Source organism: Jaculus jaculus, chromosome 17 (genome assembly GCF_020740685.1).
Source record: "Jaculus jaculus isolate mJacJac1 chromosome 17, mJacJac1.mat.Y.cur, whole genome shotgun sequence".
NCBI classification, from domain to species: Eukaryota; Metazoa; Chordata; class Mammalia; order Rodentia; family Dipodidae; genus Jaculus; species Jaculus jaculus.
Window position 1 is genome coordinate 40,012,579 of NC_059118.1, and position 72,089 is coordinate 40,084,667.

At 39.1% G+C, this 72,089-nt stretch overlaps 2 pseudogenes; one reads left to right on the top strand and one right to left on the bottom strand.

The window, feature by feature from the left end:
• The first annotated feature begins 11,526 nt into the window (after positions 1-11,526).
• LOC101605054 lies at positions 11,527-22,261 on the top strand (annotated as a pseudogene).
• A 15,822-nt stretch (positions 22,262-38,083) lies between these two features.
• On the bottom strand, positions 38,084-38,930 carry LOC101593824 (annotated as a pseudogene).
• Between the last annotated feature and the right edge of the window lie 33,159 nt (positions 38,931-72,089).

Here is a 72,089-nt window from a genome sequence, read left to right on the forward strand (position 1 = left end):
AAGGACAAACACTTATTCTCTCCTCAATAGAGTAGCATTTGCCCAAGATTGGTAGACAACAATGAAAAAAGCCAGGCTGGAGAGATGGCTTAGCAGTTAAGCACTTGCCTGTGAAGCCTAGGGACCCCAGTTCGAGGCTCGACTCCCCAGGACCCACGTTACCCAGATGCACAAGTGGGTGCATGTGTCTGGAGTTTGTTTGCAGTGGCTAGAGGCCCTGGCATGCCCATTCTCTCTCTGTGACTGTCTCTTTCTTTCTCTCTTTTTCTCTGTCACTCTCAAATAAATAAATAAAAATGAACAAAAATAATTATAAAAAAGAAAAAGAAAAAAGCCAATGAAAATCTGAAAACTGAGAGATATCTGCCAGGCTCCATGGGCGGGTCCTGCTGAGGAAGGACCAGGCCTGCTGGTTCCTCCCAAGGTGTTGAGGAAGAGGGTGAATGTCAGACGACTTAGAACCTCTCCTAGTCACAGAGATAAACCACACTGAGTCAGAAGTCTTGCTGAAACAGGAACTCACTTTATTGTTACAGGCAGTTGCCTATATAATGTTGAGAACAAAGGATGGGGGCAGAGGTAAGGGCCAATAGTAAAGTGTGACTATTGAAATGATAATTCCAACTCCTACATGGAAGTAGCAGGCAAGAAGCCATTACCTTGCTGAGTCCTAGCTGGCCAGAGACAAGTTGCCAAACTTTAGCTAGGCTCAGGAATTTCCACTAAGCCTTGAGTCCAGGTCTCTCAAGGCCCAACATCCCCCCTTTTTGTTTTTGTAAGCACAGTGGAAAACATGGCCCCTGTCTTAGGTTGTCCCCCTCTGGGGATCTTACCCATCACTGGGTACCATGTATCCAGCTCATTGAGAATCCACTCCATGACCTGTCTTAGGTTGTCCCAGCCTGTCTGAGATCTTACTCATCATTGGTCAGAGGGCAAAGGATGTGGCAGCGTTTCATCTGAGGAACTTAATTCCTGAGTTGCCAGCCTGTGGTAATGTATCTCAACCTGATGGAGTTTTATTGCTTCTAGCCACTGGTGAATGAATTGTGTAATTTTGTTAATTACATAAGGCCCGACAGTGAGGATAAGGAGGAGGGGAAGGAGGGGCATAAGTAGAGGGAGGAGGTAGGGTAAGAAGCCATTTAAGCCAGTCCACATTGGGCTGTCCTGGAGGTCCTACTGTCTCTTCTCCAGGTCCTCTTGCAGTTTCTTGATCTTGCTCTGAACGATTCCTAATCTATTGGCATAGAAACAGCATTTTTCCTGTCAAAACAAGCATAAGCCTCCCTTTTTGGCCATTAGTAGGTCTAGTCCTCTCCTGTTTTGGAGGCCTACCTCAGCCAGGGAATCTAGCTGTTGTGGGAGATAGGTCTCCCTCCAATATAATCAAAAGAGGGCAAAGGGAGGGCCTCATTTCCAGGAATGATATCTACATCTCGGATTAAGGTGGCTGGGGCACAAAGTCCCATCCAATTGGTGGGCAGAAAGTCATAGGCCATACCGCCTCCACAAACATAAACCATTCCAGAATGTGGGCAGTATTGAGCACTGGGCTCAGTTGTGTTAAAACTACAGAAGAAAGGATGAATGTATCCCACATCTATATTGGAATTATTAGGGGAAGGCAGGGCCCAAATGCAAGTTCCAGAGGAAACATTGGGAAAAGCTGGATGGGGATGGGAAGGTGGCTGAGCAATTTTTAAGGTCGTGTGGGCAACTGTACTGCAAGCAGCTGGGGAGGCCCAGATCAGAGGCAAAGCCAGAAATCCTCCGCAAGGGAGGGAGTTGTTTGGTTTAGCACGGCAAAGACCATTTTAGGAACAGTCCTTAGGTGTTGGAACCTCCCTGGAGAAGTGATTGTCAGTGTCCCCTTGTTGGGACAAATATTTTAGGTCTCTCGCTGGTACCCAAATGGGTCTTTTTGCATCTTGAGGGAAGACACATCAAAACCCTCTCCCTGCTGTGAGGAGTGGGTCTGGTCCTCTCCAGGCCCCAGCCAATGGGTCTCTCCATCTTACCCAGACAGAGCTGTAGGTAACAGATGAAGACCAATGTTTTTGAAAAGGGGATAATTGTTTATTTTCTTTAGAAAAATTTAAAATATTTAGGATAAATAATGCCTTTTTTAGTTGGTCATGTGGGGGTAAGGATTCCCCCTTTTGTTTTTGTAATTGAGACTTGAGAGTCTGATTATATCTTTCAATGATAGCCTGGCCCTGGGGGTTGTATGGGATGCCTGTGGAATGTGAGATTTTCCAGGTGTGGAGAAAATCTACAAAGGCCTTGCTTATGAAGTAGGGGCCATTATCTGTTTTAATTTGGTCAGGTAGTACAAGGGTGGCAAAGCATTGAAGCTTATGGCTAATTGCATGTTTAGATTTTTCCCTGGCATGTTTGGATGCCCAGCAGGCATGGGAAAAGGTATCGACTGAAAGAAAAATACATTTAACCTTTCCAAATGGAGAATAGTGTGTGACATCAATTTGCCAAAGATGATTAGGGAGGAGCCCTCGAGGATTGCTTCCTGTAATTTGAAGGGGGGGGAGTACATGGAGGAAAGGCTGACAGGACTTACAAGTCTGAACAATTTTTTAAGGACCTTGACTGGTACCTGTGGAAATGTGCTTGAGACCTCTCCAGTTGACATGGGTCAATAAGTGGAAGTGTGAAGCTTCTGTAATAGTATTACACTGAGGTATAGAAGCCATTTTATCAGCCAAATTGTTTCCTCAAGAGAGAAATCCCAGTAAGTTTTGATGCCCCCTGAGATGTTGAAGAAAAATAGGGTTCTTTGAGCAGGAAACAAGCTTGAAACATCAGAGTAGGTATAGGGCCAGAGTCCAGTCTAATATGAGCCTCAACCAGGTTGGGTAATAAATTAACAACATAAAGGCTGTCAGAAAACAAGTTAAATGGCTCTTGAATAGTGTCCAAAGCTATAATGACAGCAAATAGTTCTTTGAATTGTGCTGACCCCTCAACCTCATGGAAGACTGAATTTATGGGCACAGGCTCTTTTTTTCTGTTTTAAGGTAGGGTAAATGACTCGGGAAGCCCCCAGGCGCCCTCCATCGGTAAACATGGTAAGAAAGTCAGGGTTAGGTTGAGACATAAAAAGCCTGGGGGGCTTCCATTCTAACCTGGAGAAAGAACTCATCCATTTGTGGTGCCACAATGGCAATCAATTTTACCTAGAAACCCCTCAAGAGCTGTAGCAACTCTGTTATTATTTCTCTGAAGCCAGGTGAAATCTGTTATCTTAAAGGGAGTGACAATAAGGTGAGGTTCTGTGCCAAACAACCGGACAGATGTGTCTCTGCCCTTGATAATGCAATCAGCAACCTGGTTGGATTATAGAATAATCTCTGGGCACCCCGCCGATTGAGAGGTGAACTCATTGGATGGGCTCACCTTCCTGGGCCAACACTGCAGTGCATAATGTTTCCCCAGAGAAAATGTAGAGGGAGATGGGTAAATCAGGATTGAGCCTCTTTAGCGCCACAGCATTTATAGCCTGTTGTACCTTATGAACAATTTGTTGATGACAAGGGGACAAAATTACCTGAGAGGAGAAGTTAAGATCCTTTAGGAGGTCAAACAAAGGGGACAGCTCTTCAGTAGTTATGGGTGTCCAAGGCCTCATCCAATTAATTTCTCCCCAAAGCTTCTGGAGTTTAGGCAAGGTGTAAAAATCCTAAATATAATGTTGTGGTTTAACAGGTAAGACTGTATCTAGGGTAAGGATCGAGCCCAAGATCTTAAAGGGAGGCACAGTTTGAACTTTCTCAGGAGCTACTTTAAAGCTGTGAGTATGACGGATAGTTAGACATTGATGGGTAAGGTACTGGAGTGTGGAGGAATCTAGGCACCCAAGAATAATATCATCCATGTAAATATAAAACAGGGTATTGGGGAGATTGATAAGAGAAGAGAAAGTGGATGACAGGTAATATTGACAAATGGGTGGGCTATTAGCCATGCCCTGAGGCAAGACAGTCCACTCAAATCTCCTATCTGGGCCACAAAAATTAACAGCAGTTACAGAAAATGCAAATTTTTCCATGTCTTCTGGATGGAGAGGGATAGAGAAGAAGCAAACTTTAATGTCAATGATTGTAATATGGTATATATTGGGAATAGCTGGGATCCATGGGAGTCCCCTCTGGGCAGTTCTGAAGGGGAACATGTGTTCATTGATCTTCCTTAAATGATGTAAAAATCTCCAGGACACATTAGGCTATTTTATGACAAAGACAGGAGAGTTCCAGGGCCTAGTGGAGGGAAGGATATGTCCAGCCTCCAACTGTTGATCAATAAGTATGTAGAGTTGGTGTAACTTAGAAGAAGGGAGCGGTCACTGCTCAACGCATATAGGATCCTCTGACCTCCACTGGATTTTTAATGGGGGGGGAGGTAGTGGCTCCTAGAATTGGGGGTGTTCATTGGAGTACTTTTGTCTGAGTTGCTCAAAGTAAGGGTCATTTCTATAATTGGGATGACATTCCCTCCCTTCCGCAAACTGTTGTTGATATTCTTTTTTATCTAACAAATCATTATTAAAGGCCTTATGGTCAGTAGTGATGGAAGCCTCAGCATCTCCAAAGATGTCTTGCCCCAGTAAGTTAGCAGTGAGCCCAGTTACCACGAGAGGGCAGACTTTTCCCCTGTCCCAACCTGGGTCAGTCCAAGGGAGCCACATGGCAATCTCCCAGGAGGTGGACTGCCCACCAAATCTCAGTAGGGGAGGGCCGGGCATAAGCTGCCACAAGGGGGGCACTTCCTCCTTTCTTAGGACTGTACAGTCTGCTCCAGTGTTGATGAGAAGTTTGAACTTTTTATTGCCAATATGTAAGATAATTTTGGGTCTAAGGCTTTGATGGTCTCTTTCCCCTAATTTAACAGGGCTGGGGGGAGCCCCAGGAGGAGTTTAAAGGGTTTCCCTATATGTCAAACTTCAAGTGACACTCCCTAGTCCAATGAAACCCCATTTTTCATTTAGGGCAGCAGATGTAAGGGGTGTTCATTATGCCCCCAAAGGAGGCTTTGTCTTGTTGGGCACTCCTTTTTAAAGTGGCCCTCATCCCCACACCCAAAACATTGATTTTTTAGGATTTAACTGTAATGTGCAGATCGTAATGGCCAAATCTCTCTGTTTATTTTCCTGAAGGGTGGCAGCCATGGCCCTAGCCTAATGGGAGATAGTGTCAACATCCTTGGTGGCTACAATCCAGCTACTCATGGAGTTGTCCTTGTGACCCATACAGGTGAGGCGGTGACCGGCCATCACCCTGTCCCAGACCAACATTCTAGTAAACTGATCCCGTAATGTCCCTGGGGAAAATTTTCTTTGGAGGCTTTTTTCCACCCTATCTATAAATGTAGCCAAGTCCTCAGATGGTTTCTGAGTAATACCCATAAAGGGAGGTTCAGAGGGTCCGTCATAAAACCTTTTCCATGCCGCCAAGCCCAGTGCCCAGACCTGGTCCTATGCGGGTCACGGATAGCAGTCTGTTGAGTGCCTATAGCATATTGATCAGAGGTACTGGAAAGCATGCCAAAAGTTATTGGCACAGGGGGCTGTTGACTGGTTTTGTTCTGCCTGTGTATGGCATTCATCTTTTAAAAAGGCACACCACTTAATGTATAGGAGACCCGAGAAGACAGCCCTGACTAGATTTTTCCAATCTTGGGTTGTACAAGATTGATGGGCAAGTCCCTGTAATAGGGTCTTAGCCCAAGGAGAGTTGGGTCCATCTTATGAGACTGCCCTTTTAAGCTCCTTAAGGACATGAGCTTCCCATGGATACCAGGCAGCAGGGCGATTGCCCCCAGTATTTAGATTGATGGGAAATTTAAAAAGTAGATTTATTTTTTGGTAGCTTGGCAGCCAAATATGAAGGAGGGGCCAGGGGAGTCCAGAAAGGGTTAGTCAATGGAGGAGGTGGAGGAGGTTCCCCAGAAGGCCAGGGAGCACTGTCAAAGGGATCAAGTGAGGAGTATAAATATGTACCCTTTTCTGGGTTTTTAAAAGCTGTAACTCCAGGAGGAGTAGCCAGATCAGGCTGTATACTATCTTTTCCTTCTGTCTTTTGTTTATGCCTGGTTGGCCTTGGAAGGAAACAGTCCTTGAGGGCCAAGATCATAGGGAGGACCCCTGGGTGGGGTATTTGACCCTTCTCCACATATGCTCAACAAACAAGGGCCTCTACCCTATCCCACATGTCCCAATAAAAGAGATTTCCTTCCGGCAGCCATTGAACCAGCTTAAGAAGGAAATCCCAGGTCTGTTGAGCTTGACTATCAGTCAAAGTAAGCCCTCTACTCTTTAGGAGTGCCCTGAGAGATTCTAAGGCAGGATTGGATTTGGAAGTAGACTGTCTCATATTATAAAGTTGAGAGAGAAATGTCCATAAAATTAGGGAAACAGCAACCCACAGACACCTGAATACAACACAACCACAAGGATCCAAAAGATAGGTAAACTTGTTGTACAAAAGCTGCAGATGCAGCTTGCCTGCGAACCAAATGTGAAAGGAAAGAGAAAGAGAATGAAGAGATGTGGACAAGCAAGTACAGGTTATACAAGCAAAGTTTAGAACATTAAATATGAAGACTGCCTCATAACTCATGAGGGTGCACTCATCCGCACACCGATTGACCTCCTCAATGAATGCCTTTCATGGGCCACTAGTTTGTTGTGTTCCTGGAGCCCCTTGTTGGGTGCCAGATGCCAGGCTCTGCCGGCGGGTAGTGCTGAGGAAGGACCAGGCCCACAGATTCCTCCCAAGGGGTTGAGGAAGAGGGTGAACATCAAATGACTCAGAACCTCTCCTAGTCACCAGAGACAAACCACACTGAGTCGGGAGTCTTGTCGAAGCAGGAACTCGCTTTATTATTATAGGTGGTTGCCTATATAATGTTGAGAACAAAAGCGGGGATTCTAGGATGGGGGGGAGAGGTAAGGGCCAATAGTAAAGTGTGACTATTAAAATGATAATTCTAACTCCTGCACAGAAGTAGTAGGCAAGAAGCCATTAGGCATCTTGCTGAGTCCTAGCTGGCCAGAGACAGGTCGCCAAACTTTAGGTTCAGGAAGTTCCACTAGGCTTCACATCTGGGCATCTCATGGCCCAACATCAAAGATGCCTAGTCCCACAATGGAAGCCTCCAATTAAATCATAGAAAAATAAACAGAAATTCAATCACAAAAAGAAAACACAACAGTCAATGAGACCCTGATCAAACGAATTGCTGACATGGAAGAAACAATCAAAAAACCAACAATTGTATTAATTAAATTGAACAGAATAATTTCTTCAACCATTCATTTTTTGACAGTAGGTTTAACTAGATTGAAGAAAATGTTATAACCCTCAAAATATATATAAATGAATTGAAGTTGAGTCAAAAAATGGAATATCTCAATAACTGATTGATTAAGCTTAATGAAAACTTGATCAAATTCAAGAATGAATTCCAAGAAGCATCAAGAAATTCAGAACTCAAACTAAAATCATACCTCAAGAAAAAATGGGCATGATGCAAAATACCAAAATGAAAATTAAAAAAAGAGGACCTCAAAAATCGGCTGGTGGTACTAAATGAAGACATAAACAAATGAAAGGATGAAATCCAAGGAGCATGAATAAAATCAGCAAATGATGTGAAAAGAGAGCTTGAAAGAGGGATGGAAATTATACGTAGAAAAGTGGTAGAAAATGCAAACCTAATTGAACAATTCCGAAACTCTTTAGAAGCTCTCAAGAATAGAGTCAACCATGTGGAGGATAGAAACTCTGGCCTGGAAGACAAGGCAGAAGAAACAGTTTGAGAGTTCAAAAGTTTCAATAAGTTCAAAAATTTCTGTGAAGAGAACATGAGGTAATTGTGGGATAGCTTTAAACATCCTAACATCCAGATCATGGGAATATCAGAAGGGGAAGAAATTCATACCAAAGGCATGGAGAACTTATTTAACAAAATACTCAAAGAAAACTTCCCCACTCTCTCAAAAGAAAGGCCCATCAAGATACAAGAAGCTAACAGAACTCCAAACAGATGGACCAAAGGAGAAACTCTCCAAGACATATTGTCAGTAAGACTCTAAACATTGACACTAAAGAGAAAATTCTAAAAGCAGCTAGGGAAAAACAGCAAATCACTTTTAAAGGTAACACCATCAGAATTATTTCAGAATTCTCAATGAAAATCCTGAAACGCAGAAGGGCCTGGAATGGAACACTCCAAAGTCTAAGAACCTATGGCTTCCAACTCAAACTACTCTACCCAGAAAAAGTATCCTTTATAATAGATGGCAAAAGAAAAACTTACCATGACAAAACTGAGCTTTAAAATTATAAGCACACAAAATCAAACCTACAGAGACTATTTCAGGAAATTTCCCACAAAAAGAATAAAATAATCAACCACAGATGGCTACAAGAAGCAGATCACAATAACTAAAACAGGAGAAGTCACAAAAAAATTTTGAAGTCCATGAAAACACCAAACCACATATACCAACACAATATGGCAGCGATCAAATCAAACCTCATAGGCATTACCCTAAATATTGATGCCCTTAATTCACCCATCAAGAGACATAAGCTAACAGGATAGATGAGAAAATTAGACCCTTCAATCTGTTGTCTTCAAGAAACCCACCTGATCACTAAAAACAGACATCCTGCCAAAAACTTATGGGACACACTGAAAGCTGTCCTCAGGGGAAAATTCACAGCACGAAACACCTCCATAACAAAGACAAAGAGATCCCAAATCAATAACCTAACAACCCACCTAAAGGAACTGGAAGAGCAAGATTAATCCAACCCAAAAAGTTCTAGATGAAAGAAATACTTAATATCAGAGAAGAAATCAATAAATTGGAAACTAAGAAAACAATCCAGAAAATTGACAAAACAAAGAGCTGGTTCTTTGAAAAAAAATAAGCAAGATTTAAAAACCCCTGGCCAAATTCATCAAGCAAAAAAAAAAAAAAGCTTCAAATTATCAAAATTTGAAATGAAAAGGAGAGATAACAGATATAAATGAAACAGGGAGAATCATCAAGACATTTCAAAAATCACTACTCCACAAAATTGGATACTATGGATAAATGGATAAATTCCTGGACACAAACTATCTACCAAAGCTAAACTCAGAGAAGATTAATTTCCTAAACAAATCTTTCACACTTATTGAGATTGAAAATGTAATGAAAAAACCTCCCCCAAAACAAGTGTCCAGGACCAGATGGCTTCTCAGCTGAATTCTATCAAACCTTCATGGAAGAACTCAAACCAACCTTATCAAACTGTGCCACACAACTGGAGAACAGGGAAAACTATCCAACACCTTCTCTGAAGCTAGTATCACCGTAATTCCAAAACCAGGCAGAGATGCCACAAGAAAAAAAACATATCAGCCTATTTTCCTGATGAACTTAGATGCAAAAATCCTGAACAAAATCCTTGCAAACTGAATCCAACAACATATCAAAAGCATTATCCACCTTGATCAAGTGGGATCATCCCTGGAATGCAGGGGTGGTTTGGCATATGGAAATCTGTCAATGTAATACACCACATATACAAGGTTAAACACAAAAAAACCACATGGTCATTTAAATAGATGCAGAAAAGGCCTTTGACAAAATAGAACATCACTTCATGATCAAAACATTGGAGAGAATTTGCATGGTCAGTTCATATCTTGTCATAATAAAGGCAAGAGTACAAAGCTCCTAAAGCCAAAATAACACTTAATGGAGAGAGACTGGAGGAATTCCCATTGAGATCAGGAGCAAGACAGGGATCAAACAGCCCTCTCACAAAATGGGGCAAAGAGCTGAACAGGTACGTCACAGAGGAAGAAATAGAAATGGCAAACACACACTTAAAAAATATTCATCATCCCTAATCATCAGAGAAATACAAATTGAAACAACTATGAGATTCTACCTTATGCCAGTAAAGATAGCAAACATCAAAAAATAAAATGAAAATAAATGCTGAACAGAATATGGAGAAATAGGAACCCTCATCCACAGTTGGTGGTAATGTAAGATGGTACAACCCCTTTGGAAAGTAATATGAAATCTCCTAAAACAGCTGACTGTAGAGTTACCAACAGGCCCAGTTATTCTCTTACTGGGAATGTACCCTAAAACCTTCAAGCCTCAGTCCAGAGAGATTTGCTCCACCATGTTCATAGTGGCTCAATTCATAATAGCTAAGAGCTGAAATCAACCCAGTTGCCCATCACTGGAAAAATGGATAACTAAGATGTAATAGATCTACACAATGGAATTCTACACACCAGTAAGAAAAAAATGACACAATGAAATTTGAAGAAAGATGGTTGAACTTGGAACAGATCATTCTCATTGAATTTACCCAACCACAGAAAGATAATCACCACAGATCTCATTCATCTACAGGACGTAATGTGAATCTACCCAAGATGTTGACATACCCAGCAAGAATCTCAAGGACTAGACAATACAGTGGGTATGTAGAAAGGGGAGGGCAAGGGAGAGGGTGGGGGATACAAATCTAGACCCAAATGTTAATGATATCATATAATTCTACATCCTAAAAGGTAGACCAAATGGTTCAACCTTCACCAGGCCCTTAGGGGAACACCTGAGTCACAAGGCACTGGAGAGGGTATGATGAAGACTGACCTTAATCTTCTACAGCTTCTCTCTCTCTCTCTCTCTCTTCTCTCTAACTCTTTTATATTAGTTATCTTTTTCTTCTATTACTGGGCATTGACCTGTAACTCCCAATACCAGCAGGTGGCTATCATCCACAATGAGCTTTTTCATCAGAGAGACCTACATGGTTTCCTAAAAGACAGACAGATTTCTGTCAGAGTACTTGATGACCCACCAAAGGTTAGTGGTAAGACCCTACTGCTGAAGACACCATATGCAGCTGACACGTAAAATGGAACAGCATGGCAGGAGGCCAGGAGAGAGTCAGTCCCCAGACAGTCAGCTATCTAGTGCCAGAAGGTGCTACATGGGCGACTGGGGAATATCTGTCCAAGCAACTCATGATCTAACCTACTTACTAGCAAATAACTTGTTGTGATGTTCACACAAGTTCAAAAGTGGTGCACAGCCATGGTGGGAAATCAACTCTTCTTGATTTGGCTACCTGATCCTTTCAGTGGAATTAGACCCATAGCTGGAGCTGGGAAACAAGTCAGAACAATGTCCAAACATGAGCCTACTCTCCATTTTCAAGCTACCACCAATCCCAGCCTACAAGAGGACCTACACATCTTAAATTCTCTATATAAAAAAATAAGAGTGGCACACGGGGCTCCTCCCGGAGCCAGGGCAGCAAGGCGAGGGGACCACCCGCGCAGATGCCAGACTGCCCACCCATGGCCGGCCCACTGGGCAAGGCTGGAAGGGGAGCAGGTGGGTGGGGGAGGCCGGGGCTGGGGGTGCGGGGAGGGGGCAGGGTGGGTGCCGCGGCCACCGGGAGCTACTGCTTGGTGCGTTTTTACATGAAGATGGTGGCTCCCAACGCCTGCAAGGCTGCTTCCCTGGGATGCAACAACAAGCCTGCCTTTCCAGAGCTGGATTTCAGGCACGGGACTTGCATGGAGAAATTGAACAAACTCATCCAAGAATTCACCAGGCACGACCAATGGGAATATGACGACCAGAGAGCGCTGGAGATCCACACAGCCAAGGATTTCACCTTGTCCATGCTGGGAATGGTGCAAAAGCTGGACCAAAACCTTCCAGTGGCTAATGAATACTTCTTGCTCTCCGGAGGAGTCCGGGAGGGCATGTTGGACCTGGACTTAGACGATCTAAATGTCTATGCCCGGGGCACTGACTACGACATGGACTTCACCCTTCTGGTGCCAGCTCTGAAGCTGCGTGACCGTAATCAGCCTTTGACACTCGATATGCGCCACTCAGCCTGTGCCACTCGTGGCTGAGCCTTAGGCTCTTCGATGGGGGGACAATCAGTAAGTGGAAAGACTGCTGCACCATTGGAGATCACATCAACGGTGCCACCAACTACTACTTCTCTCCTACCAAAGTGGCCGACTGGTTCTATGACTCGATCAGCATCGTCTTATCAGAAATACAGAAGAAGCCTCAGCGAGGGATGCCTAAAGTAGAAAAGGTAGAAAAAAATGCGGCCATCATTTCCATCACCCTGAGCATTGGGAGCAGCCACATGCAGTATGATATTGTCCCATGGTGTCTTTCAAAGGCTGGCCTGCTGTGGCCCAAAGTTGGCTCATGGAGAACCATTTTTGGGATGGGAAAATCACCAAGGAGGAGGTCATCAGTGGGTTTTACCTGGTGCCTGCTTGCTCCTACAAGGGGAAGAATGACAATGAGTGGCGCCTCTCCTTCACCAGGAGCAAGGTACAATTGAAGAAATGCATCTCCAGCAGTCTCATGCAGGCGTACCAGGCCTGCAAAGCCATCATCATCAAACTCCTGTCCAGGCCCAAGGCCATTAGCCCCGATCACCTGCGGAGCATGATGCTCTGGGCCTGTGACAGACTTCCTGACAACTACTTGGCTCAAGAGGACTACACTGACCACTTTTTACTGGGCCTCATCGAGGACCTGAAGCACTATCTGGTCAACAAGATGTGTCCTAATTACTTCATCCCTCAGTGCAACATGCTGGAGCACCTGTTGGAGGAGACTGTCATGGTCCATCCCCAAAAGCTGTCCTCCGTGCATTCAGATCCCACCGAGCACCTGCTCACCACCATTGAGCATGTCAAGGCTGCCAATCAGCTGATGCTGAAACTCCAGAGAAGTGGCAGCACCACCAGCATCCCCTCCCTGCGGTCCTATGGAGGGGACCCCAACCAGCCTGACCACTGGCTGGCCAAAATCTGCAGCAGCTAGTGACTGAGAATCTGGTGAAGTCCATCTTGGGCTTAATTAATCCTGATGACGTCACAAGGCCTCATTTCAGAATTGATGATAATTTTTTTAAGTATTTATTTGTTTACTTATTTGAGAGCGACAGACACAGAGAGAAAGACAGATAGAGGGAGAGAGAGAGAATGGGCGCGCCAGGGCTTCCAGCCTTTGCAAACGAAGTCCAGACGCGTGCGCCCCTTGTGTATCTGGCTAACGTGGGACCTGGGGAACCGAGCCTCGAACCGGGGTCCTTAGGCTTCACAGGCAAGCGCTTAACCACTAAGCCATCTCTCCAGCCCGATGATAATTTTTTCTGAATGTGTTGTTGATCTTTTTTTTCCTCCACCTTCTGGTTCTAAACCTTTCATGTTTATGTAGTATGGTTTGTGATTCTGACTTTTTTTTTTTAAACATATCCAACTTAGATTGGATCTGTGAAGAATATGTTTTAAATGACCTAATGCTTCACCTTAAAGCCTTGAAAAAGAAGAACAAGGCAAACCAAAAATCAGTAGACGGGAAGAAATAATAAAGATTAGGGCAGAAATTAATGAAATAGAAACAAAAAAAAATACAAGGAATTAACGAAACAGAGTTGGTTCTTTGAAAGGATAAACAAGATTGATAAACCCTTAGCAAATCTGACCAAAAGAAAGAGAGAAGAGACACAAATTAGTAAAAACAGAGATGAAAAAGGTAACATCACAACAGATTCCAGAGAAATTCAAAAAATTATAGGGACACACTATAAAAGCATATACTCCACAAAGTATGAAAACCTGAAAGAAATGGATGATTTCCTTGATTTATATGACCTACCTAAATTAAATCAAAATGAGATTAATCACTTAAATAGACCTATAACAAACATGGAGATCCGAATAGTTATCAATAATCTCCAAACTAAAAATAGCCCAGGCCCAGTTGGATTGACTGCTGAATTTTACAAGACATTTAAGGAAAAGCTAACACCATTGCTTTTTAAGCTTTTCCAGGAAATAGAAAAAGAAGGAATTCTACCAAACTCCTTCTATGAGGCCAGCATCACTCTGATACCAAAACCAGGCAAAGATACAACAAAAGAAGAAAATTACAGACCAATCTCCCTCATGAACATACATGGAAAAATTCTCAACAAAATAATTGGCAAACAGAATACAAGAATATATCAGAAAGATCATTCACCCTGACCAAGTAGGCTTTATCCCAGAGATGGAGGGATGGTTCAATATACGCAAATCTAAAAATGTAATCCATTGTATAAATGGGTTGAAGGACGAAAATCAAATGATCATCTCATTGGATGTAAAGAAAGTGTTTGACAAAATCCAACATCCCTTCATGACAAAAGTCTTACAGAGACTGGGAATAGAAGGAACATATCTAAATATAATAAAGGCTATTCATGACAAGCCTACAGCCAACATATTACTAAATGGGGAAAAACTGGAAGCTTTTCCACTAAAATCAGGAACAAGACAAGGGTGTCCACTGTCCCCACTTTTATTTAATATAGTTTTGGAAGTCTTAGCCATAGCAATAAGGCAAGAGACACACACAAAAAAAGGGATACAAATTGGAAAGGAAGAGATCAAGTTATCATTATTTGCAGATGACATGATTCTGTACATAAAGGACCCTAATGACTCTACTAGCAAACTGTTACAGCTGATCAAAACCTAAAGCCATGTAGCAGGGTACAAAATAAATACACAGAAATCAGTAGCCTTCATATATGCTAACAACAAACACACAGAGGATGAAATCAGAGAATCACTCCCATTGACAATTGCATCAAAAAAAAAAAAAGTACCTTGGAATAAACCTAACCAAGGAATTAAAGAATCTCTACAATGAGAACTTTAAAACGCTCAAGAGAGAAATTTCAGAAGACACTAGAAAGTGGAGAAACATCCCTTGTTCCTGGATTGGAAGAATCAATGTTGTGAAAATGGCAATCTTACCAAAAGCAATCTATACATTTAATGCAATCCCTATCAAAATTCCAAAAGCATTCTTGATGGAAATAGAAAAACAATTCAAAAATTCATGTGGAATCAAAAAGAACCTCGAATATCTAAAATCATGCTGAGCAACAAAATAAGGCTGGTGGTATCACCATACCTGATTTTAACCTATAGTACAGAGCCATAGTAACAAAAACAGCATTGTACTGGCACATAAACAGACATGTAGATCAGTGGAACAGAATAAAGGACCCAGATGTAAGTCCAGGTAGCTATAGCCACCTGATATTCGATGAAAATGCCAAAAATACTCATTGGAGAAAAGACACCCTCTTCAGCAAATGGTGTTGGGAAAACTGGATATATATCTGCAGAAGGATGAAAATAGACTCTTCTCTCTCGCCAAGCAGAAGAATTAAGTCCAAATGGATTAAAGACCTTAACATCAGACCTGAAACTCTGAAACTGCTAGAGGAAAAAGTAGGGGAAACCCTTCAACATATTGGTCTTGCACAACCTACAGAATAGGAAGAATCTTTGCCAACTATATATCTGATAGAGGATTAATATCTAGGATACACAAAGAACTCAAAAAGTTAAATAATAAGGAATCAAACAAGTCAATCAAAAAATGGGCTATGGAGTTAAATAGAGCATTCTCAAAGGAAGAAATACGAATGGCATATAAGCATCTAAAAAAATGTTCTACATCACTAGTCATCAGGGAAATGCACATTAAAACTACATTGAGATTCCATCTCACTCCTGTCAGATTGGCCACCATCTTGAAAACTAATGATCATAAATGTTGGCAGGGATGTGGAAAAAGAGGAACCCTTCTACACTGCAGGTGGGAATGCAATCTGGTCCAGCCATGGTAGAAATCAGTGTGGAGGTTCCTAAAACAGCTAAAGATTGATCTACCATATGACCCAGCTATAGTACTCCTAGGCATATATCCTAAGGAATCATCTCATTTCCTTAGAAGTACGTGCTCAACCTTGTTTATTGCTGCTCGATTTATAATAGCTGGGAAATGGAACCAGCCTAGATGTCCCTCAACTGATGAGTGGATAATGAAGATGTGGCACATTTATACAATGGAGTTCTACTCAGCAGTAAAGAAAAGTGAAGTTACGAAATTTGCAGAAAAATGGATGGATCTGGAACGGATTATACTAAATGAGGTAATGCAGGCCCAGAAAGCCAAGCACCACATGTTCTCCCTCATATGTGGATCCTAACTACAGATGATTGGGCTTCTGTATGAGAAGGAAAATACTTAGTAGTAGAGGCCAGTAAGTTAAAAAGGAGATATAAAGGGAAGAGAAAGTAAGGGAGGAGGGAACTTAATAAGTTGGTATAGTATATATGTAAGTTCAATGATTGAGATGGGGTGGTAATATGATGGAGAATGGAATTTCAAATGGGAAAGTGGGGGGGAGGGAAGGAATTACTATGGGATATTTTTTATAATCATGGAAAATGTTAATAAAAATAAATAAATAAATAAAGGTAGTCCCATTTATGTTGGGCTAACTTTACTCTCCATTGGAGAACCTGCTTCTCTTTTTCAGATTTTTCAGGCAGATTCTAAGGAGAGAACCCCTCCATCATACCACCAAAGGACCCCAGCTGAAAATATGAATATTTTGCAAAACTCAAAAGGATGCTTGTTTCTTGGTGAACCTGGTACCAGCACAAATGTGAAGGAGATCAACACAGAGAACAACCAAGTCCTACCAAATCAGATATTCAGAGGTACAGAGGCTCCCAACATCTCATCACTGAAGCAGATCAAAAATGATCCCAAAATGGCTCAGGGAAATTTTGTGGAAGAGGGGAAATAGAGAATGTCAGAGCCACATGTTGGGTCATGATACACAGAGACATTTCCTGGTAGCTGTAACTGTGGGCTAACTCTACAATGCATGACCCATATACCTCAGCAAGGAGGGGCTGAGGGAGGGGGTAGGACATGGAGGAGGCTAACAATGGAACCAGCTTGAGTGTATTCACAAAGTACAAAACTACTTAATAAAGAAATGCATGAATAAATAAATAAATAAAAGTTTAAAAATGATGGCTTCCAACCAACCTTACTCTACCCAGCAAAGTATCCTTCATAATAGGTGATATAAGGAAATCTTTCCATGAGAAAATTCAACTCTATGATAATATGAACATAAAGCAAATTCTATAGAGAATATTTCATGGAACCCTCCACACAGAAGAGACAATGTCAAAAGCCAACAAGAAGAAGATCACAATAACCCAATTAGACCATGCTCAAAAAGTTCAATACAATACCAGGGTGTGGTAGCAAATGCCTTTTATCCCAGCACTTGGAGGGGGGGGAGGGCAGAGGTAGGAGGATCACCATGAGTTTGAGGCCACCCTGAGACTACATATTTAATTATAAGTCATCCTGGGCCCGAGTGATACCCTACCTCAAAACAACAACAACAACAAAAAGTACAAAGCACAAAAAAGCACCAAACCAAATAAAACACCTCCTCATGGCAGGGATTAAGTTGACCCTCACAGTAATAACCTTAAATATCAGTGATCTTAAATCACCCTTCCAAAAACATAATTATCATGGTGGATCAAACAAATGGACTCTTCTAAATACTGTCTTAAAGAAATCGATGTCTCCACTAAAAATGGACACCTCCTCAGGGTTAAAGGTTGGAAAATGATATTCCAAGCAAGTGGGAATAAAAAACAGCGTCTTGCTATATTAGTATCTAATAAAATAGACTTCAATCCAAAAGTAATCAAAAAGGAGAAAGACATCCACTTCTTGCTTAGAAAGGGTTGATCCAGCATGAGAACATAGCAATCATAAATCTATATGCACCAAACACAGGTGCACCACAGTTTATTAAACAAAACCTACTTGACAACAAAACAGAAATCATCACCAAGATTGTCATAGTCAGAGACGTCAATATGCCAACTTCAATATGCCAACTTCAATCTATCATCAATAGATAGATCTTCCAAGCCGAAAATCAATAGAGAAATAATATAGCTCAACAGTACCATAGATCAAATAGACATAACAGACATCTAAAAAACTTCCCACCCCAACTCTACAGAATACACATTCTTCTCAGCATCCCATGGAACTGTCTCCAAAATAGACCATATATTAGGCCATAAAGCATCCATCCATAAATTCAGGAATATTCAAATAACTTCCTGCATCATATCAGATTACAATGTTTTAGAATTAGAAATTAACAAGGGACAAATGAATTCGACCAGGTCCTGGAAACTAGGAACACACTTTTAAACAACAAGTAGGTTGTAGAAGAAATCAAAACAGGAAATTGTAAAAAGCCTAAAATTGAAAGAAATGAAAACACAACTACCAAAAATTATGGGATACAATGAAGGCAGTCCTAAGGGAAAAAATTCATATTGCTAAATGCCTTCATAACAAAGACAGAGAGATCCCAAATTAGTAACTTAACTTTCCACCTAAATGCATTAGAAAAACAAGAAGAATCTAACCCTAAGAGTTCCAGATGGAAAGAAATAATCAAGATCAGATCATAAATTGGAAACTAAGAAAATAATGTAAAACATCAATGAAGTGAAGAGCTGGTTCTTTGAAAATATAAACAAGATTGATAATTCCTGGCCAATTTAATCAAGCAAAAAAATAAAAGAAGGAGAGAGGTCTCAACTTAACATAATCAGAAATGAAGAAGGAGAGGTCACAACAAACATCAATGAAATTGGTAGAATCATCACAGTATACTTCCCAAACCACTACTCCAAAAAATTAGATAATCTGGAAAAAAAAAAGGATGAATACATAGCTACATATTACCTACCAAAACTTAACCGAGATCAGATTAATCTAAACAAACCTATTATATCCATGGAAAATGAAAACAATCAAAACACTCTCCGAAATGAAAAGTCCAGGACCAGAGGCATCTCGCTGAATTCTATCAAACCTTCATTGAAGAACTGAAACATTTCTTTCCCAAACTGTTTTGCATAATCAGTGAATAGGAAATCTCTCACCAACACCTTTTATGAAGATAGTATCACCATAATGTCAAAACCAGACAGATACAACAAGAAGACTATAGGTATATATCTGATGAATATAGATGCAATGCAAAGATCTTGAACAAAATACTTGAAAACTGAATTCAACAACACATGAAAAGAATTATCCACCCTGACCATGTGGGCTTCATCCCAGTGATGCAAGGATGGTTAAGGGAGGTATCATACCCAATGTAAAGTTATATTCAAAGCCAAAAGTAAGAAAAACAGCATGGTACTGGCATAAGAACAGAATAATAAGCCAATGGAACAGAATTGGAGACTCAGACCTTAGTACAAGTAACTACAGCTACTTGATGTTTGACAAAGGAGACAGTAATGTAGACTGGTGAAAAGATAGTATCTTCAACAAATGGTCTAGGAAAAATTGGATGGGCATATGTAGAAAATTGAAACTAGACTCATTCATGTCTCCAAACACACAAAAAAATCTAAATGGATTAAGTACCTTAATTCAAGAGATGAAATTCTTCTCCTACTGGAAGAAAAATAGGAGGCACTCTTCATGATATAGGACTGGGAAAAGACTTGCTGATCAAAACCCCAGTAGCCCAGGAAATTAAACTATACATTCTTCACTCTCAATTGGATTATATGTTCTTGTTTTTCAGAAGGTAGTGTGACTGGAAGAGAAAAACTATCCCTCACACTTCAGCCAAGACATAGATGAATTCACAGAGGAATGGGGAGATGTAAAAGAGTGCTACTTCCACACCATACACTGTTGGCATGTAAAATGGAATGACATGGCTGGAAGCTGGAAGAGAATCAGTCCCCAGTAAGTTATTGTGTCTAGTGCCAGAAGGTGCTACCTGAGTGAATGGGGGAAAATGACCAGTATCTGTCCAAGCAACACATGGTAGAACCTACTTAGCAGCAAACAACCTGATGTGATACTTGTGCAAGTGAAATAGTGGTGCATGGCCATGGTGGGAAACAAACTGCTTTTGATTTAGCTAATTCAGTTGATCTGCTCAGTGGAATGGAACACACAGCTAGAGCTGGACAACAAGTCAGAACCATATCCAAAATGAGCCTGCTATCCATTAAACTCTCTCTAATAAAGAATGGTTATCACAGTTATTTGGTGCTAACTTTACTCTCCATTGGCGAGTCTGCTACTCTTTTTCAGATAGAGACAGATCCTAAGGAGAGAGCCACCCCATCATACCTCAAAAGGGCCCCAGCAGAAACTAAGAATAACTGGGTAAACATGCATGAATACTGTTTTCTTGGTGAACTGGGAACCAGCACAATGGTGAAGGAGATAGACACAGAGAACAATCAACCCCTACCAAGCTAGATATCCAGAGACACAGATGCTTCTAATATCTCAACACTGAAGCAGATCTAAAATGAACCTGACATGGATCATGGAAATTTGCAGAGGAGGAGGCAGAAAGAATGTCAGAACCACATGTTGGGTCATGACACACAGAGACATTTCCTCCTACACTAAACTGAAAGATAATCCTACAATGCAAAACCCCAGCAAGGAGGGTTCCTGTGGAGAGGGGAGGACAGGGAGGAGGCTTAAAATGGTAGCAACTTGACTGTTTTCACTGACTACAAAAATTAAAAAAAAAAATAATTTTTAAAAAACAATTATTGGCCTGGAGAGATGGCTTAGCAGCGAAGATACATGCCTGCAAAGCCTAAGGACCCAGGTTCAATTCTCGAGGTCCCACGTAAGCCAGATGCACATAGTGGTGCATTTGTCTGGAGTTTGTTTGCAGTGCTTAGAAACCCTGGTGTGCCCATTGTCACTCCCTCTCTCTCTGACTGTAATAAATAAAAATAAATCTTAAAAAAAGAAACAATTATTAAGCTGGGCATGGTGGCACATGCCTTTAATCCCAGCACTTGTGAGACAGAGATAGGAGGATTGCCATGAGTTTGAGGCTACCCTGAGACTACATAGTGGATTCCAGGTCAGCCTGGGCTAGAGCGAGAACTTACCTCAAAAAATCAAAACAATAATAATAATAATAATAATAGTAATAATAATAAATAACTATTATTATTGTAGTTTGAAAAAAAACCAAGAAAAACATCTGATGAACACTGAAAAACTAAGCATGGATCTTTCTAAAATTTAAGATATTTAAGAATTTATTTATTTGAAAGAACAGCAAATATATAGAGATAGAATGGGCATACCAGAGCTTTTATCCACTGCAAACATACTCCAGATACATGCCCCACCTTGTGCATCAGGCTTATGTTGGTACTGGGCAATCAAATCTGCGTCCGTAGGCTTCACAGGCAAGCACTTTAACTGCTAAGCCATCTCTCTAGCCCTTAAATATTTCTGACTCTAGAAATTATCCCATGAAGTCCTTATATATTTCAAATTAAAATTTGAACAGAGTTTTTATTTTTAAAAGTTATTTACTTTTAAATACTTTATTTATTTTTTGTGAAAGAGAGAGAGAGAAGTAGATGATTGATAGGTAGATAGATAGATAGATAGATAGATAGATAGATAGATAGATAGAGACAGAATGGATGCACCAGCACCTCTAACCTCTGCAAATAAACTGATGAGGCATGCATCATCTTGTGAATCTGGCTTACATGGGTACTGGGGAATCAAATCTGGGTCCTTAGGTTTGAAATAAGTGAAATACATGTATTTTTAAAAAGTTAGCTGGGTATGGTGGAGCACACTTTTAATCCCAGTACTTGGGAGGCAGAGGTAGGAGGACTGCCATGAGTACAAGGTCACCCTGAGATCCCATAGTGAATTCCAGGTCAACGTGGGCTAGAGTGAGACAGTACCAAAAAAAAAAAAAAAAAAAATTAAAAGCCTATACTTCCACCCACCCACCATGCTCCACTTCTTCCTTCCACCCACTCTGCTTGGCCCAGCTCCCACCCCCACCCCAGTGAGTCAGATCCAATCACTTGGTCCTGCCCCAACAGAAATTCTGACCCCCTTCACTCTGTTCCACCATAAACCTCCTGGACGTCAGACCTGCTCTGATCCACCCTTCTCAGACCTGCACCCACCTGCAGCAAATTCAGACCTGGTCTGCTCCACACTGCCCCACCCCTAGGCAAAGTGACCCTCCGCACTCTGTCCCAAAGCAACAGTCCCCCTGGCTCCATTCCCACCCACCTCAACAGCTCCCTACCCTGTTCCCCATCACCCCCTAGACTTCCAGCAGCCCTCCTCACCCTGTGCTGCATCATCCTTCCACCCACTCTGCTTGGCCTCATCACACACCCACCCCTGCGACATCAGATCCAACCACTTGGCACTGTCCTCTCATGAATTCTGAACCCCTCTGCTCTGCTCTACCCCAAACCCACTGGGCATCAGACCTGCTCTGCTCTACTCTTCTCAACACAGCACCCACCCTCTGCGAATTCAGAACAACTGTGTTCCACTCTGCCCCACCCCCAAGGGGTTCTTGACCCTCAACTCTTTGTCCCAACCACACAGGACTGGCCCTCAAGCTCCACACCAGCCCTCACACTCATGTTCACCCCCTGAAAATTGCACCACCTCCCTGCCTATCTTGATCACAGTCCCATTTTCCCTGCTCCCACACTGTGATGGGAAGACCACAATGCAAAAGAAATGACATAAAAAATCAAATGCAAGTAAATCAAATGATATCTCCCAGTCCTACCATGGAAGTCTCTAATCAGAATATAGAAGAGACAATAGGATCAGAAACCCAAAATGAAGTTATGAGCAATGCAACCCTGTCCAAGCTATTGGTAGAACTTGCATAAAAGCAGCAAAGGACTGATAATTATGTGCACACTGCCATCACTCGACTAGATCTAATAGATAAGAAAATACAGGGTCCAAACACAGTTAAAAGATATAAAGGAAGGCAAAAAGAAAGTTCATAAAATACCAGCTGGCTATGCTAAATGAAGACATAAAGAAATGCAAGGAAGCATCAAGAAAATAAGAAAATGATGTGACAAGGGAACTTGACAGAGCAATGGAAACCATACATCAAAATAGTAGAAAATGCAACCCTAATTGAACAAGCCCAAAACTCCTTAGAGGCTCTCAAAAATACAGTCATCAATGTGGAGGATAGAAACTAAAATCTGGAAGAGAAAACAGAAGAAATAGTTCAAGAGTACAAAAGTTTCAGTAAATTCAAAATAATTTCTTTGAACATAACATGAGGGAAATGTGGAATACCCTCAAACGTCCCAACATTCAGATCATGGGAATACCAGAAGTGGAAGAAATTCAGACCAAAGGCATAGAGAACTTATTCAACAAAATAATCAAAGAAAACTTTCCCACTCTCTCAAAAGAAAGGCACATCAAGAAACAAGAATCTAACAGACTGCCAAACAGATTGGACCAAAGGACAAACACTCCAAGACATATTGTTATTAAGACTAAGCATTGACATCAAAGAGAAATTTCTAAAAGCAGCTAGGGAAAACCAACATGTCACATTTAAAGGCAACCCCATCAGGGCTGGAGAGATGGCTTAGCACTTAAGAGCTTGCCTATGAAGCCTAAGGACACCAGTTCGAGGCTCCATTCCCCATGACCCATGTTAACCAGATGTACAAAAGCGTGCATGTGTCTGGAGTTCGTTTGCAGTGGCTGGAAGCCCTGGTGCACCCATTCTCAATCTCTCTTTCTCTCTCTGCCACTCTCAAATAAATAAGTAAAAATAAACAAAAAAAAAATTAGAGGTAACCCCATCAGAATCACTTCAAACTTCTCAATGGAAACCCTGAAAGCCAGAAGGGCCTGGAATGGAGCACTGCAAACTGTCAGAACCTATGGCTTCCAACCCAAACTACTCTATTCAGCAAAAGTATCCCTCAAAATAGATGGTGAAATAAAAACCTTCCATGACAAAACTACACTTTACAACTATATGAACATAAAGCCAAGCCTACAGAGATATTTCAGGAAATTCTCCACACAGAAGAATCAAATAATCAACTTCCAGTACCTACAAGAAGCAGATCACAATAAGCTAACTCAGAGAAGGCACAAAAAAACTTCAAAGTCCATGAAAACACCAAACCACATAAACCAACATAATAGGGGAGGGATCAAATAAAATCTCACAGTCATTACCCTAAATATCAGTGGCCTTAATTCACCCAGCAAGAGACACAGCTAACAGGGTGGATCCGAAAATTAGACACATCACACCTGCCAAAATTGAAATGGTGATACAAAAACCTCCCCAAAAAGAAGAGTCCAGGACCAGATGGCTTCTCAGATGAATTCTATCAAACCTTCATGGAAGAACTGAAACAAGTCTTTCTCAAATTATGCCACACTATTGGAGACAAGGGAAAGCTTCCTAACTACTTATAGGAAGCTACTATCACCCTAATACAAAAACCAGGCAGAGATGCCACAAAAAAAGAAAACTATAGGCCTATTTCCCTGATGAACTTAGACACAAAGATCCTGAACTTAAAGGTGAGCAAAAAAGAAAGAAAGAAAGAAAGAAAGAAAGAAAGAAAGAAAGAAAGAAAGAAAGAAAGAAAGAAGGAAAGAAAGATGATCCCCTAAAAATCTGGTTAGGATTAATGAAGACATAAATAAATGAAAGAATCAATTCTAAGAAGCATTAAGAAAATCAAAACATGACCTAAATTGGAACTGGACAAAGGGAGAGACACTGTAAAGAAAAAGGGAACAGAAGACATAAGCCAAATTGAACTAGTGAAAACCGCTCTAGAAATCCTCGTTAACCAAGTTAATCATGTGGTGAACATAATTTCAGAGCTGGAAGACAAGATAGTAGGGTCAAGATTGCAACTGCCTAACCTTACTGCACCTCCCTGGGAAAGAAAGGCAAGGCATTGATGGTTCAGTGAGTCTTTTAACTAAGAGAAAACTCTAATAGATCACCAGTGTGTGTGTGGGGGGGTGCCCACCAGTCTCCCAGTCCCCCCAAGCAGCCACCATAGCCAGAGTCACAGCCTCAGGATACTATACACTTACTCTCCCCATCTGCTTTCCCACCTGCTAGCTCAGATCAGCTCCGCCAAGAGGCACTACTTCCGCTGCCCATCAAGACCAGTCCTACTTTTCCTGTCCATACACTGTGATGGACAGAGCACAGTGCAAAAGAAATAACACACACACACACACACACACACAAAAAAAAACAAATGCAAGCAAACCCATTAAGATCACCAAGTCCTACAATTAACATCTCTAATCAAAACATAGAAGAGACATTAAGACTAGAAAACCAAAATGAAGCTATGATCAATGCAACCCTGACCTTATTGGTAAAATTGCAGAAAAGCAAGAAAGGACTGATAATCTTGAGGATGATGGCATCACTAGACTAGACCTAATAGATGAGAAAATGGGACTTCCAAGTAAGATGGCAGCTTAGGAGCCACGCCAAACCAGCCTAGGGAGAGATTTAAGCAAAACCCCAGCATAAAGCACTCTTCTGAAAAGTGAAGGAGTATAGATAATTCTTAGACACAATGTAGAAGCTGGAGAGACCAAGACCCATCAGAAAGGAGGAAAATGGCCAGAGTCTCACTGAAGTGATAGCTGCCTGTGATTCACATGCACCCACCCAGGACAGTCCCACCAGGTGCACCAGGCAGCAGATAGCAGCAGCAGCAGCAACAGCAGCAGCAGCAACAGCAGCAAGGACCAAGAAACATATTTTCAACTCTATCAGCCTTCTTGCAAAGTTAAGAAATCTGAAGGAAAGACAGCTGAGATCAACTAAAGAGCTACTGAAAATGCAAGCAACACCAGAAATGTGAAGTATCCCATGTTCCACCATCAGAACCACAGCATCCAGCATTCACCCCCACTGGCAGTGCATCCAGCAGACAGGAGCAGAGGTACAGCTGCACATCTCAACACTGAGGGATTGAGGTGGGAACTAGCATTGGTGAGATTGGAAACCACCTTAAAAGGTAACAAGGCTGACTGACAAAAAAATCCAAAAAACAAAAAATAAGTATACAGTCCTGAAAGAGCTAATCTCTCTTTGCAGAGAAAGTTACAAGATATATATTTGAGGGTTGAATTTTATTGCCTTTGGTGCTTTCATATATATATGTACATATATAATATATACATACATACATATACATATACATATGTATGTCTGTATATATTGCCTTTGATTTTTGCTTCTGTCATTATAGGGGGGAGGGTCTGATCCAGATCCAAGTTGACCTGGAACCAAATTCAGAACAAAAATCTAACTCCCAGCTGACACAATTAAGGGTGTAGAACAACACACACCCATAGGGATTTTGGCTTTATATGACTATCTGCTTGTTTTAATAGCAGCAATTGTACACTTTATGCTGGTTTTTATGATTTTTGTACGTTACTCAGTTGAAGTTTAGAATTTGTCAGTAAATTATTCCACCCAGTCCACTAGAATACTTTCTTAGCAAGCAAACTCAACACATAGGATTACTTGTGTTGCTTGATTGGCGAACAACAACCACTCCTAGTACCTTGAACTCATATCCTTAGGGTACATAGATGTGGATTGCCATGTCTGGGAACCCTGCAAAAAAGTAGAAATCCCAAGAATCAAATCAATTCCAGATGCAAAAGTTGCTATAATACAACACAAGAAACTCAAAGAATAAAGACACTACAGTCACAACAAAAACTATAAATCCATCAGAAATGATCACCAATGAGACTGTCTTAGATGAAATGCCTGACAAAGATTTCAAGAAAATGATGTTATCTATGATCAGAGAAATCATAGATGAAATGAAGGGACTCAAAGAAGAAAACAAAGGAATCAATGAAGAAAACAAACTTCTGAAAGAGAACACTGGAAACAAGCTTAATGAAATAAGAAGGTCATTATACGACATGAGTAAGGAAATAGAAATACTGAAGAAAAACCAGGCTGAAATCCTGTCTCTGAAGAACACAGTCAATGAAATTAAACAACAACAACAACAAAACAACAAAAACTCTATGGAAGTCTTACCAGCAGAATGGTTGAAGGAGAGAACAGAATATTTAGACAAGGTGACAGATCAAAAACAGTCTAACAAAGAGGAAGACAAGCTAATAGCAAGGTATGAGTGAGATTTTCAAGATATCCAGGACACTATGAAAAGATCAAACATAAGAATTCAGGGCATAACAGAAGGAGAAGAATTTCAATCCAGAGGCTTAGTAGGAATTTTCAACAAAATCATAGAAGAAAATTTTCCTGAAACTGGGAAAGAAATGCCAAAGAAGATACAAGAAGCTTTTAGAACACCAAGCAGACAGTCTGGAAAGAACCTCTCCTTGTCATGTTATAACTAAACTACTAAATATATAAACCAAAGAAAATATATTGAAAGCAGTTAGAGAGAAGAAACTAGTCACCTAGAAAGGCAAGGCCATCAGCATAACTTCAGATTACTCAACACTAATTTAAAAGCACTAAGGGCTTGGAATTATGTATTCCGTGTTCTGAAAGATAACAGCTGTCAACCAATATCACTTTAATCTGCAAAGCTATCTACCCAAATTGATGGAGAAATAAGGACATTCCACTACAAAAACAGGCTAAAGGAATGTATGACAACTAAACCAGCTCTATGGAAAACACTTCAAGGAATTGTTATATGCCAAAGAGAAAGCTAAACACACACAGGAGGCAATAGGCAAAAATAAACCACACTAAAATAACAGATAAAACAAATGAGTAAAGGGAAAACAGGTAACACTACAAAATAAGAAAAATGGAAAGACTGAATGCATGCTTTTCAATAATAACTCTTAATATCAATGGCCTCAATGCACCATCCAAAATACACAGGTTTGCAGACTGGATTAAAAGGCAGGATCCTGCCATTTGTTGCCTCCAGGAAATTCATCTCTCAATAAAAGATAGACACCACCTTAGATGAAAGGATGGAAAATGGTATTTAAGCAAATCAGCCTAGGAAACAAGCAGGGTTTGCTCTCCTAATATCTGACAGGATAGACTTAAAACCAACATTAGTGAGGAAAAATAAAGAAGGTCATTTTATACTGATTAAAGGAACACTCCATCAGAGGACATTATAATGCTAAACACCTGGTGTAGCTCAAATGGGGAATCCCAGTATCAACAAACACAGTTAGACTTAAGGTAACAGATAACATCAAATGCAATTTTAGTGGGAGATTTCAGTACCCGACTCTCATCAACAGGTCATCCTGGCAAAAAATAAATAGAAACATATGAATTAAATGATTGTCATGGAACAAATGGACCTAACAGCTATCTACAGAATATTCCATTCAAATGCTACAGAATACACATTTTTCTCAGCACCACATGGAACATTCTCTAAAATAGACCATATATTAGGACACAAGGCAAACATTCACCAACATAGGAAAATTGAAATAATTCCTTGCACTCTGTCTAACCACAATGGGATTAAACTACAAATCAGCAACAAGAAAGCTACAAAGCATACAAAAATTCATGGAGACTAAATAGTGCACAATTGAATGATCAGTAGGTCTTTGAAGAAATCAAAAAGGTAATCAATAAATTCAAAGAATCAAACGATGATGATAATATGACATACCAAAACCTTTGGAGACAATAAAGGCAGTCCTAGGAGGGAAACTTATAGCTCTAAGTGCCTATATTAAGAAATTAGAGAGTTCACAAATAAACAATTTAATGCTCCACATTAAGTCCTTGGAAAAAGAAGAACAAGGCAAACCAAAAAGCAGTAGATTGAGAAGAAATCATAAAGATTAGGGCAGAAATTAATGAAATAAAAACAAAAAAATATCCAAAGAATCAATGAGTTTGTTCTTTGAAAGGATAAAAAGATTGATTTATCTTTAGCAAATTTGACCAGAAGAAAGAGAGATGAGACATTAATATTAATATTAATTAAATTAGAGATGAACAGGCACCATTACAACAAATACCAAAGAAATTCAGACAATTATGAGGACATACTTTAAGAATATACATGTCTCTAAGTTTGAAAGCCTGACAGAAATGGATGATTTCCTTGATTCATATGGCTTACTGAAACTAAATCAAGATGAGATAAGCCATTTAATAGACCTATAACAAATACAGAGACCCAAGTAGTTGTAAAAAATCTCCCAACTAAAAACAGCCCAGGTCCAGAAGGATTCACTTGTAAATTTTACCAGACCTTCATGGAAAAACTAACACCAAGGCTTCTCAAACTTCCATAAAACAGAAAAGGAAGGAATTCTACACAACTCCTTCTATGAAGCCAGCATCAACCTCATACCAAACCAGGCAAACACAGAAAAAAAAAAAAAAAAAAGAAAGAAAATTATGGGCCAATCTCCCTCATGAACATAGATGCAAAAATTCTGAACAAAATATTGTAAAACAGAATACAAGAATATATCCAAAATATTATTCATCCCAACCAAATTGTCTTTATCTCAGGGATGCAGGGATGGTTCAACATATGCAATCAATAAATGTAATACATCATATAAATGGTCAGAAGGAGAAAATTCACATGATCATCTCAATAGATGTCCAAAAAGGCATTTGACAAAATCCAACATCCTTTCCTGGGAAAAGTATTACAGAGACTGGGACTAGGAGGAACATATCTCAACATAATAAAAGCTATTTATGACAAACCTACAGCCAACATAATACTAAATGGGGAAAACTTGAAGCATTTTCATTACATTCAGGAACAAAACAAGGGTGTCCCCTGTCCCCACTTTTATTTAATATAGTACTGGAAGTCTTAGCTATAGCAATAAGGCAAAAGACATTCATAAAAGTGATACAAATTGGAAAGGAAGAGATAAAATCGAGCTGGGCGTTGTGGTGCACGCCTTTAATCCCAGCACTCGGGAGGCAGAGGTAGGAGGATTGCTGTGAGTTCGAGGCCACCCTGAGACTCCACAGTGAATTCCAGGTCACCCTGGGCTAGAGTGAGACCCTACCTCGAAAAAAAAAAAAAAATCATCACTACTTGCAGAAGATATCATTCTATACATAAAATATCTTAAAAACTTTACCAGCAGTCTGTTACAGCTGATAAACACTTTTAGCAATGTTCAGGATACAAAATAAATACACAGAAATCAGTAGATTTCCTATATACTAACAAAAATTGTATGGAGAATGAAATTAGGGAATCTCATTCACAATTGCCTCAAAAAAAAATCATAATAAAGTACCTTGGAATAAACTTAACTAAGGAAGTGAAGGAGCTCTACAATGAGAACTTTAAAACACTCTGGTGAGAAATTGCAGAAGACATAAAGAAATGGAAAGATATACCATGTACTTGGATTGGAAGAATCAATATTATAAAAATGTCAATCTTACCAAAAGCAATCTACACATTTAATGCAATCCCCATTAAAGTTCCAATGTCATTCTTCACAGGAATAGAAAAAAAGTCCAAAATTTTATTTGGAAGCAAAAAAAAACACAAAAAACAAAAACCAAAAACAAAAACAAACAAAAAAACCACACCTCGAACAGTCAAAAAAATTTTGAGCAACAAAAATGATGCTGGTGATATCACCATACCCGATTTTAAGCTATATTACAAAGCCATAGTAACAAAAACAGCATGGCATTGGCACAAAGACAGACATGTAGATCAATGGAATAGAATAGAGGACCCAGATGTTAATACAGGCAGCTACAGCCATCTGATTTTGACAAAAATTCCAAAAATATTTATTGGACAAAAGACAGCCTCTTCAACAAGTGCTGCTGGAAAACTGGATATCTGTGTGTAGAAAGATGAAAATAGATACTTATCTTTCCCCACGCACAAGAATCAAATCCAAGTGGATCAGCAGCCTTAATATCAGACCTGAAACTCTGAAATAACAGCTACTACTGGAAGAATAGTTAGGAGGTACATTTCATGATCTAGGAATGGGAGATTTCCTGAACAAATTCCCAGTAGCACAGGAACTTAAGCAATCACTCAACCAATGGGATCTCATGAAGCTGAAAAGTTTTTCACAGACAAACATACAAAAAGCAGAGCCAATCAATTACCCACAGAATGGGAGAAAAATATCCAACTGACAGAGGCCTAATTTCTAGAATCTACAAAGAACTCAAAAACCTAAACAATAAAAAGTCAAAACAACCCACTCAGAAAATTGGACAAGGAACTGGACAGGCAGTTCACAAAGAAAGAAATACAAATGGCAAACACACACTAAGGAAATGTTCATCATACCTAATCATCAGGGAAATGCAAATTAAAACTACTATGAGATTCCATCCTACCCCAGTAAGGATAGAAAACATCAAAAATCCAAGAATATAAATGTTGGTGAGGATGTGGGGATGGGGAAATAGGAACCTTCATCAACTGTTGGTGGGGATGTAAGATGGTACAACTGCTTTGGAAAGCCATCTGGTGGCTTCTAAAAAAACTGACAATAGAGTTACCAATAGACCCAGTTATTCCCTTACTGGTCATATACCATAATAGCTTTATGCTTCAGCTCAGAGAGATTTGCTCAACTATGTTTATAGCTGCTCAATTCATAATAGCCAAGAGCTGGAATCAACCAAGATGTCCATTACTAGATGAATAGATAACTAAGATGTGATCTATCTACACAATGGAATTCTATACATCAGTAAGGAAAAATGACACAATGAAATTTGAAGAAAAATTGGTGGAGCCTGGAACAGCTTTTTCTCAGTGAACTCACCCAATCATAGAAAGATAATTACCTCATAGTTTCACTCATCTACAGCTCTTAACCTGGATCTACCCAAGTTGCTGGCATACCTACCAAGCATCTTAAGGAATGGACAATAGGGGCAGGGTGGGGAGGGAGAGTAGGGTAATGAATTGGAAGGGTACACAAAAGCGGACCCATAAAACTCTACATCCTAAAAGACAAGAACCAGAAAAATCATAACAGAGAAAAATACCTGTTCCATAAATTGTCTTCGGAGAAATCCATTGTAGACAGTTCACCTTTAAAATTAACACAGAAATTGCTGCTTAATGGACTTTTGCTCCACCTACTGGATTGACCAGCCCTGAGTCTCCAACTTCTGGATCCCTTGCTCTGGAGGCTGTGCACACAGAGTGAGGAGGCCACTTAGTTACCCAGCTCCTAGTTTCTTGGTCCCAGTACCCCAACTGCTAGCTTAGGGTAACCTGGTCTTTGCATGTGTGCTGCCAAAGCAGGAACTTTGCTCCAGCTTCTGGATTGAGCAACCCCTTGGTCCCAAAATCTCTATTCCCCTGAGCCAGAGGGTACATGTGCATCTGTAGTAAATGGTGTCTTGTGCCTGGCTCCCCAGCTTCTGAGCTCATGGTTCACCAGTCCTTGTTTCACTGTGTTGTAGACTTCACACAAATCGAGTGAGTAGTCCAGAGCACTGGGTTCGACACCTCCCAGTTTACCAGGTACCTTTGATGTACTTGCAATTTCCACAATTTGTGCATCTGTGGTTTTAACCAAATCGTACTCGAAACAGGCTCACATTTAAAACAGAACATTCACTAAAGATCCTACAAGGACAAATATTTGCATCTTGCTCAATAGAATAAGACTTTTACTCTGAGATAGGTTGACCACAATGAAAAAAAAGAAAATCAGAAAACTGAGAAATCTTCACCAAGGATGCTTGATCTCTCAAGGGAAGTCTCCAATTAAGTCATAAAGAAAACAACAGAAATTAAATCCCAAAATAAAAACACAACAAGCTATGTGACCCTCATCAAGAAAATTGCTGAAGTGGAAGCATAGGATAAAAACTCCAACAATCACATAAATGAAATTGAGCAGAATAATCTCTTAGAGTACACAGCTTTTGTCATAGGGTTTAACTTAATTAAAGAAAACCAGAGAAGCCTCAAAAGAGATCTAAGTGAATTGAAGATGAGTCAATAAATAGAAGATCTTAAAGTTGAAAAAACTTGATGTAGACATGCATTCCAGGAAGCATCAAGAAAATCAGACATTGAAAGAAAATCATACTTCAAACAAGAGATAGACATGGTGTAAAATAAAATAACAGAAAACAAAAATAAAAAATCTTTTTAAAACATCTCTATAATCCCTCACTAACAGAGTCACTCATGTGGAAGACAGAATTTCTTAGCTGGAAGATAAGTCAGAAGAACTTAATCAGCAGTCCAAAATTTTTGCTAAATTCAAAAAATTATGTTCACAGAATATAAGGGAACTGTGGGATACCCTAAAATGAACAAACATCTGAGTCATGGTTACACCAGAAGGGAAATAAAACCCAGGCCAGAGGCGTAGAGAACATGTTCAACAAATTTATTGAAGAAAATTCTAACAGTATCTCAAAAGAGAAGCTCATCCAAATATAAGAAGCTCTCAGAATACCAAGCTCAGACAGACCAACGTAGAAACTCTCCAAGGCACATCATAGTAAAAATTCTTAACAATGGAAACAAACAGAGAGTGCTAAAAGCAGGAAGAGAGAAACAACTCATTACATACAAAGACCTATGAGAATCACTTCAGATTTCTCAACTGAAACCCTGAAAGCCAGAAGAGCCTGGCATGGAGTACTTCAAAGAATAACAAGCCATGGTTTACAACCCAAACTACTGTGCCCATTGAAGGTATCATGAAAGGAAAGTTTTCCATGAAAAAATTCAGAACTATGATTATATGAGTACAAAGCCAAACCTACACAGAATACTTCAGAGAATACGCTACACCAAAGTGTCAAACAACCAATCTCAGTAGCCTACAAAAAATCCCAACAACCAAAACTAGAGAAAGCTCAAAAAAGTACAAATCCAAGAAAGCACCAAACCCATTTAAGCACACTACCATGGCAATGTCTAAATTGAACCTCATAGTTACAAACTTAAACATTAATAGTATTAACTCACCCATCAAAACACACAAGTTAACAGTGTGGATCAAAAACAAAAAATGGGCCCTTCTATTTCCTGTCTTCAAGAAACCCACATCATCACTAAAGACAGACACCTCCTCAGGGTGAAATAATGGAAAATGATATTCTAAAGAAATGAAAATAAGAAGCAAGAGGGTTTTGCTATATTAATATCTGATAAAATAGACTTCAGACTAAAAATAATCAAAAAGGACAAAGAAGGCTACCTATTACTCATAAAGGGAATGGTCCAACAAGAAGATATCACAATCAAAAATCTATATGCACCAAACCCTAGAAAACCACAGTTTACAAAACAAAACCAACTTGACCACAGAATATAAGTAAATACCAGCACCACCAAAGCTGGGGTCTTTGATACTCCACTATCATTAATAGACAGATCATGCAAGTGGAAATCAACAGATTTCAATAGCACCATAAATCAACTAGCCCTAATGAACATCTACAAAACAGTCCACCCCATTTCTACAGAATACCCATATTTCTCAACAGTCCATGGAACAATATTCAAAATTTATCACATACTAGGACATAAAGCATGCTTCCATAAATTCAGGCAAATTGATGTAAGTTACTGAATCATATCAGAACACAATGTTTTAAAGCTAGAATTAACTACAAGAGACACATCAGGAATTCCACCAGCTCCTGGACAGAACAACACACTTTTAAACAATGAATGGTTTATAAAATAAGTAAAAAAATGTAACCAAGGAAGTAAAGAATCTATACAATGAGAACTTTAAGACACTCAAGCGAGAAATTGCAGAAGACACTAGAAAGTGGAGAAACATCCCTTGTTCCTGGCTTGGGAGAATCAATATCGTGAAAATGGCAATCTTACCTAAAGCAATCTACACATTTAATGCAATCCCTATCAAAATTCCAAAGGCTTTCTTCATGGAAATAGAAAAAACAATCCAAAAATTCATTTGGAATCACAAAAAACCTCGAATATCTAAAATAATACTGAGCAACAAAAAAGAGGCTGGTGGTATCACCATACCTGATTTTAACCTATACTACAGAGCCATAGTAACAAAAACAGCATGGTACTGGCACAAAAACAGACATGTAGATCAGTGGAACAGAATAGAGGACCCAGATGTAAGCCCAAGTAGCTATAGCCACCTGATATTCGATAAAAATGCCAAAAATACTCATTGGAGAAGAGACAGCCTCTTCAGCAAATGGTGTTTTGAAAACTGGATAAATATCTGCAGAAGGATGAAAATAGATTCTTCTCTCTCGCCATGCACAAGAATTAAGTCCAAATGTATTAAAGACCTTAACATCAGACCGGAAACTTTGAAACTGCTAGAGGAAAAAGTAGGGGAAACCCTCCAACATATTGGTCTTGGCAAAGACTTTCTGAATACAACCCCAATTGCTCAGGCAATAAAACCACAGATTAACCACTGGGACCTAATGAAATTACAAAGATTTTGCACCGCAAAGGACACAGTGAAAAAAGCAAAGAGGCAACCTACAGAATGGGAAAAAATCTTCGCCAGCTATATATCTGATAGAGGATTGATATCTAGGATATACAAAGAACTCAAAAAGTTAACTAATAAGGAATCAAACAGGCCAATCAAAAAATGGGCTAAGGAGCTAAATAGAGAGTTCTCAAAGGAAGAAATACGAATGGCATATAAGCACCTAAAAAAATGTTCTACGTCACTAGTCATCAGGGAAATGCAGATTAAAACTACATTGAGATTCCATCTCACTCCTGTCAGATTGGCCACCATCATGAAAACAAATGATCATAAATGTTGGCGGGGATGTGGAAAAAAAGGAACCCTTCTGCACTGCTGGTGCAATCTGGTCCAGCCATTGTGGAAAACAGTGTGGAGGTTCCTAAAACAGCTAGAGATTGATCTACCATATGACCCAGCTATAGCACTCCTAGGCATATATCCAAAGGACTCATCTCATTTCCTTAGAAGTACATGCTCAACCATGTTTATTGCTGCTCAATTTATAATAGCTGGGAAATGGAACCAGCCTAGATGTCCCTCAACAGATGAGTGGATAATGAAGATGTGGTACATTTATACAATGGAGTTCTACTCAGCGGTAAAGAAAAATGAAGTTATGAAATTTGCAGAAAAATGGATGGACCTGGAAAGTATTATACTAAGTCAGGTAACCCAGGCCCAGAAAGCCAAGCGCCACATGTTCTCCCTCATATGGGGATCCTAGCTACAGATGACTGGGCTTCTGTGTGAGAATGAAAATACTTAGTAGCAGAGGCCAGTATGTTGAAAAGGAGACATAAAGGGTGGAGAAGGGAAGGGAGGAGGATACTTAATAGGTTGATATTGTATATATGTAATTACAATGATTGTAATGGGGAGGTAATATGATTGAGAATGGAATTTCAAACGGGAAAGTGTGGGGGTGGGGAGGGAGGGAATTACCATGGGATATATTTTATAATCATGGAAAATGTTAATAAAAATTTAAAAAAAAAAAAAAAAAGAATGTAGGCTCTTTGGAAGGGGCCTGAAGGTACTGTTAAAGCCTGCTTTATCTCCCTGCCCCTGGATTAACAAATTGACAATCTATCTGGTATTGTGGAGTAAAAGAAATGCAAGAAAGAGAGGGTCATTGAGTTTGCAATGTGATCTTGTGTTTTGGAAACAGCCATGGGCAGGGTGAAGCAGGTTTTCTGGATGTCTGCATGGAGACCCACGGAGTCATGAGCATGAAGTGTGGATTGCAATGAAGACCCATTGGAGATGCCAGGACCATGAGATAATTGCTGAGGACAGCTGCTGGTCCCAGATGAAGTTTTCCCGAACTCTGAGTAGCATAGCTGGAGGGGTGAAACTGGAACTCCAGAGACTTGTTCCTGTTAGAATTATCAGACTAGGAGATTTGTCACTAGGTATAGTTGTTGGACTTGAAACTACAGAGTTTGGTGTTTGGCTTGGTTGTTTTAAACCTTGTATTGGCTGGATATTTCTTTGCTATACCCAATGCCACATTTGTAGTGTGAATGTTTATTCTGTGCCTTTATGTGTTCTTTTTTTGAGGTTACTTTTTGGTATTATTGTTCAGTTAAAAGACCATGGGTTTGGAGGATGTATTAACATCATCGGAATTAATAAAAACTTTGGGGCTTTTTTTTAATGCCATTCCTGTATTTTTATTATAAAAATATATCAGAACAAATAAAGAATGTCAAACATGTGTTTCAAAGTTGCACAATATTTAAAGAAAGAGAGCCAAAGAAGTTTCTTAGAGATATATTTATGAAAGTTAGTCTTCTGTTGTTTTTTTTTTTTTAAGTAGAACCTTTGTATGGACACATCATGTGTTGGCACCATCATTCCCCTTCTCCCTGTCCCAATTCCACTGAGGGCCCACCTCAGTGGGACTGCTTAAAGTGTGTATATGATGTGCAAGGGTATGCATGTGTCAGTCTGAGCACAACTTAGAATGCTTGTTCTCTCCTTCCACAATGCTTAAGTCAGGACCTCCCTTGTTTTTCCACTACATGGGCACCAGACTAAGTGGTCCAGGAGCTTCCATGTTCTGGTTCCACCTCCCATTGCTGAAGGGGTACTGGGATCACAGATGTGTGCTGCTTTGTGTTTGGCTTTGCGTTTGGTTTTGCATGGGTGCTGGGGAATTAAACTCCGGCCAGAGGCTTGCGAGTGCCTTTAAGTGCACAGCCATCTCCCTAGCCCTATATCTTGGTCTTCAAAGGTCAGAGCTGCTCCCACACAGTCAGGTGGCAAGGTTAGCTATGTGCAGGCTCTGCCCTACTCAAGACCTCAACATCCTATCCTGGCAGGGCAACATCTTCTCTACTGTGCGCATAGTCATAGGGCAGCTGGAGGAGACTCAATCTTGTGTATTGAGAGGAAAATGGATCCTTCTGGATTATCTCTAGACCTCCTGGGATTTTTGTTTAAGGAAAGGTCTCACTCTAGCCCAAGCTGACCTGGAATGAGTTCCAGGCTACCTCTAGAGTGTTGGGATTAGAATCCTACACCACTATACCTGGCTTCCTCTTTTTTTTTTTTTTTTTTTTCTTGAGGTAGGGTTTCACTCTACCTCAGGCTGACCTGGAATTCACTCTGTAGTCTCAGAGTGGCCTCGAACTCATGGCAATCCTCCTACCTCTGCCTCCTAAGTGCTGGGATTATAGGTGTGTGCCACCATGCCCAGCTCCTCCTCATAATTGCTGGTTTAGGGTTCAGTGATCTCATTCAATCTTCAAACCGCTTTGCTCCTTCTCTAGCCAATCTGTCAGCTTCTTCATTGCCCACAAATCCTGAGTGACCTGGAATGTGCATCCACTGAATGTCCCTGCCCTGGGTGAGCTCATCCAGCTCCACGAAGACCTCCTTGTTGATCACATCTTTCCCAGCACTTGTTCTCCACCCATTCTTCTTCCAGCCTTGAACCCAGTTAGTTATCTCATTGATGGTGAGCATGCTGTCTGTGTATAGCACCAGCTTGCTGATGTTCTGAGCCTTTGCTTGTTCAATGGCTTTTCAGGCTGCATGGATCTCTGCTCTCTGGTTTGTCTGTCGTCCAGGAAGTCTAATGCCTAGTTTTAAAGGGTGGCCTGGCCCCCACTAAACACCAATTCCAGCTCGAGCTCGCCTTCGCCCATTACTGGAACAGCAGCCATCCGTGTGTCAACCACTGATTCACCTATATAAGAAAATGTGTCCTTGCTCACTGAAGGAGCTGCCTCTGTGGTCTGTCTCATGTGCTTTGCCCAGGGCTCCACACTTTCTTCACCTTCATCCAGAGGCTCCCGGGGTCTCTTGCTGATCTTCTCAAGCATACCGGAGTTTTCCTGGCCTTCTGCACCATCTGGGCTGGCAGAGTTCCTCACAGAGGCCCAGGCCTCATCTTCGGTGGCAAACTTCTTAAACCTGGCAGCAGGAAACCTGTCTACCTGGGCTTTACACTCATTCCAGGTGAGGAAGACGCCAGTCCTGCGGCCCCTCCTCACCGCATAGAACATCCCGACCCGCAGAGGCCGCGCTTGCAGCGCACAGCGGCCACAGAGACGCTGCAGGACAGAGGAAGCAGCCAGTGCATCGCTCACTCGCTCCCATTCGGCAGCATCTCGGCTGCGGGCTCTCGGCTACACAGTCAACTTTGGGGCTATTAAAGTTAGATGAATGCATTGCATTTTACATCATGCATTGTTATCAGTTTATGGAGGCCAGTGGCAGTATGTGGTAGCTTGATTCAGGTGTCCCTCATAAACTCCCTCAGAATACTAGGTTCCCAGCTAATGGAGATTTAGCAATTAATGCCTCTTGGAGGTAGTGTATTGTAGGGGGCAAGCTTATGGGTGTTATAGACAGCTCTCCCTTGCAAGTGTTTGGCACACTCTTGTTGCTATTGTCCACCTGATGTTGGCCAGGGGGTGAAGTCCACCCTCTGCTCATGCCATCATTTTCCCTGCCATCACGGAGCTTCTCCTTGAGCCTGTAAGACAAAATAAATGCCTTTTCCCAAAATCTGCACTTGATCGGGTGATTTCTGCCAGCAATGTGAAACTGGCTGCTATGAATGGTATTTTTTGTATTTTTAAATATTAATTTCATTTTTTAAAGAATAAAGATTTTTATCATGTATGCAGCATGATTTTTTTTATTTCGAGTTTTTTGTTCACTGTCTTTAGGTCAAGTGGCTATGCCCTGATTTCAATGTTATTGTTAGTGCATCTACAGATTCTGAATTTTTAAACATTTAGCCATTTGTGCCTCTCTGCCACTCATAATGAGGCATGACCCTAAAAAACTAGTATTGTTCAATCTGGTACATATCCATTGCAAGGATAGTGTGGCTCACAAAAAGTAAGTGGCTTATATCAGTATATCTCCATAAAGCTCCACAATTGTAAGTTTCCATTGACAGAACCCATGGACAAAGGCAAAAATCAGTGCAGCAGCTTTGCCAGACCTTTTTAAGTTAAGTTTGGTTGCAGGGATGCAACCAAAGTGTGTAGTATTGGTGCAGTACTTTCTTTCATCATACAACTCTCTCATTTCTTCTATTTTCTAAAAATATACATCTAATTGGAACCACAATTTTACTATCAATATCAAAAGGTAAAACATTGACATTTATACCTTTAGATATTTAAATAATGCTCTTCTGTAAGTATCTATTAAACAAGATTTACTTCATGCCATTTTTCAATCAACTATACAGGAGGGCAGTACAGACATAAATCAATTTTCCAATTCAAGCTAAAAAAATACTTCATCTACACTTTGTTTATTCATGGAAAGAAACTGGGCATGTCCTCTGCCATTTTACTACAGGTCATTTGAAGGGAACTTCCTGGAGTCCTCTGATCCAGGCAGACTTCCCAAGGGCCAGACAACAGGCCTGTTTGATCCTCTACCTGCTGTGAGCCCATCACTTGGATACTTTCTTTGCAAATTTTTGCCAGACTGTGAATAGAGTATATATGAGGGGGTGGAAAAATTCAAAGAGCAATAAGAGAATTGGCAGGAGAGCAACAAAAATATCATTAATAATACTGACCAATCAACTTAGCATTACTTTCCTCAATGCAGCTTGAATAGACTGACAGTTGGCTCCTGGACTAACTGATGTGTACATTATTTAAACTTTAAAATAATTTTGTTTTCTTTTTACATATATTTCAAGTACATACCAAGAAATAACCATGTTTTTAATCTTTTACTTCTAAATAGAGACTGTTTTAAGTAACTAAAACTTGTACTTCGTGGATAGTATCAAAGATTGGAAAGCATTTTTAAGAAAACTTTTTGCCATTATCAGTAAACAAAAACAAACTGTATTTCTGAATGTAATTAAGACAGGGCTTTCGAGTTTGTGTTAATACAACTAGTCAAACATGTTGTCTTTTAAAGCAACATCCTTAAATCACTTTGTAGTAAACTGTCCTAAGGTGTAGACTCCCTAAGAACAAACCCCACATACACACTCTGCCATAAAATGATACAGCATGAAGATAAAGGCAAGATGTAGGCTTCTCTAGAATTGTTTAAAAAAACCTGAAATGTGCTTGTTAAAAATCACCCCATTTCAGGTATTCTGTTTTAGCAGAACAAACTAGGTTAAGATAGGATTGCATATACTTCCTAATGGAAGTAATTTCACATTGAAGAATTACGGGCTGGATAGATGGCTTAGCAGTTAGAGTAAATGGCCGAGAAGCCTGGGCACCCAGGTTTGAGTCCCCAGTAAGCCAGATGCACATGGTAGCACATGTGTCTGCAGTTCATTTGCAGCCCTGTGGCAGCCATTCTTTCTGTTTCTCTGTCTCTCATAAATAAATGAATTAAAAAATGTTTTTAAAGAATTACTACAGTAATAATTCCATTGCCTGGTGTGATAGACTATGTAAATTCTTATTCTAACCTTCTTTAACAACATGCTTCAATCTTCCTTGATGGGGAAGAAAGAATGTTATAAGTTTTACACCAACAGTGAACATAACTTTGCCTATGATATATGCTTTTAGCTAGTCTTTATCCACACTTACACTAACTGAATTTTGAAGCATACTTGAACATGCAATTAACTTTCATCATCTGAAACCCCACACATGTCACTTTTCCTTCTTTCAAACTCCCCACTGACTGTGGGGGGGGGATTGATGCATGCATGTATATGCAGAGGTCAGAGGAGAATATTAAGTGATTAAGTGCCCTTCTTTTATAGCTCATTCATGTATATTCTTGAAACTGGGTCTCTTCCTTAACCAGGAGCTACTGTCCAGCATTGGCCCCCAGTGACTCTCTGGCATCTGCCTGACTTAGACTGGGCTCACAATTGTACATGATCACATGCAACATTTTAAGTGTGTTCTGGGAGTCAAACTTGGGGGTCTCTTGTCAGAGGCCCTCATGCTTATATAACAAGCATTCTTAAACATTGAGCCAACCCATAGTTTTCATTTTTACAATCATTAATTTCTTATACTGGATACTATGAAGGTGAAGAACAATATTTTTCAATATATTTTATTTATTTATTTGAGAGAGAGAGAGAGAGAGAGAGAAGCAGATAGACAGAGATTAGGAATGTCAGGGCTTCTAGCCACTACAAACAAATTTCAACCACATGTACCATCTTTGTGTATCTGGTTCTACATGGGTACTGAGAAATCAAACTCATGTCCTTACGTTTTGCAGGCAATCACCTTAACTTCTGAGCCATCTCTCCAGTCCAAGAATAATATTGTTAACCAGCATGCTGCTTTTATCTTTCATTTCTTACACATTAAATATACTAGTAAATATTGTGGCATAACTTATTCTAAATTCACTATAATTGATAGTTCTTATTAAATTTAAAAACTAAATAAATCATATATATTTATAGAATCATATGTATTTAATAAATCATATATATTTAAAGAAATAAAAGTAGAAAAAATGAGTCCATAATGGTTCTATGAACCAAAACCTACATCTTACTAACTTGAAAATTATTCTTTTCTTTTAAACTCTGCACTCACTGATGTCAAAAGGATGTTAACTGGACTGGAGAGATGGCTTATCAGTAAAGGCATTTACCTGAAATGCCTAAGGACCCATGTTCTATTCTCCAGATCCCACATTAGCCAGACACACAGATGTGAGCAAGTGCACAGTCACACAATCCCACTAGGTAGGGCTTTTAAGTTTAATTTCAGTGGCTGAGGCCCTGGCATGCCAATTATCTCTCTCTCTCTAAAATAAATGAATCATCTTAGCTTTTAAACTGTATTAAAGCAACTAAATATATCAACTGGCTTTGACTTGAAATTAAATCTTTATATAAAACATAAACTATTGCCTTAGACTCTTTTCCCATTAGGGAAAATTTTTAAAAAATCATCCCATGTCAGCAAGTCAGGCACACACACACACAAATATATATATATAATATACATATATATGTATGTATATTTACATACATAAACACATACATATACATACACATCTTTAGTACCCAAAGAGGCTGTCAATCACATAGCCAAATGCAGTGTGTTCAATGACATCTAATTAAATAGATTTTCTTGTTATTACTTTCTGAAATCACTTCATCTCTTATGCACAAAATGTATGAATACAAATGCATAGCTATGAAACTAATTTACACATTTGCATCAAAGTCTAACACAGCTTCTTTTAAAATTTTTGAGCTATTTTCAAATATAGCAGAGCAGAAATATTATTATAATTGCCCCAAGTTTCATTATTATTCTTGTATTTAACCTTCTGTAAAACATGGGCTGCTGTGTGACTGAGTTATTGTGTGTGCCCCCATACTGTTTCTAGGCATCAGAATAGTCAGAACATGAGGAAAGAAAAGCCACTTGTGAATTAGAAAATGACTGGTAAAAAAATGGGATTCAAGGGTCTAGAGTGAGTTAGAGGCTTCCACAGAGATGCAACCAAATGCCAACATTCACCTCATCAGATTATTTTCATTATAACTAAATTTATTTGATGGGCCAACAGTATGTTTTAATTCCTTGTGTATACAGAATTTGTAGGATTTTAATAACTTGGTGTCTGTTTTCTAACATGATGAATTGTTTCAGTATCTCATTCTTATAGCAAACTAACAGGACTTTAAGTAAATAAAAGAAGAAAAAGTTTGTCTGAAGCTCCTTTTCAAAAGACTCTGGTGCCCCGTTTGGATAAGAATATTAGAAAACTAAATCTGAGCTACAAGTAAAATTCACATTGTTCTAAACAATTCTCAGAAGTAGCTTAGCTAACTTTTTATAGAATTAAAATATATATTTATTTTAATTATGGGCTACCAAAGATGGCTGTAATTTTGGTGTAACATCACCAAATTATTTATTTTATTAAATTAAAAAAATTGACATTCACCAAATCCTTACCTTTTAATCAATTACAAAACTAAAATTATACATTTTTGTATAACTCTATGTGTTACATGGAGCATAGTTCTACCATCATCCCTTAGTATCAATAACTTTTTTGGTAGGAGCTGGACTAATTGTATGACTATCTTGAAAACGCACGATGAACTTAATTTGTGTCATTATGACACTGATTCTTACTTTCTCTGAAGTCCTCTCCAGTGATGAACGTTCCCTTGGAAATTATTTTTCTCAATCAACTTCCTGCTGACATGATATAAGACTTCTTGCCCCATAATCTTTCTTCTTCTCCATGGTCCTATCTTTAAACACAACTTTAAATGGTTACTAATTCACCTCTTTCAAGCAGAGACACCACAATTTTTCTAGCTAATTATGAATTAACATTCATTTTATTATGTGCAAGATACGAATCATCCATATATAGAAAACTACATATAGTTTTTATAGCTTAAGCTAAGGGATTAGGCATTAATGTTAAAGTTTCATTTTACTTAGATATATTGGCTTCTTCATCTGAGATATAGAAAGGTGGCCCCAGTGAACTATTGTGGCCATTACATTAGTAATATCATAATTTTAAATATTTTTTTCATCACCAACTACACTCTACCAATTTTTCCAAATGTAGGGAAATTTTCCCAAGTGTAGGGAAGCCAGACCTAAACTTTTCTCAAGAGTGAGGAAGTATTTTTAATTTTTTTATTTGATAACTTTTATACATGTTTATAATATATTTTGGTCTTACCATCTATTCTTGGTGGGAAACCAAGGGCCTCAGCAATGGCCTGTAATGTTTTGGGAGCATCAGGGACCTCCCTGGCCAACAACTCACTGGAAGGTATCCCATCCCTAGCACTGAAAGTTTTCTAGTAAAAATCTATGTCTCCTGAGTTTTCCATTGTCCAAAAAATTAGGTTTCCATATGATTTATTTATATCCTATTAGATTTTGATTAGCCCTTCCTCCGCCTTTCCTTTACTCAATCTCTTCCCCTCACCTCACTCAGGCCTTTATATATGTAAATATGAATGTGTATATATAGAGAAAGTAAGAATCAGTGTCATAATGACACAAATTAAGTTCATCGTACGTTTTCATATATGTATATGTATACATACATACATACATATATACATGTAGAAGAAAGATTAATGGGGTGAAAAGGCCATTTCAGCACTCTTAACATTATTTTCAGGAATAGAATCTTATCATTTAGTTCTGGTGAACAAATAAGAGTGTTGGCAATAGCTTATAGTGTTTAGTGGACCTTTGGAGACTCCCTGATCAACAACTCATTGGGAGGTATCTAGAGAAATGATTTTAGAATGAAAAATAACATAGATTTTTCTGGTTCAAAACAATGATAGATAATCACATGAATAATGAATATTTCTGTTAGGTAGAATGAAATTTTGTTAGCATTGTCTATAGATAGTTACAGGCTGGAAATCACAAATTAATTCAGTATTCAACTTAACATGAAAGTCATATTTCAAAAAATGTTAAAATAATTCACTAATTTTTCCAAATATATTGAAAGGTCATGGCTAATTTTGTTCAACAACTCCCACAGAAAATGATCATGTAGATGCATTTATTTAATCATAAATTTCCTACGCATTTGTATCTATTGTCAATTTATCACCTTTTAACTCCAAATGTCCTTTTGTCACTGGTTTTCTGACCCTGCAGCTTGGCCTAGGAAACCTTCCTTCTTTGGTGTTGTGGTGACTAAGAACAATGGAGAAAGGGGCTTTTTTTCCTATTTTATTTCTTCTTGTTCTTGTTCCTTGTTTGCACTTGAAACTCTTACTGAACTAGGGAACCCCATGAGATATTGCCCTAGTCAATTTCAGAGACATCCAACAAGAAACTTCCCAAGACTTTCAATTGTTCCCACTCTGTCAGCTGGTTTGCAGCAAAAGCTTAAACCTCCAGATTCACCACAGTGAGTTTACCACAGTTACACACTTGGAGAAATCCACACTCGCTCCACAGAGGTCAATAGTTGATACTCTTTTTTATACTCTGTCTCTGCAAAGTGACAGCAGCTGCACTAATTTAAGCTATCTCATCTCATTATCTCACTATCCCATCACCAAAAAATACTCCATCAATAAAAATTCCAGATCAACTATCTATATAATTTCTGATTTCTCACTTAATACTTTACTTGTTCAAATGGCTCTCCTAATCACAAGAGTGTTCTGAATTGTTCAAATGTTCAAATTGCAATAAAATTACTTGTCCCAAAATTGTACTACCTGATTACAATGACAACCTGGGAAATATTTGAGTGGTAGAGAGCAAAATAATCACAATTAACTTTTCAGATTTCTCTTCCTCTTGCCTATGTGAAGAAGAGTAATATAAAACACTTTTGAAAATAACCTTCCCTCTTGTAATGTGCTCAAAATCTAACTACTATGTGATTAGCTACACCAAAAAAGTGAGGTCATGTGGGTGGAAACTAAGATATCCAAGCAATAGATGAAAGTGAGGTTATGCTAAATGATCCAGACATTAAACAATCCATCAGTTGGCCAAAGATGCCTTAGAGAGATATTATACAAAAGTAGTGTTGTATTAACCATTAAACTGTAGGGTGTTTGTAGTATATCTAAATCAGCTAATATAGATACTAAATTTATTATCTTATTGTCACAAAAGGAGTAACAAGTAAAACTTGAAACTTTTGCCTGCTGCAAAGACATGGGATTTCTTTCTTTCAGTTAATCATTCACACACATCATCTCGATTATACATGACTCCCATTACCCTCCTTTATCTCCTCAGTCCCACTGAATATTGAGCTCTCCTCATCACTTACCATTAGCTCTGCTGTGGAAAAAAATAACTCCCTATTTTCTGGCAACCATGAACTATCTAAATGCTCATCAGGGAGAGGCATAGCCTATCAAGCAGGATTTTTTGTATCCAAACCATGAATAAGTGGGTTTATTTTCTAGAAAATTTGTTCCTGTATATTGAAATTTGTTTGATAAACCTATATGGTATCAAATGATTTTATAAGTAAAACACAATAAGTCCATCTTTTCCTTGTAAACCTGCATTTTGTACTTATTATTAAACACCAAATCTATGGTCTAATACACATGCTATAAACATGGGATGGAGAGAAAAAGGCACACTCAAAAGACAGAACTTCATGCAAAACAGTTTGAATATAAGAAGAAAGGAGCCCAGCTACAATCCCCATGTTTATAGACGGTATATTAGACCATAGACTGCAACATTCTCCAGCAGTCAGCGTGCTCCTTACCCTTCATTCATTATCTTCCATCCCACATCCTGTCTATTCTTGCCCACTTTTTGTATAGATTTTTCTTTTTTCATAATAGGATAAATTTGTAGTAGTTTTTGTTTTTAATTTTCTACCAATATTTCCATTTTTTATTTCTTTCTGTTGGGTTTCTTTTTATTTCAGCCATGGTGATAGTTGGGGTTCTATCTTTGAATTACCATCTTTTCTCTTTAATAAAAATTATATCTAGGAAAGTACTTTATAAATACCTACATCAATATCCATCTGACTACACATTAAAAAGGATTTGAGATCCTCTGGATAAGATGGCAGCTTAGGAGCCATGCCAAACCAGCCTAGGGAGGGATTTAAGCAAAACCCCATGAAAATACACTGTTCTTCTGAAAAGTGAAGGAGTATAGGTTATTCTTAGACGCAGCAGAGAAGCCTGAGAGACCAAGATCCTACCACAAAGGAGGAAAATAGCCAGAGACCCACTGAAGCGATCATGGCCCATGATGTGCACCCACCCGCCCAGGACAGTCCCATTGAAGCGATCATGGCCCATGATGTGCACCCACCCGCCCAGGACAGTCCCACTGAAGCGATCATGGCCCATGATGTGCACCCACCAGCCCAGGACAGTCCCACTGGGAGCGCCAGGTGGCAGCAGCAGTAGAGGCCAAGCATCAGATTTCTTAACTCCATCAGCCTTCTTGCAAAGTTAAGAAATCTGAAGAGAAGACAGATGAAATCAACTCAAAAGCTAATGAAAGTGTGAGCAACTCCAGAAGTATGAACTCTCCCATCCCCCAACATCAGAACTGAGAACCTCCAGGATTCAGCCCCCAGTGGAAGTGCAGCCAGCAGAGAAAATCAGAGGTACAGCTGCACAGCACAATATGGAGGGACCCAGGTGGGCACTCAGCATTAGTGAGATTGTAAGCCACCCCAAAAGGTAACGAGGCTGACTGACATCAACAAAAAAAAGTGCACAGTCCTGCAAGAGCTCATCTCTCTTTCCTTGTCGGGGCAGGTTGTGGGGTGTATATTCTTGGTTGGCTTTACTATTTTCAAATTACCTGTTTTTGGGGATTGAATTTTGTTGCCTTTGGTGCTTTCATATATACATAGGACCTCTGTATTTTGCTTCTGTTATTATTGGCAGGGTCTGACCCAGATCCAGGTTTATATGGAAACCAATTTAGAACACAAATCTCTACCTCCCAGGTGGCAAGATTAAGGATGTAAAACAACACACACCCTTAGAGATTTTGGCTTTATAAGACGATCTGTTTGTTTTAATCCCCACAATTGCATATGTTGTGCTTGTTTTTATTAATTGTGTATGTTACTCGGTTGAAGTTTAGAATTTGCCAGTAAATTATTCCACCCAGTGCACTAGAATACTTGCTCAGTAAGCCAACTCAGCACCTAGGATTACTTCTGTGGCTTGGTTGGGGGACAAGAGCTACACCTGGCACCTTGAACTCATATCCTGAGGGTATATAGAGGTGGATTGCCATGTCTGGAAACCTGCAGAAAAGTAGAAAACCCAAGCATCAAATCAATTCAGTATGCAAAAGTCACTACAATACAACACAAGAAACTCAAAGAATAAAGACAATACAGTCACAACAAAAACTATAAATCCATCAGAAATGAACACCAATGAGACTGTTTTAGATGAAATGCCTGACAAAGATTTCAAGAAAATTATGGTATCTGTGATCAAAGAAATCATAGAAGAAATGAAGGAAATCCAAGAAGAAAACAAAGGAATTAAAGAAGAAAACAAACTTCTGAATAGAACACTGTAAATGAGATTAATGAGATAAAGAGGGAATTACAAGACATGAGTAAGGAAATAGAAATACTGAAGAAAAACCAGGCTGAAATCCTGTCTCTGAAGAATACAGTCAATGAAATAAAAACCTCTGTGGAAAATCTCACCAGTAGAATGGATGAAGCAGAGAACAGAATATCTAAACTAGAAGACAAGGTGGCAGATATAATACAATCCAACAAAGAGAAAGAGAAGCTAATAGGAAGGTATAAATGGGAATTTCACGATATCCAGAACACTATGAAAAGATCAAACATAAGAATTCAGGGTGTAACTGAAGGAGGAGAATTTCAATCCAGAGGTTTAGTAGGTGTTTTCAACAAAATCATAGAAGAAAATTTTCCTCAAATTGGGAAAGAAATGCCAATGAAGATAAAAGAAGCTTTTAGAACACCAAACAGACAAAACCTGGAAAAAACCTCTCCTTGCCATGTTATAACTAAACTACTAAATATATAAACCAAAGAAAATATATTGAAAGCAGTTAGAGAGAAGAAACTAGTCACCTAGAAAGGCAAGGCCGTCAGCATAACTTCAGATTACTCAACACAAATTTAAAAGCACTAAGGGCTTGGAATGATGTATTCCAGGTTCTGAAAGATAACAATTGTCTACCAAGACTACTTTATCCTGCAAAGCTATCTATCCAAATTGATGGAGAAATAAGGACATTCCACAACAAAAACAGGCTAAATGAATTTATGATAAGTAAGCCAGATATACAGAAAATACTTTGCTAAAGAGAAAGCAAAACACACACAGGAGGAAATAGGAAAAAGTAAACCACATTCAAATAACACTTGAAACAAATGAGTAAAGGGAAAACAGGAAACACTACAAAATAAGAAGAATGGCAATAATAAATACAAACCTTTCAATAATAATAATCACAATAGCTAGAAAATGGAACCAGCCTAGATGTCCATTCTCAGATGAATGGACAATAAAGATATGGTATATCTACACAATGGAAGTCTATGCAGCGGTAAAGAAAAATGAAATTTGCAGGGAAATTGATGAATCTGGAAAGGATTGTACCAAGTGAGGTAACCCAAGCCCAGAAAGCAAATGTCACATGTTCTCTCCTATATGTGGATCCTACCTAGATTTGTGTGTGATCTAAAACCAAAAATCAGTAGCAGAGGCCCATAAGACAGAAAAGGGCTATAAGGTAGGGGGAGAGTGAAGGCCTTAAAAGGATGGTATTGTATATATGTCAGTAGGAGAACAAATTACGTGGGGGGGGGGGGATGGCCTAAATGATGTCAGGGAAGAGATTGTATAAAAGAAGGGCAGGACGGGGAGGGTCAATCAAAATTCAAGATATTCTGAATACAACATGTGAAAATCTACTTTCTTAATTACTGGAACATCCAGAAGCCATCGATTGTTTCTAGAAAAATTTCAGTGCCTGGGATAGGCTACCTTCCAGTGAGTCATTGGCCAGGCAGGTTCCTGTTGCCTCCAAAACATTAGAGGCTATTCCAAAGGCCCTTGGTTCCCCATGAGAAAGAGATGGTAAGACCCTATTGCTAAAGACTTCACTTGACTGAGAGGCAAAGTCACTGGAAAATCAAGTTGATGGTGAGCACAAAATCTTCTCCCTGTAGCTCAGCCAACTGAAAGCTGGAAAAAGCTGCACTGTATGCACTCTTATGGGAGATAGAAGTCATCAGTTGTGAAAAGAGTGGACACTGGAAACCTAGAGTTTGGCCAGACAGGCCAAATGACTGAATGAGTGCAATAGTGGCATGTCTGCTCTGGGGAAAACCAACTGCTCTCCGATTGGACTGAAGGCACACACTATGGGAGGGAATAAATGCCTGGTACTGAAAACCTAATCAAAAGCCTATGGCACAGGAGGTAATGAGCCTTAGGGCTATAAAGCCTGCTTTTGTCTAGATATATGCATATATTATTCTCACCAAATTTCCCTGAAAGCACTATACTTAATGTTAATACTCATATATTAATGCTACTCTCACTTCTGGTTAGAGAAGCTTCTCTTTTCAGATGGCAATAACCACTGGGATGACCCAAAAGGCAACATAGTGCTGAGTAGAAGGGACTGAGAAGTGTCCAGCACTGAAACATCTCACACCCTCCAAGGCTCAGAGTCCATCGTGGAAGAGGCAGAAAGGATGTAAGAGCCAAAGGAAGGGTACCACTCCTTACATACAATTGTCTGGACAGAATTTGGCCTCGATATCCAAGACCTCACAGTGCCTAGCAATACCCACAAAAGATCCTCATAAAAGGAGAAGAAGATGATGACATCAAATTAAAAGAGAGACTAATGGAGAGGGGGAGGGGATATGATGGGCAGCAGATTTATGAAGGGGAAAGTGGGGGATGGGAGGGGAATACCATGGTTTGTTGTCTATAAGTATATAAGTTGTCAATAAATAATATATACATATTTTAAAAAGACTTGAGCCGTGTGTGGTGGTGCATTCCTTTAATCCCAGCACTTGGGAGGCAGCGATAGGAATATCACCATGACTTTGAGATGACCCTTAGTCTACATAATGAATTCCACATCAACCTTGGCTAGAGAAAGACCCTATCTTAAAAAAATAATAAAAGTAAATAAATAATTTAAAAATATATTTGTAAGCTTTTTTACTTGATTATTCCTCTACTTTTACAAAACATTGGAAATGTTTTGCAAATGCTTTAAATTTCTTTTAGCCACTTTTAGAATATACTTATTATTACTAAATATAGTCACCGTAGTGGAAAATGGATTATCAGGTCTTGATCCTCCCATTTCACAGGACCCTTCTTCACTACTCAACCACCACCTCTGATAATGCATTTCTAATTTCATGTTCTATATTGTCAACTTACAGAGATATGCTAGTGAGATCATGCATTATTTGTCTGTGCCTGTCTTATATTTTTCTAGGTTCATCTATGTGACAAGTGACAGAATTTCTAGTAAAGGCTATTCCCTTTTTAAAGGTTAAGTAACATCCTGTAAAGTGTGTGTGCATATTTTATTCATTTATCCATAGATTTTTAGTTTGCTTCCATATGTTTGATAGATTTTTTTGTTTAAAATACATGCAGCACATAATTGATATAATTATATCTGATGAATAATATACTAAAGGAAGAATTTTCTAAAATCTATAGAACATTACATTTTCCATAGTATATCCATATATCTATAATTATGTAAAGTCAAAGCCTCCAAAGAAAGATATGTATTCATAAACTATTATAAATTCCATGCTGTGGAAATATGTTAAAAGAAAATTTAGGATTAACTTAAGAGGAATCAAGCTCAAAAAAATCAAAGTTTTGAGAATACAAGTAGTTTTACAAATAACAGCTCTGGTCAGTTTCTTAAATTATATACTTTAGTTTGCCTTGTTTTTATTTTAAATGAAAAAAAAAATAGCCAGGTGTGTTGGCACACATCTTTTATCTCATAACTTGTGAAACTGAAATAGGATGACTGCTGTGAGTTCAAAGCCAGCCTAGAGCTATAGGTTTTCGAGTCAGCCTGGACTAGACTGAGACACTACCTTGAAAAAATAAATGAATAGCCAGGTGTGGTGGCATACATCATTAATCCCAGCACTCACAAGTGTAAGTGAGGAGGATCTCTGTGAGTTCAAGGCCAGCCTGAGACTACATAGTGTATTACAAGTTAGCCTGGGTTAGAGTAAGACCCTACCTCAAAAATTAAAGATAGATAAATAAATAAAATGGAACCCTATCTTATTTCTTATATCTTATTTCTAGGCATCCAGTAAGAAGAGTTCCTTTACATACAGTAAGCAAAACCAATATATTACCCACAAAATGGGAGAAAATATTTGCAGGTTATCCAACTGACCAGAGGCCTTATCTCTAGAATCTACAAATAACTCAAAAACCTAAACAATAAAAAGTCAAACAACCCACTCACAAAGAGATAGACAGGCATCTCACAGAGGAAGAAAAACAAATGGCAAACACACACTTAAGAAAATGTTCGTCATCCATAATCATCAGTCAAATTCAGGAGGAGGGGGTAGGACATGGATGGGCTTAACAATGGTACCAAATTGACTGGATTTGCTGAGTACAAAACTAATTAATAAAAAATAAAATAAAAAATAAATAAATAAAAGAATTTTTAAGTTGAAATTTGTGTGGCTATATTAAGTGTTGGTTCCATCATGCTTCTCCTGTCTGCTCTCATTCCACTGTGGGCCCTCTTTAGTGGAACTTCTGGTATTCACCATGTAGTTTTGGGTTATGAGTTGTGAGAGCAGCTGTCAGTCATTCTGTGTAGGGCCATGCCTCTCACTATTCTCTCACACCCTGTGGCTTCCACCTCCTCTTCCACTAAATTACCTGAACTTTGGTTGGTGTGCTTTAAGCCTCCTTTAGTGTTGAGCCACTTCTGGGTATATGCTTTGCTGCATCTTGAGTATTGTCAGTGGTTTTTCTTCATCACCCTGGCTCAAATTCTCAGGCTCCCCATGGAGTCAGCATTCTTGCTCATCTTGCCAATTCCTTTGTGTTTTCACCTGGGTCCTAGCTGCTGTGCTAGGGTTCTTTCTCCTACTGATATGTGGTCAACAAGTGAGTGCTTATCACATTTTCTAGCATCAAAACAACATTCTTTGAATGGCAGTTCAAGCATCCATTTGGACTTTGTTTCTTCTCATTCTTTATTCACTCAGAACTATCTCTTCTACTTTACAGAAGAATGATATCACGTTGTGGAACTATTTAAAAGCTTCTCAATATTCAGGAGGTATTTTACATTCTTCTGACAAGCAACAATGTAAACTTTAAAACAAAACCATTAAGTCACTGCTATGTGTATCCATCACTAGCATTTCTTGAAAACATGTCAGGAGGAAAAAAAAATATGGCAACAAACTACTAGAGATTTACAAAAACAAAACTTTTTAATGTAATGTCCATTTCAAGGGGGTGGAAAAATGCGGAATTAAATGTGAATATTTTCCAGGCCCTGAACAGACCAAACTCCAATGGATCACAAATTTTTCATCCTGATACATATGAAAAGGGAGACCTGCTCCTAAGGAGAAGCTGCTATACTCACATGTGTGGTAATCACTTACTTATGTATCTTTTAAAAATATTTACTGTGGCTCTAAGTCCTGCTTATCTTTTCACTTATTTTACTTTTCTTGTTCAAAAAGACTTGGGGAAATACATTGCTATAACTAATGATCTTTAGTGATTTAGTGACCACCTCAGATGCTCTTCATTAGATTTATGGGCACTCTGACCCCCTTTTCATTACCCTTCTAAGGTCCCTCCATTTCAATTCCTGTTGTTCATATCCTGTCTCAGGAAACACCCAATGGAGCTGGTCACATAGAGAAGAGTCTGTTTCCAACTTTTATGTATTAGGAAAATTCTCTTCAGAATTGTAGCATCAGTGAGAAGACTCTAGAACCTCAGGACAATAGTGCATGGTCCTCCTGAGCATTTGAGCTAGCGATCCTCATTCTCCTCAACAATTCATCATTCCTTCAGTTTTACAAATCAGAAATAACTTTTAAGCCTTCATGCTTCAAAGTGACATTTGGTCATATCTCATGTTATAAAATTTCATATTATTAATTTTGAAATTTCACTACTTCACTGTAGAAAAATTGTTCTTTCATGTGCCTGATCTTGAGGTTCATTTACATTCGCTTTTTTGGTGGTATAATCTAGCAAATAGCATGTCATGACTTTTGTTTAGCCAACAGAATGTATGATTAACAGAAACACAGAAACTGACAGGCCACAATTCATATCCAACTCATAAATACACTCAGCGTAACACTCATAAGAGTTGAAGACCTTTGTGTTTGTCATCAGCATTTAAAATATCACTATTATACTTTGAATCTGAATCCCTGGTTATGAAGAAATACTTGGTGATCTCCCAACACTAGCTTTACCTTGTGGCTGGAAAACAGCCTGCTAAAACTGAGTATGGGCTTATCCTTCATAGTCCAATGCAGCTTCTCACATTCCCCGATGCTTTTCTTTTCTTTTCTTTTTTATAATTTAATTTATTAGTTTTCTTTTCAGCAAATACAGGCAGTTTGGTGCCATTGTTTAGGCTCATCCATGATCTACCCCTCCCAATGGACCCTCCTTGTTGATGTATAAGGGTCGTGCACTGTGGAGTTAGCCCACAGTTATTGGTACAATAAATGTCTCTGCATATCATGACCCAACATGTGACTCTGACATTCTTTCTGCCCCCTCTTCCACAAAATTTCCCTGAGCCATGTTGGGTTCATTTTTGCTCTGCTTCGGTGCTGAGGAGTTGGGGGCCTCTGAGGCTCTGGCTCTCTGTTTTGGTAGGAGTTGATTTTTCTCTGTGTTGATCTCCCCGATGATTTTCATCCATACCATTTTATTCATTCTCATTAGATTCCTGGTCTCTTTCTGCTGTTGCATTTGGGATGCCCTGCCTATACTAACATACATATGTACAGTCACACATACACACAAATAGACAGAGTATTTCTGACATCTAGTATGTTAAAATTTTTTTTCTCTAGATTTTCTTCATGTACTTTTCTCACCACAAATATTTCATATTGTAATTCAAAACTAATTCTACATGAGGGTCAAGTCCCTCTTTCCCAATACAGGGAAAGAAGGTAGTAGGACATATCATATGTGCATAGTGGCCTAAAAAGGTGGTCATGGCAATATATGTGCCACAATTATATTTCATACACATCTAAAAATAAATCCTGAAGGAAACAAGGCCCTCCTGGGACCAAAACATGGGGCAGGTATTAGGCCTCAAAAGTGGTTCTAAGAAGAAAACAGGGTCAAGATGGAAGATGTAAGAAACTAAATGTAAGTATCTAGGCTAAGATATTAAAACTTCTGTAGGAAAAATTAAAAAAAAAAAACAAAAAACTTCTGTAGGGTGATTATAGTCCTAATAATAAAAGGAAAGTTTAGAGGAATCAGAGGATTTCTGGTCAATAAGGCCAATTAGTAACCACTCTAGAATTTTTGAGGTGAAATCAGTCAAGTTTGTGGGGCTCCAATATTAGTAGATCCTAATGGACCTCCAATTGGTGGGTGTATAAGTGTACATTTGATAATTTGCCAATTCGTACATGCTCCAGAGCGCAGCTGGGCATAAGAGCAGGAACTCCACTAGTGTCTCACACTGAGACCAGTGAGTGCCTACCTCCTATCTCAGGCAACCTCAGTGCAGGAGGTCAGGTACTCATATAGGAAACAAACTAACTGAGCAGGTGGCACATGATAGGACAGAATGTGCTAGACAGACATAGTATAGGAGCTAGGTCCTATGCTGAGTCTCCATGGACTGTGCATTTCACCAAGAACACCTCCAGGGATCAGCATTTCCTCCTTGGCTGTCTCCACACCTGCACCAAACAGCACTATCTGCAACCTACACATTCCAAATTTCCAGCCCTGGTCTCCTACAGAGACTGACGTTCCCACACTGGCAACCTCCATGAACACTCTGAACACTGTGCCCCCCAACCACCACCACTCTCCCTATCCCCACTGCACACATCCACCACCCAATTCCCCAAGATACCTCCTTAGCCCTTTTCTCCTGATGCAGGCAGGGAGTAAAGAACTATTTGGCAGGCAACTGCCAAGGGAGTTCCAGTGCAACCTCCACAATCTGCTCAGCTTGAGCTGAGTACAGTCGGAAAGAGGGGAAGTGCTACTGCTCCTGAGATACATAGGCAAGGCAGACTAAAGAGATTCCCAAACTCCAACACAGCTTTCTTATCAGCCGCCAGCCCAGAGCAGCTGGTGCACTTGCAACTTCCAAACCAGTACATCAGTAAATATATAGCCATCCCACTGCAATCAGGTTCAACCCCCAAAAAGAACACTCACTGAATATACTACAAAGGCCACTGTTTGCTTCCTCCATAGATGGGTACACCTCTACACACACACACACACACACACACACACACACACACACACACACACACACACAAATGATCACCAATGAGACTGTTTTAGATGAAATGTCTGACAAACATTTCCAAAACAAGATTGTATCTATATTACAACAAATCAAATAAGAAATGAAAGGAATCAAAGAAGAAAACAAAGGAATTCAAGAATAACGAAGCTCCTGAAAGAGATCACAGGAAATGAGCTTAATGAAATAAGGAGGACATTACAAGACATGAGTAAGGAAATCAAAGTACTGAAGAAAAGTGAGACTGAAATTGTAGCTCTGAAGAACACAGTCAAATAAAAAAACTCTGTGGAAAGTCTCACCAGTAGAATGGATGAAGGAGACAACAGAAAATCTAAACCAGAAGACCAGGTGGCAGAGCTAAAACAGTCTAACAAGGGAAAGACAAACAAATAGGAAGGTATGAATGGGAATTTCAAGATATCTGGGAAACTATGAAAAGATCAAACGTAAGAATTTAGGGTATAAGAAGAACAGTAATAAGAAATGTGTACCTTTCAATAATAACTCTTTATATCAAGGGCATCAATGACCCAACAAAAAACACACAAGCATGCACACTGGATTATAAGGCAGGATCCTCCTGTTAGTTGCCTCCAGGAAACTCATCTCTCAATAAAAGATAGACACTGTTTTAGGGTGAAAGTATGGAAAATATTATTTCAAGCTAAGAGGCCTACAAAAGCAGAAGGGGATTCTATCCTAATATGTGACAGGGTAGGCTTGAAACCAACACTAGTAAGGAAAGATTAAAAAAAAAAAAAAGGTCATTTTATACTGATTAAAGGAATACTCCAACAGGAGGACATTACAATCATAAACATACATTCACCTCACATGAGAGCACCCAATTTCATCAAACAAACAGTATTAGACTTAAGGTCACAGAGAACAACAAACACAACTGTAGTTGGTAACCTCAATACCCCACTTTCATCAATTGATAGGTCATCACAGCAATAAATAAATAAATAAATAAACAGAAAGACATCTGGATTAAATGATGTCATGGAACAAATGGACCGAACAGATATGTACAGAAAATTCCATCCAAATGCTGAAGAATATACATTTTTCTTAGCAGTACATGGAACATTCTCTAAAATACACCATATGTGAGAGCACAAAGCAAATCTTAATAAATACAGGCAAACTGAAATAATCCCTTGTACTCTATCTGACCACAATGAGATTAAACTTCAAATCAGCAACAAGAAAAACTGCAAAGCATACAGAAATTCATGGAGACTAAACAGTACACAATGGCCTGATGAATGGTTCATTGAAGAAAACAAAAAGGAAATCAATAAATTCATAGAATCAAATGATGATGTGAATATACTATACCACAACCTTTGGGACCCAATCAACACAATCCTAGGAGGGAAAGTTATAGACCTAAGTACATATATTAAGAAATTAAAGGGTTTGAAGGAGGGCTTAGCAATTAAGGCATTTCCCTGCCAAGCCAAATGACCCAAAATTGATTCCACAGGACCCACATGAGCCAGACGCATAAGGGGTGTATGCATCTGGAGTTTGTTGGCAATGGCAGAAGGTCCTAGCATGTCCATTCTCTCTCTCTCTTTCTCACTGTCCCCTTCCTTTCTCCCTCTTTCTCTGTCAAATAATAAATTTTTTTAACCTAATAAAATATTTTTAAAAAAAGAAATTATAGAGTTCAAAAGTAAAGAAATGCTTCATCCTTAGATAATACCTTAGAAAAAGAAAAGACAAACCAAAAAATCAGTATATGAGAAGAAATAATAAAGACTAGCACAGAAATTAATGCAATAGAAACCAAAAATACATAAATAAATAAAAAGGTTTTAGGGTAGATGCCCAGTAAGGGAATAACTGGGTCTGTTGGTATCTCTATAGTCAGCTTTTTCAGGAGTCTCCATATTGTTTCCCAAAGTGATTGTAGCATCTTACATTCCCACCAAAAGTGGATGAGTGTTCCTACTTCACATCCTCACCAGCATTTATTTTCATTTGATTTTTTTGATGTTTGTTATCCTTATTGGGGTAAAGTGGAATCTCATAGTTGTTTTAATTTGCATTTCCCTGATGGTTAAGGATTATGAACATTTTCTTAAGTGTGTGTTTGCATTTGTATTTCATCCTCTGTAGACTGCCTGTTCAGCTCTTTACCCCATTTTGTGAGTGGGGTGTTTGACTTTTTATGGTTTAAATTTTTGGGTTCTTTGTAGATTCTAGAGATTAGGCCCTGTCTCTTGGATAACCCACAAATATTTTCTCCCATTCTGTGGGTAATCTAATGGCTTTTCTTATTGTATGCTTGTCTGTAAAGAAACTCTTCATCTTCATGAGATGCCATTGGTTGAGTGACTGTTTAAGATCATGAGCTACTGAGGTTTTGTTCAAGAAGTCTTTTTCCATTCCTATATCATGGAAGGGACTTACTAAATTTTCTTCCAGTATTAGTTGAGTTTCTGGTCTTATATTGAGGTCTTTGATCCATTTGGACTTGAGTGTAGTGCATGGCGAAATGTGTTGATCAAGTTTCAGTTTCCTGCATATGTTTATCCAGTTTGTCCAGCACCATTTGTTGAAGATGCTGTCTTTTTTCCAGCCTATATTTTTCAGGCCTTTGTCAAATATCAAGTAGCTATAATTGCTTGACCCAAAGCCTGGGTCCTCACGTCTATTCCATTGGTCTATACTCCTGGTTTTATGCCAGTACCGTGCTGTTTTTATTACTATGGCTTTGTATTATAGCTTCAGACCAGGTATGGTGATGCCTCCAGAGGTATTTCTTTTGCTGAGTATATGTTTGGATATGTGAGGCCTTCTGCCTTTCCACATGAAATTTGAGATCATTTTTTTCTATCTCTGTGAAGAACACTGTGCTAAGATCCTACTGCTGAAGACACTGTATGTCATCCACATGTAAAATGGAATGACATGGCTGGAAGCTAAAAGAGAGTCAGTCCCCAGACAGTCAGGGTGTCTAGTGCCAGAAGGTGCTACATGGGCGACTGGGGGAAAAGGACCAATATCTGTTCAAGCATCTAACCTACTTAGCAGCAAATAACCTGTTGTGATGCCCACACAAGTACAATAGTGTCACACAGCCATGGGGGGGAACCAGCTGCTTTTGATTCAGCTAACTGATCCCCTCAGTGGTACAAAACCCATAGCTGCAGCTGGTAAACAAGTCAGAACCATATCCAAACATAAGCCCACTCTCCGTTATCAAGCTACCATCAATCGTGGGCTACAAGAGGGCCTACACGTATTAAATTCTCTATTAAAAAAGTAAGGGTTATCACATTTGCCCTGGTGATAACTTACTCTCCATTGGAGAATCTGCTTCTCTTTTTCAGATAGATGTAGATCCTAAGGAGAGAGCCACACCATCATACTTCAAAAGGGCCCCTGCTGAAACTAAGAAAAATTGGTAAAACAAGCAAGGGTGCTGTTTTCCAGGTGAACTGGATATCAGCATAAGTGTGAAAGAGATCAACACAGAGAAAAATCAACTCCTTCCAAATCAGAGAGCCAAAACCTGAGAGGCCCCCAACACCTCATCACTGAAGCAGACCAAAAATGAACTCCACATGGCTCAGGGAAATTTTACAGAAGATGCAGTGGAAGTTATGTCAAAGCCACATGTTGGGTCATGATATGTAGAGACATTTATCATACCAATGACTGTGGGCTAGCTCGACAATGCATGACCCATACACCTCAACAAGGAGAGGCCATGGGGAGGGTTAAGTCATGGATGAGCCTAATAATGGTACCAAAGTGACTGTATTTGCTGAATACAAAACTAATTAATAAAAAAAGAAAAAGAAATAAATAAAATGAAAAAAATCCAAAGAATCAATGAAACAAAGAGTTTTTGGGACAGGATAAATAAGATTGATAAACCCTTAGAAAATCTGACCAGAAGAAAGAGAGAGGACACAAAAAAAATAATAAAATAAGAGATGAAAAGGCACCATTACAACAGATAGCAAAGAAATTCAGAAAATCTAAAAACATACTTTAATAATACACCTCTAAGTTTGAAACTCTGAAAGAAATGAATGATTTCCTTGATTCACATGTACCAAAATTAAATCAAGATGAGATAAACCACTTAAATATACCTATCACAAGCACAGAGATCTAAGAAAAAGTCTCCAACTAAAAAATGTCCATGGATTCACAGGTGAATGTTACCAGACCTTCATAGAAGAACTAACACCACTGCTTCTCTAAATTTTTCATATAATAGAAAAGGAAGGAATACTACCAAATTCCTTCTTTGAAGCCAGAATCACCCTGATACCAAAACCATACAAAGACAGAACCAAAAAGAAAAAAAAAAAAAAGAAAAGAAAAGAAAAGAAAAAGAAAATTACAGACCCATCCACCTCATGAACATAGATGCAAAAATTCTGAACAAAATATTGGCAAAAAAAAATACAAGAATATATCAGAAAGAATTTTCACTGTGACCAAATTGGCTTTATCCCAGGGATGCTGACATGGTTCAACATACACAAGTTGATAAATGTAATATATCATATAAATGATCTGAAGGACAAAAATCATATTATCTTCTCAATAAACACAGAAAAGGCATTTGATAAAATCCAACATCCCTTCATGGTAAAGGACCTACATAAAATGGGAATAGAAGTAACATATTTCAATATAGAAAAAGCTATTTATGACAAACCTACAGACAACATACTACTAAATGGGGAGAAAATAGAAGATTTTCCACTAAATTCAGGAACAAAACAAGGGTGTCCACTGTCCCCATGTTTATTTAATATACTACTGGAAGTCTTAGGTATAGCAGTTAGACAGGAAGCACTCATAAGATGTATACAAATTGGAAAGGAAGAGATCAAGTTATCATTATTTGCAGATAATATGATTCTATTCATAAAGGACCTTAAAGACTCTACCAAAAAACTGCTAACAACTATTAGGATACAAAATAAACACAAATGGGGCTGGAGAGATGGCTTAGTGGTTAAGTACTGGCCGGTAAAGCCTAAGGACCGTGGTTTGAGTTCTGATTCCCAGGACCCATGTAAGCCAGATGCACAGGTGGCACATGCATCTGGAGTTCGTTTGCAGTGACTGGAGACTCTGGTGCACCCATTCTCTCTCTCTCTATGCCTTGTTCTCTCTCTATTACTCTCAAATAAATAAATAAACAAACAAAAATTTAAATAAATAAATAAACACACAGAAGTCAGTACCTTTCCAATATACTAACAACAAAAATGTGGAGGATGAGCAAGACACATGGCTGCATGTGGGGTATGGGAGGATGGAGCTCTGTCTCCTGCTCTGGGCTCTGCCCATCCTGCAGCAAGGGCCTTGGCCCAATTCAATTGGAGATTTGAGACTTCACCTTTGGAGCAGAGGGAGGCCCCATCCAGGGACTGTGGGCCTCTGGCCACCTAAATGAAGGAATTAGAAAATGCTCCAGGCATGCCCTAAGCTGAAGCACTTGGTTGTAAAGGGTTTTCAACAGGCCTGGGTCCCAACCACATGCCTCCTCCCTTCTATGGAGCTGAGGCCTGCAGCTATGTCAAGTGGGTAGGGAGGTAACCATGCTGTGCCTCAGGAAATACAGGGACACAATTGGAAATACATGCCTGTCATGATGGTGCTTACTAACTGCTATGATTCTCTGCCAAAGTGTTTTATGACAAACACATCTTTACATAACTGTAAATCATGTATTCACACAGGTATTATAAACAGTAAAATGAGCTAGGCTTGATAGTACAAGCCTACTATCCTAGCTACTTGGGAAGATGAGACAAGAGGATCTCCAAATTCAAGGTTCCAATGTGATAGCCTGACCCCACATTTCAAAACCATGTGGCTTTTAAATTGCTTGGTAAAAATAAGTACATAATCTTAATTTGAACTGTGCCTGATATTTTCTCTTTTGTATGGGCTTTAAACAAATAATATGTTGTTTATGTTTGGTTTCTTTATTAATCCAAATATTTCAACAAGGCTCTCCTAAAGTTTTTGTTGGCATTTTATTTACTTCAATATTTTTTTTTATTTTTGTCTTTAAACATTAAATTTAACTAAAGCCTAAAATAAAATAAAATAAAATAAATACAAAAAAAATGTGGAGGATGAAATCAGGGAATTTCTTCCACTCACAATTGCCTCAAAAATAAATAAATAAATAAAGTACTTTGGAATAAACTTAAGGAAGTGAAGGATCTCTACAATGAGAACTTTAAAACACTGAAGTGAGAAATTGCAGAAGACAAAAGGAAATGGGAGGACTTCTGATGATCTTGGATTGGAAGAATCAATATTGTGAAAATTTAAATCTTGCCAAAAGCAATTTACACATTTAATGCAATTCCCATTAAAATTCCAATTGCATTCTTCACAAGAATAAAGAAAGCAATCCTAAAATTCATATTGAAGCACAAAAAAAAAAAACCCTTTGAATAGCAAAAACATTTTGAGCAACAAAAATAAGGCTGGTGGTATTTTAAGCTATATTAAAAAGCCATAGTAACAAAAACAGGATGGTACTGACAAAAAGATAGACATGTAGGTCAATGAAACAGAATCGGGGACCCATATATTAATCCAGGCAGCAAGAGTCATCTTATTTTTGACAAAAGTTCCAAAAATATTCTTTGGAGAAAAGATAGCCTCTTCAACAAGTAGTGCTGAGAAAACTTGATATCTATATGCAAAAAGAACCTTGTTTTTTTCCATGCACGAATCAAATTCAAATGGATCAGGGACCTTAGCATCAAACTTGAAACTCTGAAATTGCTCCAGGAAAGGTAGGGGAAATCCTTCAACAGATTGGCATAGGTAATGACTTTCTGAATATAACCTCAATTGCTCAGGAAATAAGCCCACTAATCAACCACTGGGATCTCATGAAATCACTAAACTTTTGTACAGCAAAGGATACTGTGAATAAAGCAAATAGGCAAACTACAGAATGGGAGAAAAACTTTGGCAGCTACACATCTGACAGAGGATTAATATCTAGAAAATACAAAAAACTCAAAAAATGAACAATAAGAAATCAAACAACACAATTAAAAATGGGCTACAGAATTTAATAGAGAGTTCTCATCAGAAAAAAATACAGATTGAATATAAACATCTAAAGAAGTTATACTTCCTTAGCCATCAGGGAAATGCAAATAAAAACTACTGTGTGATTCCATCTCATGCCAGTCAGAATGGCTATCATCAAGAAAACAAATGGCAATAAATATTGGAAAGGATGGGGGGAAATGAGAAACCTGCTACACTGTTGGTAGGAATGGTACAGCCATTGTGGAAATCAGTGCAGCGGTTCTTGAGACAGCTAAAAATAAATTTATCATATGATCCAGCTATAGCACTCTTAGACATAGATACTAATGACTCTTCTCAATACCTTTCAAAGCCATGTTTATTGCTTTTCTATTCACAATAGCTAGGAAATGGCACTAGCCTAGATATGTCTCCACAGATGAATGGATAATAAAGGTGTGGTACATCTACACAATGGAGTTGTATTCAGTGGTAAAGAAAAATGAAATTATGAATTTTGTAGGGAAATGGATGGATCTGAAAAGGATTATACTAAGTGAGGTAACCCAGGCCCATAAAGCCAAATGTCACATGTTCTCTCTCATATGTGGATCCTAGCTACAAGTGTACAGACTTATGTGTGAGCTGTGACAAAAATTGGTAGAAGAGCCCAGTAAGCTAGAAAAAGGCTGTAAGGGAGGGAAGAGAGGGAAGGTCTTAATGGGATGGTATTGCATATATGTAAGTAGAAGAACAGATTACACAGAAGGAAAAGGCCTATTCAATACCAGGGGAAGAGATTGTATAAAAGAAGGTCAGGGTAAGGGTGGGCCAATCAAAATTGAAGATATTCTGAATAAGACATATGAAAATCTACTTTCTTGAATAACGGCACATCCAGAAGCCATAGAGTGTTACTAGAAATTTTTCAGTGCCAGTGATGGGATACCTTCCAGTGAGTCATTAGCCAGAGAGGTCCCTGTTGGCTCCAAAACATTACAGTCTATTGCCAAGGCCCTTGGTTTATCTTGTGAAACAGATGATAAGACTCTATTGCTGTAGACTTCACATGTATGAGTGACAAAGTCACTGAGATATCTACCTGGTGCTGAACAGAAAACCTTCTCACTGTAGACCATGCAATTCAAAGCTGGAAAGAGCTGCATTGTATGCAGCCTTATGAGAGACAGAAGTCATCAGTGGTGAAAACAGTGGACACTAGAATCCTGAAGTTTGGCCAGACAGGCCAAGGGTGACCAGACAAGTGAAATAATGGCATGACCACTCTGAGGGAAATCAACTGATCTCTAATTGGACTGAAGGCCTGCTCTATGGGAGAGAATACATTCCTTGTACTGGAAATATAATCAAAAGCCTATGTCAGGGGAGGTCATGAGCCTTAGGGGTATAAAGCCTGCTCTTCTCTGGATAAGTGTATATATTATTCTCATCAAATTGCCCTGAAAGCCCTATGCTTAATGATCATATTAATATATTTATTCTACTCTTACTTCTGTTTAGAGAAGCTACTCTTTTCAGATGATGATGACCACTGAGATGACCCAAAAGGCAAAATAGTCCTGAGAAGAAGGGATGGAGGACTATCAAGCACTGAAACATCTCTATCACACCCCCCCCCAAGGCTCAGGGTCTATTGCAGAAGACATGGTGTAATAATGTAAGAGCAAAAGGAAGGAAGGGTATCACTCCTTACAATGGAACTGTCCAGAAGAAATTGGCCTCAATATCCATGATATCGCAGTTCCTAGCAATACCTACACAATGCCCTCATAGTAGGAGAAATGATGATGACATCAAATTAAAAGAGAGACTAATGGAGAGAGGGAGGTGAAATCATGGCAAGCAGAGTTGTAAAGGTAAAAGTGTGTGGGGGGGATATCATTGTTATTATCTGTAAGTATAGAAGTTCCCAATTATATATATATATGAAACCCACTTCACCCATAAAGCCAGACATCCACCTCAGGGTGAAAGGATGGCAAATCATATTTACAGCAAACAGAAATAAGAAACAAGCAGGTATTGCCATATATATATATATATATATATATATATGGCAATATATATATATTGCTCTATAGTATTAAAATAAGCTTAAAAGTAAAATTAAGCAAAGGGGACAATGAATGTCACTTTTTACTCATCCAGTGAACAATCCAACAAGAGGATATCAATATCACAGATCTATATGCACCACAATCTATAAAGCAAAACCTCCTTGACAACAAATCAGAAATATATCCCAATACCATCATTATATTGCACCGCAATCCCCACTATCATTAATAGACAGTTCATTCAAGCAGAAAATCAACAAGGAAATAATAGTTCTTAACAATGGGGTAGATTGACTAGACTTAACAGATATCAACTGAACATTCTACCTCAATTCTTCTGAATGCACCTTTTTGTCAGCAGCCCTCACACCTGTCTCCAAAATAGATCATATATTAAGGCATAAAGCACATCTACATAAATACAGGAAAATAGACATAACTTCTTGCATCATATTAAATCACAATGCTTTAAAACTAGAAAATAACAAATGACATATCAGGAATTCCACCAGCTCCTAGAGACTGAACAACACTCTGTGAAACTATGTATGGGTCATGGAAGATATTAAAAAGAAAATTGAAAATTTTCTAGAACTGAATGATAACAAAAAAAAAATACACAAACCTATAGGATACAAGTAAGGCAGTCTTAAAAGGAAATTTTATAGAACTAAAGGCCTTCATAGGAAACGCAAAGAGAACTCTAATTAATAAGTTAACCATCCAGGCAAAGGTGTTGGTAAAAACAAGAACAATCCACCCCAAGAGTTCCAGATGGAAAGAACTAGTTAACATCAGAGCAGAAATTAATGAATTGGAAACTAAGAAAACAATTTCAAAAATTCAGAAAATGAAGATATGCTTCTTTGAAAATATAAGCAAGATTGATAGACCAATGGCCAACTCAATACAAAGAAAGAAAGGGAAGTCTCAAGTTAACAAAATTAGAAATTGAAAGGCAGAAATAGCACAGATATCAATATAATTGGAAGAATCATTAGGATGTATTTCCAAAATTTCTACTCCACAGAATTGGATAACTTGGAAGAAATGGATGAATTCCTAGAAACATACCACTTACCTAAACTAAAACCAGAGCAGAAAAATATTCTAAACACACCTATTGCATGTATCAAGATTGAAAAAGTAATTAAAAACATCCCCCAAAGAAAATGTCCAGACCAGGCAGGATGGCACATGCCATATTGGAACTGCTGAGGGAACTGGCCACATGGACTGAACAGCTACCAGGTTCCTTACTTCTCAGGCTTGCAACTGTTATCTAACTGAATAAATTCCCTTTTTCAAACAATTAATTCTAGAAGTTCTGTTCCTCTAGAGAACCCTGACTAATATAGATTTTTGTACCAAGAGTGGGGTTGCTGCTAGACACCTGACTGTGTGGCTTTGGCCTTTTGGAGCTGATTTTCAAGAGGAATGTGGAAGAACTTGAAATCCTGGCCTAAGAGATGCCTTGCAATGCTGTAAGTACAGCTTGATAGACTCTTCTGGTCAAAGTTGAAAGGCCTGAATGCAGTGAGATATATAGCCTGTTGGGTTTGGCTTATGAGGGTGAAAAAGAGCTTTGCTTGGACTGGGCTAGCAGTTTGTGTGAAAAGCTTACTGTTATGCCTGTTTCCTGAGAAGTTGTGCAGGGTTGTTTTGTGTAGAAATGAACTGGTGTCAGCAGAGGGATATGGCACAGAAAAAAATGAACTCTTTGGGCCTGCTTGTTCATCTGCAAATTGTTTGAGAGATTACAACCTTTGAGACTGGGATAGCTGACCTGCATTGGGGTAACAGGAAGAATGAAGACTCTTTTAAAGGGGCCTGAGTGCTAAAGGAGTGTCCAGTTCTTCAGAGTCTGCTTTACTCCCCACTTGGATTAACAAATTGGCACCTTACCTAGTATTGTGGGGTATAGTAAATGCTGGAGAGAGGGTCATTGATTCTTCATGGTCTTGTATTTTCAAAATGGCCATAGGCAGTGTGAAGCAGGTTTGCTGGTGGCCTGCATAGAGACCCCATGGGGCCATGAGGATGAACAATGGATTGCACTGGAGACCCAGTAGAAGTGCTGGGACCACAAGATGGCTGCCAAGGAGAGCTGCAAGCCCTGGATGAAGTTTTCCAGAACTGTGAGTAGCCCAGCTGGAGGGACAGAATTGGAATACAAGAGACTTGTTCCTGGTTAGAATTATTGGACTTGTAGATTTGTCACTAACTAGAGTTGCTGGACTTGGAGCTACAGAGTTTGGCATTTGCTCTGTTTAAATCACATATTGCTTGAGTATTTCTTTGGTATGCCCAATGCCATCTTTTGCAGTGTTTATTCTGTGCCTTCATGGTTTTGGGGGGGACTTTTTGGTATTATGGCCCACTTAAAAGATCTTGGACTATGGGGATGTATGAACATCATTGTAATTGATGAAAAAAACTATGGGGGATTTTAAAGTTGGATGAATGCATTGCATTTTATGTCATATATGGTTATCAGTTTATATGGGCTGGGGCAGAATGTGATGATTTGATTCAAGTGTCCCCCATAAATTTATGTGTTCTGAATTCTAGGTTACCTGTTGATGAAGATTTGGGAAATAGTGCCTCCTGGAGGGAGTGTATTGTTGGCAGTGGGTTTATGGATGTTATAGGCAGTCTCTCCTTGCCAGTGTTAGACATACTCTCCTGTTCCTGTTGTCCACATTATGTTGTGTAAGTGGGTGATGTCCAACCTCTGCTCATACCATTGTTTCCCTTGCCATCGTGGAGCTTCCCCCTTGAGCCTGTAAGCCAAAATAAACCTCTTTTTCACAGAAGCTACTCTTGGTTGGGTGATTCCTATCACCAATGAGAACCTGACTGCAACAGTAAAGTGCTCAACTATTCTCCAGTTGAGAAATAGCTCTTGGCCTGCTATTGGGCCTTAGTGGAAACTGAATGTTCGATAATGGGCCATCAAGTTACTGTGTGACCTGAGCTGCCCATTATGAGCTGGGTGTTATCTGACCCACCAGGCCATAAAGTTGGACGTGCACAGCAGCAGTCCATCATTAAGTGGAAGTGCTATATACATGATCAGGCTTGAGCAGGCCCTGAAGGTAAGAGTAAGAAGTTTCCCAAATGCCTATGGTTGCTACTCCTGTTGCAATGCCTTCTGTCCCTAAGCATGCACCTATGGCATCATGGGGTGTGCCCTATGATAAATTGAATGAGGAGGAGAGGACTAGGGCATGGTTTACAGATGGTTCAGCACACTCTGAAGCCACCTCCCAGAAGTGGACAGCTGCAGCATTACAGCCTCTTTCTGGGACCACTCTGAAGGACTGTGGTGAAAGGAAGTCTTCACAATGGGCAGAACTTCAGGCAGTGCATATGGTTGTGCATTTTGCTTGGAAAGAAAAATGGACAGATGTGTGGTTATATACTGATTCATGGGCTGTGGCCAATGGTTTGGCTGGATGGTCCAGGGCTTGGAAAGAGCACAGTTGGAAAATTGATGAGAAGGACATTTGGGGAAGGTGTATGTGGGTAGAACTCTCTGAATGGGCAAAGGATATAAAGATACTTGTGTCCCATGTTAATGGTCATCAGAAGGTGACCTCATCAGAGGATACCTTTAATAATCAAGTAGATAAACTGACCTTTTCTGTGGATAGTGTTCAACCTCTTTCCTCAGCCACCCGTGTCATTGCCCAATGGGCCCATGAACAATGTAGCTATAGTGGCAGAGATGCAGCCTATGCATGGGCCCAACAACATGGACTTCCACTAACCTGGCTACAGCTACTGCTGAATGCCAAATTTGCCAGCAGCAGAGATCAACTCTGAACCCCCAATATGGTAGTATTCCTTGGGGTGACCAGCCAGCAACCTGGTAACAGGTTGACTACATTGGGCCTCTTACATCATGGAAAGGGAAGTGTTTTGTCCTTATTGGAATAGAACTTATTCTGGGTATGCATTTGCCTTTCCAGAACCTAGTGCTTCTGCCAAAACTACCAACTATGGGCTTACAGAATACCTTCTCCACTGTCATGGCATTCCACACAGCATTCCTTCTGACCAAGGAACTCACTTCACTGCCAAGGAAGTATGGCAGTAGGCTCATGATCATGGATTTAACTGGTCTTACCATGTGCCTCACCATCCTGAAACAGCTGGCCTAGTAGAATGGTAGAATTGCCTTTTAAAGAAACAGCTTCAGTGCCAACTAGGTGGCAATAGCTTGGAGGGCTGGGAGAGTGGCCTCCAGCAGGCTGTATATGCTCTGAATTAGCATCCTATATATGAAACTGTTTCTTCTATAGCCTGGATTCACAGGTCCAAGAATCAAGTGGTGGAAATGGGAATGGTCCCACTTACCATCACTCCAAGTGACACTTCTGCTAAATTTTTGCTTCCTGTTTCCAAATCGATTTAACATAATACACCATATAAATAAACACAAAATCACACAATCATTTCAACATATTCAGAAAAAGTCTTCAAAAATACAACATCACTTCGTGATTAGAACATCAGATAGACTTGGCATGGAGGTTTTATATCTCAACATAATAAAGACGATCTAAAGCCCAAACTATTCCTAGTGTGGAATGATTCAAGGAGCTCCCATTAAAATCGGGAACAAGAAAGAGGTCCCCACTCTCACCACTGCTGTTCAACATAGTACTTGAAGTCCTAGCTCGATCAATAGGATAGGAGAAAGTTACAAAAGGGCTACAAATTGGAAAGGAAGAAGTCAAATTAGCCTCATTTGCACATGACACGATATTCTATATATAAGTGACCTGAAAGACTGTACCAAACATATTCTAAAGGTGATAATTTCCTTCAGTAAAGTGGAAGGATATAAAATCATCATAAAAGTCAAGTAGCCTTCCTATACTCCAAACACATACATATAGAAGGAAATCAGTGAGGTTTTCCAGTTTTCAATAGCTGTAGTAAAAATAAATACCTTGAAATATAACTAACCAAGAAAGTGAAAGACCTATAAAATGAAAACATAAAAACACTCAAGGAAGAAATCCAGGAGGACATTATAATATGGAAAGACCCCTCTTGCTCCTGGATAGGTAAAAATAATATTGTGAAAATAGCCATTCTATCAAAAGCAATATATAGATTCAATCTAATACCAATTTAAATTCCAGCATCATTCTTCACAGAGATTGAATAAATAATACTTGCTCAACCATGGTTATAGCTGCTCTATTACCATAGCTAAGAATTGGAGTCAACTCAGATTTCCATTGACTGACCAACAGATAAAGAAGATGTGGTACATACACACAATGGAATTCTACTGAGCAGTAAGAAAAAATGAAATAATGAAGTTTGCAGAAGAAAATGGATTTTGAAATTATCATCCTAAGTGAAGTTATGCAGTCCAAGAAAAAGAAACTATGAGAGAGAATGTTAGAAACAAAGTGGCGCTCCTTGATAGCAGAGTTGCATTTCAATAAACTCATAATAAGATGAAAATGACACATAGAAAATGCATTAAATAGTCTCAGTGTGTGAAACATTCTAGTTTAGCAACATAGTCCTCTAGAATGTAGTTTGCATCATGAGTATCGTGTCACATAACACTCCAGCTCAGAGGAACATCAAATGTCAAAAATGAAAAGTATTGCTGGGCGTGGTGGCGCACGCCTTTAATCCCAGCACTCGGGAGGCAGAGGTAGGAGGATCGCCGTGAGTTCAAGGCCACCCTGCGGTCGACATAGTGAATTCCAGGTCAGCCTGAGCTAGAGTGAGACCCCACCTCGAAAAAGCAAAAAAAATTAAAAAAAAAATGAAAAGTATTATTCAGATGAATGCATATCTCTTCCTTACCATCTTGAAGTGAAAACAACACAAGCTAATTAGTTATGTCAGAGGTATTTGTGTAAACATATACATAAATATTTAATTATTCAGCTATATATTCATGTATATTTAGTTGTTTAAAAACCATATTGAATAGTGTGTTAAACAAAATAAGACATAGAAAAATAATGCATGTTTTCATTTATGCATAGGATCTTACTTTAAAAAAAAAAAACACACATAAGAGAATAGCACTTACTAGGGGAAAGGATACCAAGACAATGTAGAGATGTGTCAATGTGTATAAATTGGCTG